General features: G+C 36.3%; 1 pseudogene; it reads left to right on the top strand.

Annotated features, from left to right (window-relative positions):
* Nucleotides 1-25,205: 25,205 nt before the first annotated feature.
* Nucleotides 25,206-26,677, top strand: LOC140531278 (nucleoporin p54-like; annotated as a pseudogene).
* The last annotated feature ends 45,412 nt before the right edge of the window (nucleotides 26,678-72,089 follow it).

Raw genomic sequence — 72,089 nt, 5'->3', positions numbered from 1 at the left:
GAATATTCATGTAACATACACGTATGCTATATGCAGTACTCCTGCCCACAGAAACAATATAAATAAATAAATGAAATTCTTACAGTTTCATATGCATTTGAAATTGCCAAGGGCTATATTTTTTGTGAAACATTTATTTTTATAGACACAGCATGTGTTCAAGAGGAGCTTGATAGGTCAGCTTAATCTCTTCTGTGTTTTTTAGGTATAAAAATTTAGGTATTTAGGTATAAAAATTAGTCTTTTAATGTTGAGTATCATTGCCCAATATAAGCTTTTTCTCCTTAATTAATACATTAAGAACAATGAATAAATTCATAGTTAGTTGATGTACATAGGCTATACTCAGAATTGGTCATTAAAAGGGAGAAAAGAGATAAGTAGAGGGCAGAACTAGATACAATGAGGAGGAGGAGGAGATAGAGGAGGAAAGAAGTCAGTAGATCACATGTATGGATACTCAGATTTCATTTTCTAGACAAGAAAATCCATTGTAAGATAGAAGAAACCTTTTGACATCAGCAGAGTGGTGATTAGTTCCTGGACCATGTAATGCAAGCTTATGGCACATGGGACATAGCAGAGATATATTGACAAAGGACTTGTTAGACAAATCCTCCTGGAAATGGCAGGAGAGTTCCTCTACCAAATTGAGTACTGAGGTCAGGAACAGTAAAGGAGCCACAATACAAGGGAGAAAACCAAAAATGTCAGGGTGAGTGAAGGTTTTGTTATTGCCTCTAGCTCTTAGGGAATGAAATAATCATCCACATCAAAAATTGTACTAACTGCTCTCTTTTTAATAAGATAGAGTTTTAGGAGATATACACATATTTGAATTTTACCATGACTTCATGCTGGTTTTGTGATGCTTTTATACATTTATCATCTCTTTCTATTTTCTGAGTAGCTGATTATTAGTATATTTTTATCACATTTTTCCTTCATTGAGGGCATTAGTGTAGGGGAAAGGAACATTTAGCAGGGCAATGTATCTGAATTAATTTTTAAAAGCTAAATTACGTAATCTACACCCTCCTATCTATCCAGAAATTTTATACATTGTTCCCCTCTAAACACTTTTTTTGTATCTGCCACGCTGCCCTACCAGCTTTGCCTCATTTGTGATACTGTATGTCCCATGCCATTTATTTGCACTGCCTCTATACCATGGCATGTTCTTTTCCCTCACTTTTATCTCTTAGAATCATAGGCTTCCCTAAATATTCAACTAAGATGACACCTTCTACAAGAAATACTTCCAGACTTCCTCCAAATTTGATTCACCAAACTATTTTTTACTTATGTGACATATATTCTGTAAATACTTGCATATATAGATCGACAAAATCATGCATTTAGACATGGAAGGACTCTTTAAGGTCATCAACTTTCATTTTATAATTCAAGAAACTGGAAGAAATAAAAGTTAAATGAGTTGTTTAAAGCCATACAGGTAGTTACTGATAGAGTCAGGATTTGAAGAAAAAGCATCTTAGTTCATATTCAGCCTTCTTTCTACTGCATCACATTATAGCTCTGCAAATACTTCAGTACACTATTTCTCCAGGTTAAATATCTCCATTGCTTAAATCCTAATATAGAATGCTGATTCTAATTAGTCTTAGATCCTAATATAGAATGTTCTTCAGTTTCACTCCATTGTTATTGCCTTCCTCTGGAGATTCCCCATTATGTCATTATTTTTCCTAAAATATGGCATAAGAATATAACCTTATATTACAAATACTGGGTTTGTTCAATTATTATCTAAGAAATAAATTATTTGCATTATTAGATTATGATGTCTGTAAGATAAAGAACTATAAAAGAACTATGTAAATATTGTCCTTGTATCATACAAGGTTTAGCTCAAGACAGGACTATATATGGAAAAGTGATTATTAATAAATTGGAATATCTGCATGTTGCTCATGAACAAATTAAGAGTATTTTTCAACTTACAACCTACTTTGTATAGACATACCTTTAGAAAATCTTTCCCATTGCCAACTTAGGTTGTTCTGGCAGATTCAGTCAGCATTCATCCAATTTTATCTTTTGGTTAATAAATTCATAGAAGGAGACAATGATTTGTTTCAATGTTCTTTATATGAATTGAGCATCCGTCAGTCATATTTTTCAAGCATTAGGTCTTGGGGAGAGTTAACAAGGATGACCCATGTCCTGTTTTCAAAATGTTCACACTTTAATTGGGGATAAACACATTTTTAAAAAAATGATCATTCATAAATTCATGAGCAAATAGCATAAAATTTATGCCACAACCAAATGCAATAGTGAAAAGATAAATTAAAGTAGAAATGAAACATAAATGGTAGCAGGAGTAATCTCTAGAAAATTTAAAACTGAATTAAGAGTTGGGAACTGGGTTCTAATCATTACATTGGCAATGACTAGCTGTAAATCACTGGGAAAATCAATTCATCTTCTTGGGTCTCATTTTCCTAAAAGACAAAAAAGAAAGAGAACTACACAGGTCTCATATTCTATTGCTCTATAATTCTAGATGCAAATGACTGAAAATAGATGTATAGTTATCTAAAGGTACTACAGAAAACATAAGACCTCCACAGAAATGTAATTATGGGGAAGGATAAGAGTTAGTAAAGGGAATTACTCAGTTAATTTATCTTTTGTAGAAGTTGAAGTCTTATAACAGACTCCTGTTTTGGTGACCATTGAATTCCTTGTGAAGCTGTGCCTTCATGAGACAATTAGAGTTGGGCAGAAATACAAATGAAAGGTCTGTGAAGAGAGGGGAGGCTTCCCTTCTGATCTACTGTATCAGATAGATAAGAAGGACACATCAATCCCACTGGACATTGACATAACAACAACTAAACCTTGTTGTTTGAACTTTGTTTATTCCCAATAAGACAGAAATGTGAAATCAGAACTACTTCTCATGGCTGGGCTTTTGTGTCTATTTATGCCTTGGAATGGTAATATATAGTCTCTTTTCCTACACAAGGAAATTCTTGAAGTTATTTTGAAGAAAATTTTCAAGAATTATGGACATTTTTATTTCTACATATTTGTGCAGTGACAGACATGAGGAGGTAGAGTTGAGAGTTTTTAATAAATATTCCTGATTAAAATGATGGCCTGAAATGTCCTAGTCATTTACAACTTGTTAATGACCCACTGAGCCCCAGCCTGAAGCAATGTTTCACTTTCACTCTGTCAGGCTGTCATTAACATAGGAACTGTAAATGACCAGCAGGAAGTAAATTGCTGTTAGTTTAAAAGGAAAATGTGTTAACTTCATTTGACTATGAAAATAACTTGTGGCACTAAGCCACAGAGTAGGACGGAGTCGTTTTGGGAACCTGATGTAGTAAGCATTAGGGATACAACATTCTGTGTTTTTTTTTTCATTCATTTTGAGCTTGAAATATCAAAATTATGTCAGATTCAATAGCAGAGTAAAGGGAATTGATTCTAACTTCAAAGGACTTGGGTTAAAATTTAACCTCTGACATTACTTATATTGCACTGGCAACATATTTAGGTTAGCTGTAAAACAAAGGAGTGGGACACTATAGAATTGTAGATCAAATACTGAAATGTTTCATAGAGGCTACTTAATCCATCCATTCATCTCCAATTAAAGATGATGAAAAGGACGACAAGGGAGGTTGTCATTTGTTCAAGTTCAGGAAAGTACTGAGTCTTGGAGGTAGAATTTGAACTCAAGTCCTCTGAATTCAAATTTAGTGACCTTTCCCCTGCATGACTAGTTCAGAGCTCTGGTTGTAGAGAACCTTGAGGGGTTTGAAAGGGTGCCTTATCAAGAGTTCCCCTCCTCCAACAGAGAATGATGGCTAACTTGAGAAGTTAAGTGATATATTGTTCTTAGGTGCATGTTCTTGAATTCAGGTGTTGAAGTTCCAGCAATCAGGCTGCTATACAAGATAACATTCTGATAAAGAGGCCTTGAGGCCTCCCTTTCTACTTATCATGATCTATTCTGTTTTCATGCCTCAGTCCCTATGCTTATGTCTAGAATAAACTCAGCTTGTTCAGACTGCTGTGTTCCGCCTGTCTTTTCATCCTCGCTCTGTGAGCCTGGTAACCTCCCCAGACCTGCCCAACTGCACTGGCCGATACATCTGGTGAAAACTGAATTCTAAGAACTTGTGATTTTAGGGTTTAGAAAAAAAGCTAAAGTTCTTATGTTTGGGGTAGAAGCCAGATCTGGGGTGGTGTTTAGATGTGGAGTGGGAACAGGGACTAGCCTGAGTTCTCCCCCAAACCCCTCCAAATGTTTCTGAATAATGACTCTAAACAAATTCCAGAGAGGCAGAACCCACGAAAACGCAGAGTAAAATGATTTTCCAATGCAAAATAATTTAGAATGTCAGCAATAAAATGTCTGTTACACCGAGTGAGAGAGTAGCTCAGTCCAGCTCAGTCTGATGCAGAACGCACCAGCTCAGACCTGGCCCCAGATCATCTAGGCCTCAAGACAACTGAATCACTGGCCAAAAGTGGTGGTTTTCAGACCTTTCAGTCCATAGAAGCCAAAGATCTGCAGGAAAGGTCTGTTACATCTGGGTGGGAGTGGAGCACAGTCCAGCACAGGCTACACCAGCATTGCCTTGACCTCAACAAACCAGGAACAGCCTTAGGAGGAGGTGCAGTAGCTACTTCTGGAAGTGTCAGTCCACAAATGGTAAAATGGTTCAAAAACTGGTTAGAAGGATATTAAAGGTGTGCGTTTGCTAGCACTGAGGCAGAACTCTGTTCCTTTGCCCATACATGGATCCAGGTCAAAGTTCTGGGTGGCACCATGTAAAAGTTTGTAGCTGCAGAGGAATGGGAACCTTCTTCACAGTTCCAGGGCAGAAAAGAGTGCTTGTAGTCACTCATGGACAAGAGCACAGGCCAGGATAGTTGTAAATACCTCTCCTTAGATCATACCACCTTGGAAAAACTGAAAACTTATACGTCCCTAGAAGTATCTCTGAAAACAGCCACACAAAACCCTAAAAATTGAGACAATGCAGCCTCCACCCTGGAAGTAGAGTTCTACTTTAACAAAGAATCAAATCAAGTAATAGGCTGGGAAAACAAGTAAACAATAGAAAAAATCTGACTATAGAAAGTTACTATGGTGACAAGAAAGATCAAAACATACACCCAGAAGAAAATAACAAAGTCAATGCTCCTAAATCAAAAGCCTCCAAGAAAAATATAAATTGGCCCCATGTCATGGGAGAATTAAAAAATGATTTTGAAAATGAAGTAAGAGAGGTAAAGGAAAAGTTGCAAAGAGAAATGAGAATGATGCAAGAAAATAGTGAAAAATGAGTCAATTGCTTTGTAAAGTAGACAAAAATTACTGAGGAAAATAACACCTTAAAAAGCAGGATGACCAAATAGAAAAAAAGATACAAAAACTCAGTAAAGAAAATAATTCCTTCAAAATTAGAATTGAGCAAATGAAAGCTATTGACTTTATAAGAAATAAACAATAAAACAAAATGAAATGAATGAAAAAATAGAAGATAATGTGAAATATCTCATTGGAAAAACCATTTACCTGGCAAATAGATCCAGGAGAGGTAATTTAAAAATTGTTGGACTACCTGAAAGTCATGATCACTTTTGAAGAGTGACAGGGTGAAAGAAGAGCATAGAATAAATGGAAGGGTAATAGGATAGAGGGAAGTACAGTTAGCAGTAGCAACTGTGGGGAAAAAAAAAAACTGAAGACAGTTTCTCTAATAAAGAGCATAGACATCATCTTTCAAGAAATATTAAGGAAAACTTATAATATTGATATTGCAATCCAAAATTGAAAGAATCCACCAATCACCTCCTAAAAGACAACCAAAAATGAAAACTTCCAGAGATAACATCAAAATTCCAGAGCTCCTAGGTCAAGCAGAAAATATTACAAGTGGCCTGAAAAAAAATTCAAGAATTATGGATCCACAGTCAGACAAACACAAGATTTAGCAGTCCCTATGTTAAAGGATCAGAGAATTTGGAATATGATATTCTGGAGGACAAAGGACCTAGGATTACAACCAAGAATCACCCACCTGGCAAAACTGGGCATAATCCTTCAGGGGGAAAAATGGATATTCATTGACATAAAGAACTTTGATGCATTCTTCATGAATAAGTTAGAGCTGAATAGAAAATTTTGCTTTCAAATATGGCTCAATAGAAGCATATAAAGGTAAACAGGAAAGGGAAATCATAATTAATAAGGTTAAACTATTTATACTCTCACATTCTTGAAACTCATAAGAACTTTCTCATTATTAGGGCAGCTAGAAAGTGCATATATAGACAGAGGGTACAGGTGTGTGCTGATAATCAAGGGATGGTATTTAAAAATAAAGTGGTGACAAAGGAATATAATGAGAGAAAATGAGAGAGCTAGAAGAGGGTAGATTATTTCACATAAAAGTGCCAAGAAAAACTTTTACGTTGGAGGGGGAAAGAAAGGTAAGATGAGGGGGAATGAATGAACCTTACTCTCATCAGTTTTGGCTTAAAGAAGGAATAACATATACACTCAATTGGGCATAAAAATCTAGCGTAACCTACTGAAAAGTAGGGGATGCAAGAAGGGAGGGCAACTGGGAGGAGGCAGAGGTCAGAAGCAAAACCCTTTTTTTTAATTTTTAGAAATAATTTTTATTTTTTTCTATACTTGAGAAACAAAAAATGACATGAATATTCCATTTGCAAAAAAGAACGTTGTATAGAAACAAAATTCTATTACAAGCAGTTCTTTTTTTATAAAGCATATAATAAATTCAATACATTCATTTTAAAGCTGTCCTGCTTGTCTATATCTCCCTCAGAGCTTCCTTCTGTTTTATTCTATATATTTGTTATTTTTTATCTATTTATTTATTTTTAGTTTTCAAAGTTCATTTCCACAAAATTTTGAGTTCCAAATTTTCTCCCCATCTCTCCCCTCCCCCTATCCCACAAGGACTTGCATTATGATTGCCCTTTGTCTCAATATGCCCTCTCTTTTATCTCACCCCTTCCTTCCCTTATCCCCATCTTCTGTCTTTTTTTTGTAGGGCAAGATAGATTTCTGTACCCCATTACCTGTATTTCTTATTTTCCTGCTGTATGCAAAAAGCAATTCTCAACATTTCTTCCTAATACATTGAATTCCAACTTCTCTCCCATCCTCCCTCCCCACCCATCCTCAATGAGAAGGCAAGCAATTCAATATAGGTTATATATGTGCTGTTTGGCAGAAGACTTTTAGAGTAGTCATTTTCTATAAGACTAACTATATTTCCCACCATCTTGTCCTGCCCTCCCCATTTATCCTATTCTCTCTTTTGACCTTATCCCTCTCCAAAAGTATTTACTTCTAATTATTCCCTTCTCCCATTTGCCCTCCCTTCTATAATCCCCCTCACTCCACTTGTCCCCTTCTCCTCTACATTCCTGTGATACATTTTCATACCAAATTGAGTGAGCATGTTATTCCCTCCTTAAGCCAAATGTGAAGAGAGTAAGCTTCAGTTTTCCCCTCTCATCTCCTCCCTTTTCCCCTCCACTGAAAAACATTTTCTTGCCTCATTTATGAGTTATAATTTGCCTCATTCCATTTCTCCCTTTCTCCTCCAAATATATTCCTCTCTCACCTCTTAATTTTACTTTATTTTGTTAGGTATCATCACTTCTTATTCAACTCAACTTGTGCTCTCTGTCTACATATATGTGTGTATATACATATACATATATATGCATATATATATATGTATATGTAATGTGTGTGTGTTTGTGTGTGTATAATCCCTCCAACTCCCCAAATCTTGAGAAAAATCTCAAGACATACAAATATTATCTTTCCATGTAGGAATGTAAAAAGGTCAGCTTCAGAAAGTCCTTTTGATTTCTCTTTCCTGTTTACCTTTTCATGCTTCTCTTGATTCTTGTGTTTGAAAGCCAAATTTTCTATTCAGTTCTGGACTTTTTATCAAGAATGTTTGAAAGATCCATATATAATTGAATGATCATTTTTTTCCCTGAAATATGGTACTCAGTTTTGCTGGGTAGGTGATTCTTGGTTTTAATCCTAGTTCCTTTGACTTCTTGAATATCGTATTCCAAGATCTTTGATCCCTTAATGTAGAAGCCACCAGATACTGTGTTATCCTGATTGTATTTCTACAATATTCAATTTGTTTCTTTCTCACTGCTTGCAATATTTTCTCCCTGACCTGGGAACTCTGGAACTAGGCTATAATATTTCTAGTTTTCAGATATCTTTTAGGAGATGATCAGTGGATTCTTCCAATGTTTATTTTGCCTCCTGGTTGTAGAATATCAGGGTAGTTTTCCTTGATAATTTCATGAAAAGATCATGTCTAGGATCTTTTCTTGATCATGGCTTTCAGATAGTCCCATAATTTTTAAATTGTCTCTCCTAGTTTTACCTTCCAGGTCAGTTGTTTTTTCAATGAGATATTTCACATTATCTTCTATTTTTTTCACTCTTTTGATTTTGTTTTGTGATCTCTGGGTTTCTCATGAAGTCATTAGCTTCCATCTGTTACATTCTAATTTTTAAATAACTATTTTATTAAGTGAGCTTTTGAACCTCACTTTCCATTTGGCTAATTCTGCTTTTTAAAACATTCTTCTCCTCATTATTTTTTGGACCTTTTTGGTCAATTGAGCTGGCTATTTTAAAAGGTGTTATTTTCTTTAGCATTTTTTTTACATCTCATTTAGCAAGCTGTTGACTCTCTTACTTGATTTTCAAAATCTTTTTTGATCTCTTCTGTGGCCTGAGACCAGTGCATACTTGTTTTGGAGGTATTAGATGCAGATACCTTGAATTCCTCTGATATTATGCTTTGCTCTTCATCATCTGAAAGAATGGAAGAAAGTATCTGTTCACTAAGAAGGTAACCTTCTATAGTCTTATTTCTTCTCTCTTTTTTGGGCACTTTTCCAGTTAGTTACTTGACTTTTGAGTCCTTTGTCAAGAGGAGGATTTTCTCTGAGGATCTGTATGTTCTCAGTTCCTCCAAGGTGGCACAATCAAGGGAGAGGAGTTTACTTCTCTCCTTGTCTGCACACTGATCTGGGAAGAACCAAAAACTTTTCTGCTCAGAATCTGCAATTAAGATTCCCTCACTACAACTACCTCTAGCTCCACCATACCAGAGCTTCTCCTCACCCCAGGGCCGAGTTCAGGACTGAGATTCAGATCAGTGACTCAAGTCTCCCAGGGGTTTTAGGGGAAGTCTTCAAAAATGGAAGTAGCTGCTACAGTGCCTGTTGCAGCAAGTCCAGATGGTGCTCCACTTTCCTGAGTTAAGAAGCCCTCTCACTGACTATTTGCCGCATTTGTGGGTTGAACCATCTGGGAATTGCTGCTGCCTGTTGCTCCCCGAAGCCTGTTCCAGGTCCTGTCCCTGCCGGTCTGTGCTCTGCACTGGTCTGCACTCTGCATGTTGGTCTGCACTCCACAGGCTCAGAAGCAAAATACTTTTGAAGAGGGACAGGGTGAAAGAAGAGAGAGTAGAATAAATGGGAGACAGTAACAGGACAGAGGGAAATACAGTTAGCAATAGTAACTGTGGGAAAATAATTGAAACAAGTTTCTTTGATAAAAGCCTCATCTCTCAAATATATAGAGAACTGTGTGAATATTATAAAAATAGGAGGCATTCCCTGATTTATAAATGATTAAATGATGTGAAGTTTTCAGATGAATTAATCAAGGTATCTATATCCATATGAAAAAGTGTTCTAACTCACTACTGATTGGAGAAACGCTAATTAAAACAATTCTGAGGTACCTCTTTGTACCTACTCAATGGACTAATAGGAAAGAAAAGAAAAAAAATGACTAATAGTGAGGCATGTAGGAAAATGAGACATTAATGCATTGTTGGTGGAATTGTGAACTGATTCAACCATTCAAAATTATGCCCCAAGGGCTATAAAACCATACATACACTTTGACCTAGCAATACCACTACTAGGTCTGTATCCCCAAAAAGACAAAAACAAACAAAAAGGAAAAGGATCTATATGTATAAAAATATCTCTAGCAACTGTTTTCTGGTGGCAAAGACTTGGAAATTGAGAGGATGCCCATCAATTGGGTCATTACTGAACAAACTGTGGCATGTGATTGTGATAGAAAAGTATTGTGTTATAAAAAGTGATGAACAGGATGCTCTCAGGAAAACTTGGAAAGACTTACATGAGCTGATGCAAAGTGAAATGTACTGTGTACAAATAACAGCAATATTGTAAGATGATCAGCTGTGAATGACTTAGCAATTCTTAGTAATATAATGATCCATGACAACTCTGTAAGACTTGTGATGAAAAATGCCATTCATCCCCAGAGAAAGAACTGATTTCTGAATGCATACTGAAGCAAAATTTTTAATTTTATTTTTCTTGAGGTAGTTTTTCCTGACCTATGTATTCTTTCACAACATGGCTATTATGAAAATGTTTTTCATGACTACATATGTATAACCTCTATGGAATTGCTTGCCAGCTCATTGCAGGTGGGTGGGGGTGCAAAGGGATGAAGGGAGAGAATTTGGATCTTAAAGTCTTAAAAACAAATGTTAAAAATTGTTTTTAGACATAACTGAGGAAAAATAAAATGCTAAATAAAAAGAAAAAATTTTATTTTCTTGTTGAAAGCATACAATATAGAGAGAGATGTACATAAATATGTATATACATTTATGCCTATATGTATAAATGTTTGTTGCAAATATGAATGTTATAAACATTAATAAATATTAATATTTGAGGAAAATTAACTTTAATGCAGTCTTTTGACTATTAGTATTAATTTGTAGTATTCTTTTTGTTTAAAACTCCCATTTTTTAGTTTTGCTCACAAAGCAAAGCAAAACAAAACAAACCAAGAACACTTCCAAGAACTGACTGAGGAATGTGATCACATTCGAACCCATCCCAAAGCCTGGTCTGTGCCACTCTGTTTATCCTATAAATAGAAGCTTGGCTAAACTCCTTTACCACCCCAAAGGTCACTCTTGCTCCTGGCTTTTCTAATTAAAAGTCTGGGGCGACCTAGCTCACAGAGGAGAATCTCAACTAGGTAGATCTGGAATGGAATGTTTTTCTTTGCTCAGATTGCTAGAGGCAGCGTGAATCTAATGACTAGGACCCATTTTCAATTTTTACTCCTTCCAACAGCAGTAATTGAGAACTCTTAGCCTCACTTCTTCATTAGCTACCCACCTTTTACTTGTCAGGGGAGGTCACAATAATATTATGCTAAGAAAACATACTGAGATTTAAGGTGACCTTAAACCCTCCCTTTGCCTCTTTTTTCATGAATACAGAGAGAGGAAGAGAGAAAAACAGACACAGAGAGAGAAACAGAATCAGAGAGACAGACAGAGATAGAAAGAGACAGAGAGACACAGAATAAGAGAGACACAAAGACACACAGAGAGAAAGACATACACAGAGACAGAGAGGCAAGGATCACATAAGTTTCAGTTTATTGATTTTTTGATGGCCTAAGAAATATATTGATTTTTTTCATACCCAAACTTTGAATCTCTGAATTTTTTATGGCACATACTTGTCTTTATAAAAATAGGTTCATTTTTAAATTACTTTTGATAAGTAATTAAAAATTCTAGCAAGTCATGTTGTTTTCAAACTTAGTTGGTATCTTCTCCAGCAAAATATTGACATTCAAAACTTTACTCCCTTCAAACTTTCACATTAAAATTTCATGCTTTATAAATTGATGCAAACAGGATGTGCCAATATTTCAGATTCATTTACTTACTGCCCTTACTTACCTTTTTCAGACCTTTATTAAAATCTGTTTACTTCCTTTGCCATTCTTAGAGGCTATGAATGGATAAGTAAATAAGCAATTTATAGGTGGAGGCATGCAAGTGAATTAGAGACTTAAGTGTTTTGGAAGTTTGGAAAATTTTGGGAGATAAATTGATAAGGTGGAGTCCAAAGTCACAGAGTCTTTTCAGGTTGAAAAAAAATCAATCAAGACACATTCCATAAGTACATACTATGTTTCAGACAGTATACTAAGGGATATGACAAAAGGCAAAAACCAGTGTCCCTTCCCTCAAGGAGCCTTAGGGGCAGCTAGATAGTACAGTGAGTGAGTAGAGTTTTGCCTTTAGAATTAGGAAGACTTGAGTTCCAATCTGTCCTCAAACACTGCTAACTGTGTGACTCTGAGCAAGCTGCTTAACTGTCTGCTTCAGTTTCCTTATCTATAAAATAAGGATAATAACAACACCTAACACCAAGAGTTGTGAGGATAAAATGAGATAACATTTGTAAAGTGCTTTGCAAAGCTAGCAATGCAATATAAAAGCACTAATAATTGTTATTATCAAACTCTTATGTTCTAACAAGAATGGAATAAGCCTTTTTAAAAACTTACCATGTGCTGAGTCCTGTGCTTAATGTTTTTCCCATCCCTTTCAGGCAAAGGAATTCAAATGGTCACAGTTATGACAACTTCAGTCCCTCTATGCTTGTTAATATGACTTGATGTGATATATCAGATGTTCTTTGTACTCAAAGATTTGGAAAGTATACTTGACTTAGGTACACGTGATTCCTCCTCTGTGCCTAAAGACCAGATTACATGGAATAACTCTATATGGATATATTGAACCCGTCAATAATTATCTGTCATTTATGTAATAGTCATTCATTTAGCAATCTCTTTATCTTCAATGTTGTAGTCATTGATTGATTCATTCACCTATTTATTTATTAGTTCACTCCTATGAAACTTGGCTTCCACAAATTATGAATTTAAAAAAGACTGATTTTTTTTAAATATGAGGGTTTTAAATTTCTTTAGTATTTGAAGTTTGTCTTTGGACAGTTAAGAATTAAATCCTAAGATACAGCCATAAACATACATAATTATACTTTTTTCCCCTTTAGTGTGCCAAATTTGCATTTTTGGGGCCTTGAATCCCCTTAAAATAAATGAGCAACATCTTTCTATATAGTCTATGGGAAGGTTTCATAGGCCAAATACATGAAAAGAGTCCCAATAAATTTGCAAAGTTATCTATTGGGTAAGTCAGACTACTTTTCTCTACCTTTTCTCCTTTAATCAATTAAAGTTTGGAGAACACCAAACAATAGTTTCAGGAGTGGAGGTCACAGATAACAGCTTCCCACTGAGAAGAGGTGGAAATACACAAGATAGCTCGTGTTTCACGCCTCAGTCCCCAGCTGTTCCCTGGGGGGCCTCGTGAGAACTCTGAGGTTTAGAGGTCCTCACTTTTACCTGCCTGAGACTGTCCATGTGAAAACTGAGCTTACATCACTTACCTTCAGATTCACAAATATTATCTCATTTTATCCTCAGAACAACACATAGAGGTAGGCATTGTGACTATACACGTTTGGCAGACGAAGAAATTGAGGCAAGTGAAGGTTAAGTGACTTGCCTAAGATCCCATACTTATATTCATAAAGCTAGTATCATAAACAGGACTTGATCCTAGTCTTTCCTGAGACTGAGCCCAGATCTCTATCCATTAAAAAAAAGTAGCCTTCCTCTAATGTAATTCCTATTATTTTTGGAACTTGCTAATATAATGATGACAATCAAGAAATTTTGATGGATAATGGACTATATTATATGAATTGTCTCAAAGTGTAACAGAAAGTACCCATCTGTATAGACTCAAAGATCACATGAAATGATGGAAGGACTTTTTTTAGTTTTATTTTTGAAATGGAACATTTAAATTCCTAGTTAAGTAGTAGCTTTTGACTTATTATTTGACTAGTTCTTGGTAAAGCCCCATGAAAGAAGTATAGAGTCAGTGCCAATTGTAGAGCTCAAGGGGATAATCAGGAGTTAGTGTTTGGAAAGAGTTTTAAAGGGCCACTAGATGAAGTCATAATGCTACTGGTACTATAATGATGTCCAAGGACAATGGATTTAGTTGGTGTGTGTGTGTGTGTGTGTGTGTGTGTGTGTTTATCTATATATAGACATAGATAGATATTTATCTATCTATGTCTATATATACACAAATGTATATCAAAAATGCTTGTTGAATTCATTTAATCAGGATGAAGATGAAAGGAATACCTTTAAAACACTAATTAGACAAAACAGTTGACATTTACTCCATTATTTCAAATGTTTCACTGAGTCTGTATTCCTTAGACATTTTAACATGGAGTTTGTGACCTTGAAAGTAATACTGCCGCAAGAGTTATTTATATTCCAGTTCTGATGGCATTTATTGAAGCATGAGTACAAGTATGTTGATAAGCAGCCTTACTTTGGTAGCTTAACTTCCTAGCTGCTTTTAAATAAAGTGGTCATATTTGTGAACATCAGACAAGGCAGGGGACAAAGAGGAGGGAAGGAAGCAAAATCACCAAGGAATAAAACAAGAATGATATTTTGCAAGAATATTTGTATGGAGAACACTTCAAATCTTCAAATATATGTATTTTTTAATTTATTTCTTTAACTTTTGACATCTGTTTTCACAAAATTTTGAGTTCCAAATTTTCTCCCCATTTGGTGCCTACCCCCACCCCAAAACACTGAGCACTCTAATTGCCCCTATCACCAATCTGCCCTCTCTTCAATCATCCCTCCCTTCCCTTGTCCCCATCTTCTTTTTTGTCCTGTAGGGCCAGATAACTTACTATACCCCATTACCTGTATTTCTTATTTCCTAGTAGGAAGAACAGTACTTGACAGTTGTTCCTAATACTTTGAGTTCCCACTTCTTTACCTCCCTCCATCCCCACCCCTTCCCTTTGGAGGGTAAGCAATTCAATGTAGGCCATATCTGTGTAGTTTTGCAAATGACTTCCATAACAGTCATGTTGTGTAAGACTAACTATATTTTGGGGCGGAGCCAAGATGGCGGAGTAGAAAGATGCACATACACATAGCTCCAAACCCACAACCCACAGAACGGCTAGAGGGGATCAACTCACGGTGAATTCTGCACCCAGAGGCCACGGAATATTGGAGCAAGGGAGATTTCTGTTCCAGAGAGACCTGCAAACCTCTCGCAGGGGGTCCTTCGCGCTGTGGACTGGGCGCCGGGACTGGGAGCTGAGTGCAGCCCTACAGCAGCCCCGACACCGTGAGGAAAAGATCCGAGCGGGCTACGGGGACGAGATCCCCAGTGGCCACTCGAGTCTCTCCACCCACAGAGGGACCTGCAAACCTCTCGCAAAAGGTCCGTCGCGCTGCAGACGCGGAGCCCAGCCCAGACCTGCGGCGGCCGCGACTCCGAGAGGTACAGATCCGAGCAGGCTTCAGAGACGGGATCTCCAGCGGCGGCACAAGCCCCTCCACCCACAGGTGACCGGGGTCGGTGAGAGAGTCTCTTTGGCGGGTCGAGAGGGGAGTGGGGTGCCCCCATAGCTTGGGCCTCCCCGGAAGATAGAAGCTGAGAGACGGCTGCAGACAGGGGCTCCCCAAGCAGGCAGGAGCCTGGATCCATGGTGGAAGGTCTGTGCATAAACCCCCTGAGGGAACTGGGCCTGAGAGGTGGCCCTGCCCCTACCTGACCACCTGAACTTAATTCGCACACTGAATAGCAGCCCTGCCCCCGCCAAAAGCCCTAAGGCAGGAAGCAGCATTTGAATCTCAGTTCCCAAACGCTGGCTGGGAGGACCAGGAGGCGAGGTGGGTGTGAGGAGAATATTCAGAGGTCAAGCCACTGGCTGGGGAGAATGCCCAGAAAAGGGAAAAGAAATAAAACTATTGAAGGGTACTTTCTCGGAGAAAAGACACTTCCTCCCTTCCTTTCTGATGAGGAAGAACAATGCTTACCATCAGGCAAAGACACAGAAATCAAGGATTCTGTGTCCCAGCCCAGCCAATGGGCTCAGGCCATGGAAGAGCTCAAAAAGAATTTTGAAAATCAAGTTAGAGAGGTGGAGGAAAAACTGGGAAGAGAAATGAGAGGGATGAAAGAGAAGCATGAAAAGCAGATCAGCTTCCTGCTAAAGGAGAACCAAAAAAATGTTGAAGAAATTAACACCTTGAAAACTAGCCTAACTCAATTGGCAAAAGAGGTTCAAAAGGCCAATGAGGAGAAGAATGCTTTCAAAAAAAGAATTAGCCAAATGGAAAAGGAGATTCAAAAGCTCACTGAAGAAAATAGATCTTTCAAAACTGGAATGGCACAGATGGACGCTAAGGACTTTATGAGAAAGACAGATATCACAGAACATAGCAAGAAGATTGGAAAAATGGAAGATAATGTGAAATATCTTACTGGAAAAACAACTGACCTGGAAAATAGATTCAGGAGAGACAATGTAAAAATTCTGGGACTACCTAAAAACCATGATCAAAAGAAGAGCCTAGACATCATGTTCCATGAAATTATCAAGGAAAACTGCCCTGAGATTCTAGAACCAGAGGGCAAAATAAATATTCAAGGAATCCGCAGAACACCGCATGAAAGAGATCCAAAAAGAGAAACTCTTAGGAACATTGTGGCCAAATTTCAGAATTCTCAGGTGAAAGAGAAAATATTGCAAGCAGCTAGAAAGAAACAATTGAAGTATTGTGGAAATACAATCAGGATAACACAAGATCTAGCACCCTCTACATTAAGGGATCGAAGGGAATGGAATAGGATATTCCAGAAGTCAAAGGAACTAGGACTAAAACCAAGAATCACCTACCCAGCAAAACTGAGTATAATACTTCAGGAGAAAAAATGGTCTTTCAATGAAATGGAGGATTTTCAGGTTTTCTTGATGAAAAGACCAGAGCTGAAAAGAAAATTTGACTTTCCAACACAAGAATGAAGAGAAGCATGAAAAGGTGAACAGCAAAGAGAAGTCATAAGGGACTTACTAAAGTTGAACTGTTTACATTCCTACATGGAAAGACAATATTTGTAACTCTTGAAACATTTCAGTATCTGGGTACTGGGTGGGAGTACACACACACACACATGCACACACGCACACATACATAGAGACAGAGTGCACAGAGTGAATTGAAGAGGATGGGATCATATCTTAAAAAAAAAGAAAATGAAATCAAGCAGTGAGAGAGAAATATATTGGGAGGAGAAAGGGAGAAGTTGAATGGGGCAAATTATCTCTCATAAAAGAGGCAAGCAAAGACTTATTAGTGGAGGGATAAAGAGGGGAGGCGAGAGAAAATCATGAGGTCTACTCTCATCACATTCCACTAAATGAAAGAACAAAATGCACGCTCATTTTGATAGGAAAATCTATCTCACAATACAGGAGAGTGGGGTACAAGGGCACAAGCAGGGTAGGGGGGGAGGATAGAGGGGAGGGTAGGGGAGGAGAATGCAATCCGAGGTCGACACTCATGGGGAGGGAAAGGATCATAAGAGAATAGAAGTAATGGGGGACAGGATAGGATGGAGGGAAATATAGTTAGTCCTATACAACACAACTAGTATGGAAATCATTTGCAAAACTACACAGATTTGGCCTATATTGAATTGCTTGTCCTCCAAAGGGAATGGGTGGAGAGGGAGGGAGCTAAAGAAGTTGAAACTCAAAGTGTTAGGATCAACTGTAATGTTCTTACCACTAGGAAATAAGAAATACAGGTTAAGGGGTAAAGAAAGCTATCTGGCCCTACAGGACAAAAGAGAAGACGGAGACAAGGGCAGAGAGGGAGGATAGAAGAGAGAGCAGATTGGTCACAGGGGCAATTAGAATGCTTGGGTTTGGGGGGGGGAGGGGATAAAAGGGGAGAAAATTTGTAACCCAAAACTTTGTGAAAATAATGTTAAAAGTTAAATAAAAAAAAAAAAAAGACTAACTGTATTTCCCTCCATCCTATCCTGCCCCTCATTGCTTCTATTCTCTCTTTGGATCCTGTCCCTCCCCAAGAGTGTTGACTTCAAATCGCTCCCTCCTCTCATTGCTCTCCCTTCCATCATCCCCCCACCCTGCTTATCCCCTTCTCCCCCACTTTCCTGTATTGTAAGATAGGTTTTCATACCAAAATGAGTGTGCATTTTATTCCTTCCTTTAGTCAAATGTGATGAGAGAAACTTCATGTTTTTCTCTCACTTCTCCTCTTTTTCCCTCCATTACAAGGTCTTTTGCTTGCCTCTTTTATGAGAGAAAATTTGCCCCATTCCATTTCTCCCTTTCTCCTCCCAATATATTTCTCTCTCACCGCTTAATTTCATTTTTTAAAGATATGGTCCCATCCTATTCAATTCACTTTGTGTTCTGTGTGTGTGTGTGTGTGTGTGTGTGTGTAATCCCACCAACTACCCAGATACTGAAAAGTTTCAAGAGTTATGAATATTGTCTTTCCATATAGGAATGTAAACAGTTCAACTTTAGTAAGTCCCTTATGACTTCTCTTTACTGTTTATCTTTTCATGCTTCTCTTCATTCTTATGTTTGAAAGTCAGATTTTCTTTTCAGCTCTGGTCTTTTCATCAAGAATGCTTGAAAGTCCTCTGTTTCATTGAAAGACAATCTTTTCCCTTGCAGTATTATACTCAGTTTTGATGGGTAGGTGATTCTTGGTTTTAGTCCTAGTTCCTTTGACTTCCGGAATATCCTGTTCCACACCCTTCAATCCCTTAATGTAGAAGCTGCTAGATCTTGTGTTATCCTCATTTTATTTCCACAATACTTGAATTGTTTCTTTCTAACTGCTTGCAATATTTTCTGCTTGACCAGGGAACTCTGGAATTTGGCCACAACATTCCTAGGTGTTTCTCTTTTTGCATCTCTTTCAGGCAGTTATCTGTGGATTCCCTGAATACTTATTTTGCCCCTTGGTTCTAGAATATCAGGGTAGTTTTCCATGATAATTTCATGAAAGATGATGTCTAGGCTCTTTTTTTGATCATGGCTTTCAGGTAGTCCCATAATTTTTAAATTGTCTCTCCTGAATCTATTTTCCAGATCAGTTGTTTTTCCAATGAGATGTTTCACATTATCTTCCATTTTTTCACTCTTTTGGTTTTGTTTTGTGATTTCTTGGTTTCTCATAAAGTCATTAGACTCCATCTGTTCCATTCTAATTTTTAAAGAACTATTTTCTTCAGTGAACTTTTGAACCTCCTTTTCCATTTGGTTAATTCTGCTTTTTAAAGCATTCTTGTCCTCATTGGCTTTTTGAACCTCTTTTGCCAGTTGAGTTAGCCTATTTTTCAAGGTGTTAATTCCTTCAGTATTTTTTTATTGGGGTCTCCTTTAGCAAGGTGTTGACCTGCTTTTCATGCTTTTCTTGCATCTCTCTCATTTCTCTTCCCAGTTTTTCCTCCACCTCTCTAACTACATTTTCAAAATCCTTTTTGAGCTCTTCCATGGCCTGAGACCATTGAATATTTATTTTGGATTTTGGGAATACAGAATCCTTCACTTCTATGTCTTTCCCTGATGGTAAGCATTATTCTTCCTCATCTGAAAGGATGGGAGATGATATCTGTTCACAGAAATAGTAACCTTCTATGGTCTTATTTTTTTCCCTTTTCTGGGCATTTTCCCAGGCAGTTACTTGACTTCTGAGTTTCCTCTCCACACCCACCTTGTCTCCAAATCCACCCAGTTAGTGCTTAGAGTCTGAGATTCAAATGCTGCTTCCAAGCCTCAGGGCTTTCTGCAGGGGCGGGGCTGCTATTCAGTGTGAGATTAAGTTCATGTACTCAGGTGGGGGCAGGGCCACCACAAGGGGCTCAATTCCCTCACGGGGTTTATGGAGAGAACTTCAACAGTGGATCTCACCTCCTGCTTGCTTTGGGAGCCCTTGTCTGCTGCATCCTCTGCTGCTGCCTCCCGAGGGGGCCTGGATTATGGAGACATCTCCGTCGCTCTTGGCAAGCTGAAAAGACCCTCTCACTGACCTTTGGCGCCTGTAGGTGGAGGGACCTGAGCTGCAGCTGGAGATTCTGTCCATGAGGCCTGCTAGGACCTGCTCCTCTCAGTGCCAGGAGGCCAAGGCAGGGCTGGGCTCTGCTCTGGGTCCAGTGCACGACGTACCTTTTGTGTCAATTTTTCAGGTCTCTCTGGAACAGAAATCTCCTCCACTCTGTTGTTCTGTGGCTTTTGGTGCTCCAGAATTTTTTGGGAGTTCTTCTTTACAGGTATTTTATAGGCTGTGGGTTAGGAGCTAGCATATGTATATCTTTCTACTCTGCCATCTTGGTTCCTCCCCCCAGCTTCAAATATATTGCTTAAGATGTTAACTGCTGGTGTAAAGAGTATGATGGAATATAGTTTCCCAGGATAAAGGGTCTGAGAAAATTTTATGGCAGAATAGAAGAAATCAAAACTATAATCTTATTGAAAAAATTTTCATTTCCTATAAAAAGTACTTGGGGTAGATAGAAATTCTTAGTTGTTTTGCATAGGAAAAACATAACTTGTATCAATTTCTTTTACTGAGGAATTCTATTCCCATTTTGAAAATTGTCAGGAGTGTATGTAACATAGTCAGTGAAATAGTGTAATTTTACTTTCATACCCTCCAGATGAAATCAAGGGGTTTTATAATTGAGGATGTGCATCAGAGAATCACAGCATTACTATGGACAGATTAGATTTGTAATTAAAGGAACTGTGTTCAAATCCTTTTCCTACTACATGTTATTTGGATAATTTGTAAAAGTTATTCAGCCTCTTGAAGGTTCAGTAACTGTTCTTTAAAATTGAGTATATAGGACAAAATAATATCCACACTAGCTGTAAGTAAATCCATGATCCTCAAAAACTGGGTTGTAAAGCAGACTACAGCCTATGCAGCTAGAGCTAATGTGGTTTTGCTCCCTTAATTAAGGAAAGTTGAACCTGTTGACAAAGTATCAGTGTAGAGCACCAAGAATTTCTTTGTAAACTGCCATTTTACCAGATTATTGTAAACAACAACAAGACCCTTGTTGAAAAGATCAAAAGTTGAAGGTTATTCTATGTATTCCTCCCCTGGTACATGCTATATCCACTTAGGCAGTGAGAACATGTGAGTAGACAAACTGAGTTTTTTGTTCAAATGACCCTTCACTTCTTTAGGCAAACCAACATTGAACATCTCTGGATCCAAGTTATTTCTCCTTTTCTTTTTCTTTAAGTCTTCTATATTGGAGACATGGCTTATCAATAAGACCAGCTATAGAGTCCCAGAATTCTGCTAACACTATCCTACCGATACCCTGAACAGACTAGAGTTAGTGCCAATCAATGCTGATGTGCCATAAATGTCACTGGATTGTGGACCTATGACATCCTTAGGGGATTTCATGTCACACCGATGTAGTCTAATCATGAACAATCTTTCTAATTTAGACCATAGAAGACAAGACTACGTCATAGGGATATCTTTTTGCATATATCTCTCACACAATGACAGAAATACAGATGTCACTTGAGATCCACTGCCCAGGACAGCAAAACTATCCACATATTCAGCCTTCTAAGTTATTTCTAAATGAGGTTCTCTGAGTACAAGTAGAAAGGGCATGGTCACTGGTGGGGTCCAATTTAACTTCTTAAAAAATCATTCATTCAGTTTCTCAGAACTTTTCTTTGTCCTAGACAAGATCTCTAAACCCTCCAACATGTACTTTCTTAAGTTATCATCTTTCCTTCAACTTCAATTCCCACAATTTCCAATTGTAGCCTTCTAATTAGAAAATACAGGTCAACTTTGTACTGCCAAATATTTTGTTCTCCTGTTCTACTGCCACCCACTTTTTGCCAAAACTCAGCTCAGGATTTTCTCCCTCTCTAATCTTCCCTATCTATTTTCTTTTTTATAGTCATATTAACAGCTGCTGAAAAGAATTGGAGGCAATTATAACTACCATAACTGGTTCCATTGTAAATTAATGTTATCTAACATTGAGTTGTTCAATGCAGAAAGGCAACTTTTTTATTTTTTCCTAATTGATTCCCTATCTCATTCTCTATAAAAGCTATTCAAAACTTTTTATACTGTCCTCAAAACTCTCTCTTTATGTCCTCTCATATGTCAGTTGAGGAACTTATCTCTCTACTTACTTAAAGAAATCTAGGTCATCTGATGAATTGCCTCTTCTCTAAACACTTTAACATATTTCCTCAGTATGTATTTCTTTTCCCTTGTTTTGATAATGGCATTGTCCTTATTTTTATCAGTCAATGTCTCTATTTATTCCCTTAATCTAATTCACTACCACATTGCCCAACAGAATGCAACCTCTTACTCTACTTTTCAGACGTTCCCTTTCTACAAATTCCTTGTCCTATTTTTTTTTTCCAATAGACCCTATCATCCCATCAAACTTGGTATCATCCTATGCTTCTCTTTCCTTTCTTAGTCAAACCCTTAGGAAAAATAAAAACCTATCTTGACTCACTGTCTTCACTTCCCATCCCTTTCGTTCATCCCCCAGCTCTTCTTTATTTTGTAGTGTGTGTGTGTGTGTGTGTATTTTTAAATAGTATTGAATTTTTCCCAGTTAAATGACAAGAAATTTTTAGCATTTATTTTTATAAGATTTTGAGTTCCAAATTCTACTCCCTTCCCTCTCCTTTTCTGTAAAGGGTAGACACTTTGATATAACTCATATACATGCTATCATGTAAAAATATTTACATAGTAGTAACAGTTGTGAAAGAAGAAACAAATCAAAAGGAAAAAACATGAGAGAGAATAAAATAATTGAAAATAAGTAATTTGTTCTTCATTCAGATCCACCAGCTCTCTATCTGGATATAGATAGCGTTTTCATTTCTGAGTACTTTGTACTTGTTTTGGATCATTGTGTTGTGAACAAAAGCTGACATAACTGATCAACACGCAGTGCTGCTGATACTGTGTGCAATATTTCCCTGTTTCTGCTCATTTCATTTTGCATCAGTTTGTACAAGTCTTTTCAGGTTTTTCTGAAATATGCCTGTTCATCATTTCTAGTAACATCATTTCTTATACGGCTAACTTTGGCCAAACAATTAGCACCAAGAAAACATAGGTGCTTCATCAGCTACCACCACACCATCCATACGTGGAACCATCAGTTATAACAAATGGAGAAGTTTTGAATGCTGGGAATAAGTTCATTTACCTTGGTAGTGTACTTTCCAGGGATGTACACATTGACAATGAGGTTGATATATGCATTGCCAGAGCTAGCTCAGTATTTGGGAGTCTCCAAAGAAAGGTTTGGGAGAGAAGAGGTATTAGACTGACTATCAAACTGAATGTCTACAGAGCCATTGTGTTGACTCAGTATTGTATGCCTGTGAAATATGGACAGTCTCCCCATGTCATGCTAGGAAACTCAACTGCTTCTATTTGAACTGGTTTTGGAAGAATCTGAGGATCACCTGGCAGGATAAGTTACCAGACACTGAAGTCCTTGCTCAAGCTGAACAGCAAAGCATTCAAACTGTGCTTCAGAGAGTACAACTCCTATGGGCTGACCACATTTTTCCAATGCAAAATGTACACTTGCCAAAAAGAATACAGCGAATTTGCGTGGGGCAGGCAATCACCTGGTGGTCAGGAGAAGCCATATGAGACACTCTCGATATCTCAAGAACTTTGGATTTGACTGCGAAACACGGGAGGCACTGGCACAGGACTGCTCAGCATGGTGTGCCCACATCAGAAAGGGTGCTGTGCTCTATGAGCGAAGCAGAATTGAGACAGAACAAAGTAAACATAGGATGCACAAATTTGAAGTACACACCCCAAATATTCACATGGACTATTTGTTTCCAACCTGTGGTAGAGCGTGCCGTGCTCATATTGGTCTGATCAGCCAAAATTGGACACACTGAAATTTCATTTTATCATGGTGATGTTATTTTGGTCCTCTTCAAGAATGAAGGGCAACAACCAGAAACAGAACCATAGCACATTAACATTCCATTATATTCATATGACACAGCTTATTAAGCCATTCCCTACTTGATGGGCATCCCCTCAATTTCCAATATTTTGCCATCAAAAACAAAGGGCTACTGTAATTTTCACACAAGTAGACCCTTTTCCCTTTTTTATAATATCTTTGGGATACAGACCTATTAGTGGTACTGATGGATCAAAGATTATGCACAGTTTCATTGTTTTTTCAGAATAATTCCAAATTATTTTCCAGAAAGGTTGAATTAGTTCTCAACTCCACCAATAATGCATTAGTGTCCCAATTATCCCATATAATCTCCAATATTTATCATTTTCCTTTTTTGTCACATTAGCCAATCTCATAGAGATAAGGTGCTACCTTTGAGTTGTTTTAATTAGCATTTCTCTAATCATATACTTATAGACAGCAATGATTTGTTCATTTGAAAACTGACTATTCATATCCTTTTGATGATTTATCTTATTCTTCCTCCTCTTTGTATTTTCTCTCTTTCCACCTTTTCCCTTCTGACCAGTGTTTTGCTTCTGTTCACCACCAACCCACATCTGCTCTCCATTCTGAAAAGGTCTGATACTAAGTTTGGGTCCTAGTGGTAATGTCTGGTATTTGGTTAGAAGAGTTACTTAGTGCTAAGTTTGGGTCATAGTGGCTGTCTGGCATTTACTAAGACCCATTGGGTGTTTCTTTGTTTCCTTGGGGCTGCACTGAAGCATCTGGAGGCCTTGCCACTGAAGGATACCTGGTAGCCCTGAGCCATGCTGGAAGTTGTGGTGGTTCTTGGAGCTACAGTCTGCTGCTTCTCCTTGCTATGCTTAGGCACATGGTGGATCTTGGTGTTTGCCTATTCCACCACTCTGAGACTCAGGATCCCCTACTGGTTTGCTGAAGTGAGACTTACCACTGACCCACTTGGATGCCTCCTATACTGAAATGCATTTCCCTCCCAACTGAGTGAAATGGACTCCTCCCACTGATCTTCCAAGTCTCCTGGACTAAAAGATCATTTCACCCCATCTTTTTGCTGCTTCTGCCATCCCGGGACTTCTCCTGGGACACTCTTTAATGGGTGCTTGGAGATCAACATGGGAGAATTACAGCAATTTACTGTTTACTCTATCATCTTGGCACCTAGAAGTTAACAATCTTCCAGTTCTTTTGAATCTGGTTTCATGTCTCATCACTCAGTCAAAACTTTCTCACCCCACTGCCACCTGCTGCTCCCAGGAAAGCTCTTTCCTTGGGTTCCTGCTGTTTGTGCAGACCCATCCACCAGTCACATCAAGTGTCCCATGAGAACCTCTGTGGCCCAGTAACATCATGGCCTTTAACTTTGGGGCTCCTGTGGGCAGCATGGCCATGGCTGACAGCCCTGCTGGTAGGTTTGGAGGGTTTGGGATGACCACTACCACAACAGGTTCTTCATTCAGCTTTTCTGCTCCCACTAACATAGGCACAAGTGGACTCTGGTATTTGGCACTACTTCGAGAAAAGGTTTTAGATTGGTTCTACTGTTTTTTTTTTTTTAACAACTGCAGGAACCACTTCTGGTTTGTGAACTGGACTAGAATTTGGGATATTCAATACCCAGTAGAATCAAAATACTTTAAGTTGTCTCTTCAGTCAGCCCATCCAAGCCCCTGTCCAGTCTAACCAACTGATCAATACAGAAAGTGCTCTTTCTGCCCCAACACTACTGAGAGATGAGAGAGATACTATTTTGGCAAAATAGAATCTGCTCAAGGCTTTCTGGGGGACTGGCAAAGGGTACTTCAACAATAACATTCCACCTGTGGAGTTCATCCACAAAAATCCTTTCTGTAGATTTAAGGCAGTGGGTTATAGTTGCATACCCAACAATAATGATAAAGATGACCTGGTGGTTTTAATTTTCAATAGGAAAGAAGCAGATATCAAAGGTCAGCAACAACAACTAATAGAATCATTCCATAAAATTTTGGGAGGAAAGCAGACCCTTGCTGTGAATGTAGAAGAGGTGAAAACATTGCTAAATGATCAGTAAGCAGTTGTCATATATATATTGTGGAATGTTCTCCAAATGGCACATTAGGATGGCTTCCAGCTACAACACTATATGCCCATTTTGAATAAGCAAATATGAACACTTCCTTATAGCAGCTTGAAGTTACTCTTTCTATGACCAGAACAGTGCTCTCTCCCACACAGATCAAGCAGTTTTTGCAGAATCCTCCTGCTGGTGTTGATCCAATTATCTGGAAAGAGGCTGAAGAGGATAACTCTGATTCTGAAAAGCTAATCCCTGTGCCAAAGGTGAGTTTCAAAGAACTTCTTCAAAGACTGATGGTCCAGGACCAGATGATGAAGTAATATCAGGTCACATTAGATATTATATCTGAAGATATCAGTGAGTAACAGAAGAACCAGACCACCACTCTGTCTAAAATAGCCAAGAGGAAATTCATAGAGCTTTCCCATAGGACCTTCCAGGTCCCGACTAAGCAAGAAATTCAGAGGAAGAGTGGTATTGCCATCCAGACTGATGAAGAGAGCTACATGTAGAGCTTGAGAAAATTCAGTGTGAAATTAATGCACCTACATAATTCAAGGGTCAAGTGAATGAGTTGATGTCCCAGATCAGGATGCAGAATCACTTTGGAGCCGTGAAATCTGAAGAACGGTATTATGTAGATAAAAATCTTCTACAGGAAATCCACTTGATTACCATCATCAAACATGACCTGGAGGACATAAAATTGATTCAACACAGATTAGAGGAGAACATCCACATTAGAGGAGGTGTACTCAGCTAACAGTGCACAGCCCTCTGTTACTGGGTTGGTGGGGCATATTTGTGTCTCTGTTGCTGCTTCAGGTCTCCCCTATGACTGAAAATGACTATAAAAAGCCCTGCCTTCCCTTGGTTTCTGAGAAAGTTATTGAGAAATTATTGTTTATAAATTTTGAAATAGCATAGGTATCTCACAGCTTTTCAAACTTGACCTTTGAAAGATTTGTTCCTAGAAAAAAAAAAACTATTTACTTTAAAATGAAGAAAGGTTTCTAATTACCAATAAGGTATGTACTATTGCACATTTTTACAATAGCATTGTTGAAAAACCGTGTTTAAAGATTATTCTCCATTGAATCTTTACTATGCTTTTCCACAGTCAGTAAAAGTATGAAAACAAGTGAATTTTGCAATACAAAATAAATAACTGAAGGATAACCAGGCTGTTGCAAATTTGTATATTGTAGAGTAAATGTAGATCCGTTTTTCTTTCTGTTTATGCCATCCTTGGGAAGAGTGAAGAAAAATTCACAGAAGTCCTTAATGATGGATGTTTTCTTTTGGAGACTGCAAGGGTATGAAAGCTATTATTTTATGGATTTTCTTAGCTTCCAAATGAACCCAAGGCCTTAGGAAATAACAAGAAGTACTTGTATATTTGACAACATTGTCCCTTTTTTCCTTTTTATTTTCATAAAAGATGGAAACTGCTTATAAATAAAGTCTTGCTTTGTGATAACCAAAAAAAAAAAAAAATCTTCTTTCTCCAGAGTTACCAATATTCTCTTATTTGCCAGATCAAATGGTATTACTCACTTCTAAACTTTCTTGGCATATCTGCTGTATTGGGCCCTACTGACCACCCTCTACTACTAGACATTATTTCCCCTTTGGGATTTTGTGACATCACTTTTTCCTAGTTCTCTTAATAGTTTCTTCATTTCAGATGCTTCTGTTTGTTCATCATCGGTATTATGTCCCCTGGCTTCAGCTATTGCCCAAGTCTCTATTCTAACTCTGATACCCTTCACTTTGTACACACACTACAACTTGGTGACTTCATGGGCTGTCATAAGTTTAATTATATTCTCAAGGTTGGTGACTTTCCATTTCTCCTCAGAGCTTCAATCCCACATCACCAGTTGCCCACTGCGTAGTTTGAACTTGATGTCCTGGAGACTTCTGAACCTCAATTTATCCAAAATAGAACTAATCTTACCAAATCCCAACATACTCATCTTGTAAATTTCTCTACTTGTATTGAAAGCAATAACATTCTTCTAGTTTACTTACTTAGTAACCTTGACATTATCGTTGAATTCTGACTCCCTCTTATGACACATATCTTATCAGTTGCTAAATCTTACCATTTCTTTACCCACAACACCTGTCACTACTTATATCTTCTCACTATTCATATAGTTGAGATCTTAGTTCAGACCCTCAATGCTATTTTTTAGATTACCAAAATAGCTTTCTAATTGACCTATACATGTCATGTTTTTAAGTTTTTTCCCATTTCAGTTTATTTTCCATGTTAATACAAATTTGATTTTTCATAAGAGAAGATATGACTATGGCACCCCTATACCCAACAAAAATAAGTGATTTTTATATTCAAAGGTCAGCTCCTCTGTTTAGCTTTTAAGCCCTTCATGGCTTTGCCCCAAGCTTGACCAATCACTGAATGATATTCTTTCTTCCATGCTTTGGGAACAGGACAGGACTGTCTTGTCTGTCTTTACATATGATACTCCATCCCTGCCTATGCCTTTGCATTATTTGTCCTTAAATCTTAGAGTACACTCTCTCATCGATACACTTATCTCATCTCATCAGCTTCTATTCATAGCATCCCACTCTCCCTTCATGATACAACTCAAGCATCACATTCTTCATGAAGATTTCCTGATGACACTTCTCCTTTGTTCATATCATTTTGAAAGAACTGAACATTTACAGATGCCTAGAAATAGATCTGAGAACAACTACACAAAACCCTTGAAGCTTGGGACAGTACACATTCCACATTGGAAGCAGAGTCTTATCTTAATAAAGAGTTAAAAAGTTCTATAATTGACTGGGACAATGAGCAAACAGCAGAAGAGAAGTCAGACTACAACATCCTATTTTTGTGACAAAGAAGATCAAAACACACAACCTGAAGACAACAAAGTCAAAGTTCCTTCATCCAATGCCACCAAGAAAAATATGAATTGGTTGCAGGCCATGGAAGAGCTCAAAAAGGATTTTGAAAATAAAGTAAAAGAGGTAGAGGAACAATTGGGAAGGGAAATAATAGTAATAGAAAATCATGAAAAAGTAGTCAACAACTGCCTAAAGGAGATCACCAGAATACCAAAGAAAATAACAACTTACAAATAGACTAACCCAAATGGCAAAAGATGTACAAAAAGTCAGTGAGAAAAAGAATGTCTTAAAAAGCAGAATTAATGAAATGGAAAAGGAGGTCCAAAAGTTCACTGAGGAAAATAATTCCTTCAAAATTAGAATGGAGCAAATGGAAGTTAATGACTCTATGAGAAATCAAGAAATTATAAAACAAAACCAAAAGAATAAAAAAACAGAAAATGTGAAATATATCATTGCAAAATAGATTCAGGAGAGATAATTTAAAAATTCCTGGACTCCCTGAAAGCCATAATCAAGAAAAGAGCCTAGACATCATCTTTCAAGAAATTATTAAGGAAAACTGCCCTGATATTCTAGAACCAGAGGGTAAAATAGAAATGGAACTAATTCACCAATCACCTCCTGAAAAAGATCTCAAAAGGAAAATTCTTAGGAATATTATAACCAAATTCCAGAGTTCCAAGACCAAGGAGAAAAAAATATTATAAGTCCTCAGAAAGAAACAATTAAAATGTCTTGAAATCACAGTCAGGGTAACACAAGTATTAGCAGTTTTTACATTAAAGGGTTGAAGAGCTTAGAATATGACATTTCAGAAGGCAAAGGAGTTAGAATTACAAGCAAGAATCAATTATCCAGTAAAACTGAGTATAATCCTTCCAGGCAAAAAAATTGGCATTCAATGAAATAGGGGACTTTCAAGCATTTTTGATGAAAAGACCAGAACTGAATAGAAAATTTGCCTTTCAAATACATGGGTTAAAAGAAGCCTGAAAGGGTAAATAGGAAAGAGAAATCGTAAGGGACTGACTAAAGTTAAACTATTTAAATTCCTACATGGAAAAATGATATTTTTAATTCATGATACCTTTGTTTCTATGGACAGAGGGCACAGGGTGAGTTGAATATGAAGGGATATTATCTAAAAAGTAAATTAAGAGGAGAGAAAGAAATATAGTGGGAGAAGGAGAAAGGGAGAGGTAGAGTGAGGTAAATTATCTCACATAAAAGAGGCAAGAAAAAGCTTTTACAGTGGAGGGATAGAGGGAATAGTGAGAGGGAATTAGTGAACCTTACTCTGATTGGATTTGGCTGAAAGAGGGAATAACATACTCACTCAATTGTGTATAGAAATCTATCATACCCTCCAGGAAAGTAGGGGGTAAGGGGATGAGAGGAGGGTGATGGAAGGGCTGGCAGATTGAGAGAGGGAGCAATCAGAAGCAACCACTTTTGCGGAAGGACAGGGTCAAAGAAGAGAATAGAGTAAACAGGGGGCAGAATATGATGGAGAGAAATATAGTTAGTTTTTGACAACATGGGTATTATGCAAGTGTTTTGCATGACAATACATGCATAACCTATATCAAAGTGTTTGCCTTCTCAATGAGGGGGGATAGGGAGGAAGGGGAAGAATTTGGAACACAAAGTTTTAAAAATAAATATTAAAAATCATTTTTACATGCAAGTGGGAAATAAGAAATACAGGCAATGGGGTATAGAAATGTATCTTGCCCGATAGGGAAATACAAAGGCAGGGGAGAAGAGAGGGATGGTGTGATAGAAGGGAAGGCAGATTGGGGGACATGGTAATTAGAATGCATGGCATCTTGGGGTGGGGAGAAGGGAGAGTTGGGGAGAAAATTTGGAGCTCAAAATCTTGTGAAAGTTAATGTTGAAAACCAAAAATTAATTAATTAATAATTTTAAAAAAGAAATAGCACATGAACCCAAAAATATATTCTCTCTGTTTTGTTTGTTACTTTTAGTTTTATATTCAGGGAGGGAAATACTAAATTTGAGAGGCTGAACTATGAACACTTTGGAGAACAAGATATTGTGTCAGATGTTGTAGTAGCCTGGCAGAGAACCACAAAAAACTAGATGCCAGGACCAATTACCAAGGGAGTGTTTTGGACTTTGAACTTGATGGGACTAATGCTCTTTAGGATCCGAGCTAAAATAGAAACCTAATCTGCTCCACTTCCACAGAAAGCAAGGGGGTATTATTTTATATTTGATCTTGCTATACTTTTGCAATTAACATCCTTTTGTAAAAGATAGTCTGACTGTTAAATGGCAAAATGGAATTAGAAAGCTCATACCCTGAAAATTGGAAGAACAGAATCAGTGGGGAATTACACCAATGGCAGAGCACTAATTCCCTATGTCTACTAGAGAACACAGGGAGAAGGGTGAAATATCATAGACTTGGTCTTGAGGTAGTTGAGATCAGTACTATAATGGTAATAATTTACAAGAGCATTAGAAAGGAATAAAACAAATTGCTATATGAAATTTTAAGGAGATCCTCAAGTAACTGGCCATTTCAGATGAAAGTATGACAACAAGAGATTTTTATTAGGCATCTCTTACATACAAAGCACCATACTACTTTCTGGGGATATTGAAAGTTTATAAAAGACACACAATCCCTAAATTCAGCAGCTGAAAACCAAGCAGACATAAAAAAACATAAGAGATACAAATTTAAGTCTACAGGCAATCAAGAAAGGCATCCTGGAAATGACAATAAAAATGATTAGCTCTTAAAATAGGCAGGGTTCATCAGGTCAAGAAGAATCAGAAAAGTACCCCACAAACAGGGAATATGAATTGTAAGAATAAATGAATGCTGAGAGGAACAAAGCATAATGCATAAAATGTATAATGCTTTATTGGCTAGTAATAAGAGGTAAAGCTGGAGAAGTAAGATGGTGACAGATACTAGAGTTCTTTATTGCTAGGCAAAAAAATATATACATTTGACAATGCCAATATAGGCAATTTTTATAATACAAATCATATGGTTATTTGGAAGCAGATAGTGTGGAATCAAATATATGCAAGAGATTAAAGTAGTTTGTTAGTTTTTTTTTTAATCTCTTGTCATTGTCTATAGTCATTGCCCTAGCTGAAAAGGAAATAATAATAATAATAAATAAAAAAAAGGATTACATTCTTTTAAAGTTACATTTTTTCATGCACCAATCATAGAACTTGTTTGAAAAAAATGGTTTCTTAAAAGAAAAAAATGGTAGAGGTTAAATATCAAATGGAGATATTGAGTTCTTTAGTTTTCTCCATTTCAAAATTTAGGCCTAACTTTTCATTGAATCAAAACATTTCTCTACTGTGTTGAGTATTCCAGTGAGGAGAACAATTAGACATAGTTAGGACAAAGCAAATGAACAAATGATTCCTCCACCTGAAAGAGGTCAATTATTAATATTTTTTTTTGCTCTGATTTTGTGTTTGCTTAATGAAAAGACAGCAAACTGGAATATTGCCCAATAATCAGTAAAGGCACTAATTTGTATTTAATTCTAAATGTTCTGAATCAGCAGCACTTAAAAATTTCTTCATTTGTAAAATACAATTAGAGCAAATGATGCAGAACATTTAAACAATAAGACTAGATACTAATAGAACACGAACTAGAATATGAGCTGAGCCTGACTGAAGCAATTGACTAAGCCCCATAGACAAATAAAGCCATATTAGAAAATGCCATGAAATAAAACCCAAACAAAATCATTGTAATTTCCAAGGCCCACTTAGACTTTAAAATTCTAACATGTACCATCTCATAATATTTAGACTTGTATAGAATGTACCATATCCTTAACCAATTGACAGCAAATTGATCTTAACATAACAAGGATATAACAGATGGTCAGTAGTCCTGGAACAAATGATTATTTGTACCATTTTGGTACCAGTTTTACTGATCAGTGATGTCATTTTTCATAAAAAAATTATTTAGAGTCTTGGAAAAAATTTCTAATTCTGGATCAATAAAAGAGAATGTTCCAATAGATGTTTCATTTCCTATGGTGCTTATCTAAGCTATGAATGGTTGGGGGAGCATAACAGGATGTGGAACAATGCAGACATAGTATCATATAGGATATTAATCTTCTCTGCTAATATTACAAAATAAAAATTTATGTTGCTTCATATCATAAAAGAGATTATCTCTACATGCTTGAGAGGAGAGCAGTCATGTAATGATGACATTCATAGTTTTTGATCTGACTGATCCAGCTAGCTCTTCTCCACAATAGTCTCACTGGCAAATAAACAAAAACACCAATCATTCCATTTTTTTCTAAATAAAAAGGATCTAGAATTAACTCTCATTATGACTAAAAGATGCTCTTTTTCTATCTAATAGATAGATATAGCAAAAATTTTTATTTAGCTTCTATCCTAGCAAGGTGAAATAAGTTCTATTATAAAGTCATATGTATATAATACATCTGTATTTTTAGGCTTGGTCAGTCTGAATATTTAAAAAAAATCTTTGTTTTGCTTTTTCATAAAATTTTTGTTAAATTTTGTTTTGGGAAAATAGATATTATCACATTGAGCACTCAAATAACACTACCTCTCAGATACATACACACACACACACACACACTTACACATATATCATTCACTTAAAACCTTTTAACAGAAGAACCTAAAACAATGATTGCCACTTATAATAAGTATTACTTTCCATTGCTACAACCTATTGATTGATAATAGAATGGATGGGTGCTTACATTTTAAGCTCAGTATCAATATTGCTTATTCCTTTTGAGTTCAGTTTTGCTACCCTTTGGCATTAACATTATTTAAATTTCTGCTATTATCATACAGCGGTTTTTTTTTTGTTGCCTTTTCTTTATGCTGAATATATACATAAAACCACACATATGTCATGCTGTGTTTCTCTGAAATCTTCATATTTGAGTATTATATTCAGTATTATAGCTTTTACAGTCGTTTCCAAATAATTATCTTTGCACAACTAGCACTTCATACAGGTTTTGTTGCTTAGGAGATGCTACAAAAATTTGTTTGTTGACTGATAGGACATATTCATTTTCTGTTATTACAAATGATGCTCTCATAGATATTGTTATACATCTGACTATTTTATAACTAATCTTATTGATATAAAAACTCACCAGTGAAATTTCTGGGCTGAAGTGTTATGAACAATTAGGAAGTCCTCACACATAGTTATAAATGATATTCTAGAATGGTAAGGTGAATAACCAGCTCAATCAGCATAGCATACCTGGGGATCTACAGCCCTTAGTAAATGAGATGTTCCCAAATGTGCTAATCGGATATGTATGATGCAATAGCTCTTTGTTTAAAAATCATGCTCCTGATTGTTGGTGATTTTGAATATTTTTTTTTTCTGATAACAGTTGAGAATATCCTTGGCTTCTTTTAAAAAATGCATTATTTATTTTTAATATATTTTCTTCTTAAATTTTGTTTCAAAATTCCTTCCATGCTTTCCAAACCCTTTCCCACCCACAGAGAAGGTAAACAATATGGTATCAATTATACATGTGAAGTCATGTAAAACATATTTCCCTATTAGTCATATTTCAAAAATGGCAAGAAAAATAGAGTAAAAAAAATTATTCAATTTTCACTCAGAGTTAATCAGTTCTGTCTCTACAGGTAGATAGTGTTTTTTCCCTCTTGAGCCTTGGATCACTGCATTGATCAAAGCAGCCAACTTTTTCAGTTATCATCATTACAAAATTGCTGTTATTATATACAATGACCCCTTGGTTCTTTGGCAATCATTTTGCATCAATTCATATAAGTCTTGCTATGTTTTTCTGAAACTACACCCTTTTCTATTTCTTATAACATAATAGCGTTCTGTCACTATCATATGCCAGAACTTGTGCAGACATTCTCACTTGATGAACATCCCCTCAATTTCCAACACTTTGCCTCTATAAAAAGACATGCATAAATATTTTTGTATATAGAGTTCTTTTTCCTTTTGCTTTGATCTTTTGAGATGCAAACCTAGTAGTGAGTGTTATTGCCACATGGACCAGTTCACTAGTTCATAAAAGGTCATTAGTGTACTTATTTTCCCCTCATCCAGCATTTCTCATTTCTTAAAGTGCAAGTTATTATTTCAGATTTATTTTTATGTTCCTTTTTGCAATCAATAATGATCTGAAGTATTTATTTATAAGGCAACAGATATTTTTATTTTATATTTAAACTTCCTGATGTTCTTTGACTATTTAACAATTGGGAATGAATCTTAATTTTCTAAATTTGACTCAGTTGTATGGTCAGTATATATTTCTAAAATGACTTCTTTATCAGAGACACTTGCTGATATCAGTACATTGTCTATGATGCCTTTCAGCAAAATATAGTTTTACTAATTATCTTCTTTTAATTAAATGTATTTTTGCTTTTTCTTTTGCGTTATATCACAAGGTGTGTTACCCCTGTCTTTTTAGTTCAGGTAAAGGATATTAGATTCTGCTCCAGTGCTTTATTATGAATCTATTTGTATTTGTCTGTTTGTGTCTTATAAAGAACATACTGTTATATTCTGGTTTCTAATACATTCTGCTATACATTTCCATTTTATGGGTTAGTTTATCTCATTCACCTTCACAGTTATGATTACTAACTTTGCATTTCTTTCCAGGAACTGCTAGACTTTAATAGAGTGCTAGGCCTAGAGTTAAGAAGAACTGAATTCACATCTGGCTTCCAACACTTTGTGACCCTGGGCAAGTCACTTAACCCTATTTGCTCAGATTTCTTATCTGTAAAATGAACTGGAGAAGAAAGTGGCAAATCAGTCCAGTATCTTTCATAAGAAGGCCTCAAATGGGGTCACAAAGAGTTAGAAGTGACTAAAATGATTGGACAACAATTTTCCTCTACACTGTTTTCTTCTGTTTCTTCTCTCTCTGTCTCTGTCTCTTTGTCGCTCTCTGTTTCTGTCTCTCTCTGTCTCTCTCTGTCTCTCTGTCTCTGTCCCTCTGTCTTTCTCTCTCTCTACCTAAATCCTCCTCAGAAGTCAATTTTGTTTCTAACTACTGACTCCCTTTATGTGACTTATTAAAAAAAAAGTCACATTACCCTTTTTTCTTATCTTCTTCCCCTCCTATTTCTTTATTGCTAATACACACATATATATGTATATATGCATATACATATATATTCACAAATTTATTTATATATTGATATACTTACACAACTGAGTGTATAAATATCCTTTGCTCTTTGAACCAATTTTGGTGAGAGGAAGTTCAGGTGTTGCCTGCTACCTATACATTTTCCCCTTCGCTGTAAAAATTCCTCCTCATGTGCTTCTTTTATGTGAAAAAATATTTTCTCAATTCTAACCCTCCTTCCCCCTTTTCATTCATTCTTTCTTTCTTTTTGGAGATGATTCCAACATAATTGATTCATACCAAGCCTTCTATGTAAACTCTTTTTATAAAGAAAGGCAACAATGAGAAAACATTTTAAAATGTGTGGAATGCAGTTAAAGCAGTACTTAGGGGGAAATTTATATCTCCAAATTCATACATCAATGAGACAAAGAGTAGATCAATAAATTGGGTATGCAACTAAGAAAAGAAAGAAAAATTAAAAATCCCAAATTAAAGACCAAAATAGAAATCTTGAAAAATCAAAGGAATGATTAAGAAAAATAAAAGGAAAAAGATATCTTTGAATCAGTAAAATAAAGAGCTGATTTTAATAGATAAACCAGTGGTTAATTTTACTGAAAAAAAAAGAAAACCAAATTACAAAGAAAACCAAAACCAAATCAAAAATAAAAAGGGTGAATGCACTACAAATGAAGTTAAAGTTAAAGCAATTATCAGAAGATATTTTCCCCAAGCGTATGCCAGTAAAACTGATCTAAGTTAATTGGCTTATTTAGTACCATACCAATCAAACTACCAAAGAATTATTCTATGGAGCTAAACATAATAACAAATTTCATCTGGAAGAACAAAAGTTCAAGAATATCAAGGGAATCAATGAAAAAAATGTGAAGATAGGCAGGCGAGCAGTTCTAGATTTTCAACCATATTACAAAACAGTGATCATCAATAATTTGGTGAATCAGTGTTATAAATAAGGTACACAGTAAATGAAAGAAAATAGGTGCACTTATGATCTACTGATGAGCTAGTGAACTGATCCAATCATTCTGGAGGACAATTTGAAATGAGATCCAAAGGGTTATAAATCTGTGCATACTCTTTGATACTGCAATATTGCTATTAGGTCTATATCCTCAAAGGATCACAGAAAAAGGAAAAGGATCCATTTGTTTCAAAATATTTATAATAGCTCTTTTGATAGTGGCAAAGAATTGTAAATTGAGGAGATTTCCACAAATTGAAAAATGACTGAATAAGTTGTGGTATATAATTTTGATGGAATACTATTAGAATATAAGAGAAGATAAGCAGGTTAGTTTTAAAAGACTTATATGAACTCATGCAAAGTTAAATAAGGGAGAACCAGGAAAACATTGTACACAGTAACGTGAATATTATAAGAATGATCAACTGTGAAACACTTTGGTATTCTGATCCAGCTAGTGATACAAGGCAATTACAAAGGATCCTTGATAAAAACATTATCTATCTTCAGAGAGAGAACTGATGACTTCTGAACCCAGATCGGAGAATATTTTATATTTAAATTCAATTTTAAAATTTTGCTTTTGTTTTATTTTGCAATATGACTAATTTGCAAATATGCTTTGCATGGCTTCACCTCTATAAGCCATATCAAGCTCTTATCTTCTCAAGAACATGGATGTTGCAGGAGGATGGGTGAGTATTTGGATTCCAAAAGTTTAAAGCATGACTGTTAAGAAATTACATGAGATTTGGAAATATTTAGTGAAATAAATAAAAATAATTAAGAAAAAAATCAAAGGATATGAAGATGCATTTCTTAGCTTCAGAAATCCAAGCTATCTACAGTCATTTGAAATTGCTAATAATTAGAAAAGTGCAAACAATTAAAGCAACTATGTGGTTTGACATTACATCCATCATGTGGGCAAAGTTAGCAAAAAAATAGTAAATGTTAAAGGAACTCTGGAAAAATTAGTATATTAATCCATTGTTGGTGAAGTTATGAAGTAGTCCAGCCGTTCTTGAAAAAAAAAATCTGAGACTCTGCCCTATAAGTTAATAAACTGAGAAATAATCCTTATCCCAGAAATTTCATTACTAGTCATATCGCAAAGACATCAAAGAAAGTGGAATAGGACCCATTTGAACAAAATATTTAAATCAATTCTTTTTAGAGCCTAACAATTAGCAATTAAGAAATTACCCACCAGTTAAACAATGGATAAATAAATTATGGTATATGAACAAGAGGGAATGCTATAGAGATGTAAAAAATAAAGAAAAGAACCATGAGAGCAATTTACAATATGGTGTCAATATCCCAAAAAATGAATAGCTTTGGAATACATAAAAACTCTGACAGGGTGATCGGTCATGTTTTCAGTAGATCCTTGAGGAAGAACACTACATGTCTTCTTACAGAGAGCTGCTGGACTACTGTATAGAATGAGACATGCATTTTGCACGTGCCCATTATGGATATTTGTTTTGCTTAACAGTGTTTATTTTTACAAGGATTATTTATTTCTTTTTAAAAATTTTCTGGTTTGGGGATTGGGGTGGTAGGAAGGACAAAAGATTATGCTTGATAAAGCAGAAAATAAAATTTTATTTAAAAAGAGTCTAAATAGGGATTAACCTTAATGCCTGAGGTTTATTTATTTACTTAAAATCATTGGAAAGGCACTGGATCATAATAGGAAGAGTGCCCTAGAGTACAGAAGAACTGTGTTCAAGTTCCTTTTCTCTGATATGTCCTGGTCATCTGATTTTGGACAATTTCTTTACTCTTCAATGGTCCTTGATAAGTGTTTAAGACTGTTACCTACCATTAGATCTGCATTAACGAAGAAAATATCCATACTCTGATTTCTCCACACTAATTAAGTTAAGGTTCCACACCAAAAATAATTGATGATCTCATCTAACACATCAATTTCAAGAATTAGGTCTAGTTAAACATTTAGTAAAATAGAACGTATTAGCTCATATATCAAACATTTTGCCACCACCAAATGACATATGGCACAGAAATAGTATCACTCATTACAAGGAGCTCATTTTTGTCTCTTTATCCAGTACTAATACATTTTCTAATAGCATAAAATAACATGTAATTTCAAAGTTATGCTAATTCTTTAGACACATATCCATTTTCCAGACTTGAGATATTATTTTTAAAAGGCAATGAATATTGAATGAGAAAAGAATAAAAAATGAATTTTAAGTATAAAATGAATTATTGAAAGCAAACGTAACAAAGAATGACAAGATAAGTTAAAGTTCTACCTGTCTACCTGTAGATGAGTTTTCTATGGAACAGCCTGAAGGCAGAGTGCTGAACTCAATGTCCTTTCTCTACTTATATCTTTATGATTGTTCACTGAAGGATATTGCTCATCCAAAATTAAGAAAAGGAAATATTTGACAATTTTCCCTCATGGTTTCACAGAGACACAATCTTTGTATAAAAGACTTCTCCATTAAAGGACATTGAAATAAACAAAATTTTATTGGGAAGGGGTAAATAAAAGAAAATATATATAATTTTTATCATACTGTTTCTTTTTTATTTTTATTTTATTTGTTTGCAGTGTTCTACAATGATGTCCATGTACTTTAGATTTTTCTGCTTCCTTCCCCCCACCTCCCCACTCCCTCCCTGAAATGGCATACAGTTTTATATAGGTTATACACATATATTCCTATTAAATACATTTTCACCTTACTCATGTTGCATAGAAGAATTTAAAAGAATGGGAGAAATCATAAAACAAAATAAAACTTAATACAAAAGAAAATGATCTGCTTCATTCTGTGATCAAATTCCATAGTTCTTTCCCTGGATGTGGAAGGCATTTTGCCTTAAGAGACCATTGGGAATTATTTAAGCCCTTGCATTGCAATGAAGTACTAAGTCTACCAGTAAAATTCCTCACATGCTCTGGTTGTTGCTGTGTACAAAGTTCCCCTGGTTCTTCTCCTTTCACCCAGAATCAGTGTATATAAATCTTTCCACGTCTCTCTGAAGTCTTCCTGTTCATCACTTATACCAAAATAGTATTCCATTGCATTAATATACTACAATTTATTTAGCCATTCCCCAATTGATGGGCATCCCCTTGATTTCCAGTTTTTGGCCACAACAAAGAGACCTGCTATAAATATTTTTGTACAAGTGGGGCCCTTTCTCATTTTTATGATCTCTTAGGGATACGATCCAAGAAGGGCTTTTGCAGGGTCAAGGGTATACACATTTTTGTAGCCCTTTGGGCCTAAATTCAAATTATTCTCCAGAATGGTTGGATCAACTCTCAGCTCCACCAACAAAGAATGTGTTCCAACTCTCCCATATCTTCTCTAACATTTATCAACTTCCTGTTTTGTCATGATAGCCAATCTGATAGATGTGATGTGGTATCTCAAATTTGTTTTGATTTGCATCTCTCTAATCAATAGTGATTTAGAGCATTTTTTCATGTGACTATAGATAGCTTTAATTTCTTCCTCTGAGAACTGCTTGTTCATATCCTTTGACCATGTATCAATTGGGGAATGACTTGTATTCTTGTACATTTGACTGAGTTCACTATATGTTTTAGAAATGAGACATTTATCACAGACACCATTTGCAAATATTCTTTCCCAGTTTTCTGCTTCCCTCCTAATCTTGGTTGCTTTGAGTTTGATTGTGAAAAAACTTTTCAATTTAATGTAACCAAAATTATCCATTTTGCACTTCATAATGCTTTCTATTTCTTGTTTAGTTAAAAATTCTTTGCTTCTCCATAAATCTGATAAATAAACTATTCCTTGCTCCACTAATTTGTTTATAGTATCAATCTTTATACCTAGATCACGTGCCCATTTGGACTTTATTCTTGTGTACAGTGTCAGGCATTGATCTATGCCTACTTTCTGGCACACTATTATCCAGTTTTTCTAGCTATTTTTTTGGAATAGTGACTTGTTATCCTGGAAGCTGGGGTCCTTGGGTTTATCAAACAGTAGATTGTTATGTTCATGGACTACTGTGTCTTGAGTACCTAACCTATTTCAATGGCCTACCATCTGTTTAGGTATCAAGTGGTTTTGATAATTGCTCCTTTGTAATACAATTTGTGACCTGGTGGAATTAGGCCACCTTCCCTAGCATTTCTTTTCGTTAGTTCCCTTGATATTCCGGACGTTTTGTTCTTCCAGATGAAACTTGATATTATTTTTTCTAGCTCTAAAAAATAATCATCTGATAGTTTGATTGGTATGGCACTGAATAAGCAAATTAATTCAGGAAGCATTGTCATTTTTATTATTTTGGCTTGGCCCACCCATGAGCAACAGTTTTTCAATCTTACTTTATTTGTGTAAAAAGTGTTTTGTAATTGTGTTCATATAGTCCCTGGATTTGTTTTGGCAGGTAGAACCCCCAAATATTTTTATTACCCTAGCTTTAAATGGAATTTCTCTTTCTATCTCTTGCTGTTGGACTCTGTTAGTAATACATGGAAAAGTAGAAGATTCATGTGGGTTATTTTGTAACCTGCAAACTTGCCATAGTTGATTACTAGGGATTCTCTAAGTATATCATCATATCGTCTGCAAAGAGTTATAACTTAATTTCTTCTTTGCCTATTCTAATTCCTTCAATTTCTTTTTCTTTTCTTATTGCTACAGCTAACATTTGTAGTACCATATTAAATAATAGTGATGATAATGGAAATCTCTGCTTCATCCCTCCTTTTATTGGAAGCTTGCCAAAGGTTTTAGGTAGATACTACTTATTACTTTATGGAAAGTTCCATTTATTCTTATGTTCTCCAGTGTTTTCAATAGGAATGGGTGTTGTATTTTGTAAAAAGCTTTTTCTGCAGCTATTTAGATAATCATGTGGTTTCTGTTAGTCTTGCTGTTGATATGCTCAATAATGCTAATAGTTTTCCTAATATTGAACTAGCCCTGCATTCCTGGTATGAATTTCATCTGATAATAATGCATTATTCTTACTATAAGCTGCTGTATTCATTTTGCTAAAATCTTATTTAAAATTCTTGCATCTATATTCATTAGAGAAATTGGTCTGTAATTTTCTTTCTATGTATTGACTCTGCCTGGTTTAGGTAGCAAAACATATTTGTATCATAAAAAGAAATTGGGAGGATTCCTTCTTCTCCAATTTTCCCAAATAGTCTATATATTTTTGGAATTAACTGTTCTTTAAATGTTTGATAGAATTCACTTGTAAATCCATCTGGAGCTGGAGATCTTTTCCTAGGGAATTCACTGATGGCTTCTTCAATTTATTTTTCTGAGATGGGGTTATTTAAGTGTTCAATGTCCTTTTCTGTTAGTTTGGGCAATTTATATATTTTTAAAGCTAATAATCCATGTAATTTAGATTATTTAATTTATGGGCATAAAGTTGGGCAAAGTAATTTCCAAATACTCCTTTAATTTCCTCCTAATCAGTGGTGAGTTCACCCCTTTCATTTTTGATATGGGTAATTTTGTTTTCTTCTTTCTTTTTTCAAATGAAATTGACCAAAGGTTTATCAATTTTATTGCTTTTTTCATAAAACCAACTCTTAGTTTTGTTTAGTAGTTCAAGATGTTTCTTAATTTCAATTTTATTAATCTCTCCATTGGTTTTCAGTATTTCTAATTTGTTATTTACTTAAGGATTTTCAATTTGTTCTTCTTCTAGCTTTTACAGATGCATGGTGAAGTCATTGTTCTCCTCTTTCTCTATTTTGTTCATGTAGACATTCAAAGATATAAAGCTTCCTCCAAGAACTGCTTTTGCATGTCCCATAAGATTTGGAAGGTTGTCTCATTATTGTCATTCTCTTGAGTGAAGTTGTTGATTGTTTCTATGATGTGTTGTTTATCCCACATATTCTTTATGATTAGATTCCTTAGTTTCCAATTAATTTTGGTCTATCTTTCCATGGTCTTATATTACATATAATTTTTATTGCATTATGATCTGAGAATGATTTATTGACTACCTCTGCCATTCTGCACTGAATTGTGAGGTTTTTATGCCCTAGTGCATTGTCAATTTTTGTATATGTGCCATAAACTGCTGAGAAAAATGTATATTCCTTTCTATCCCCATTCAATTTTCTCCAGAGATCTATGATATCTATCTTATCCACAGTTTTATTCACCTTCTTAACTTCTTTCTTGTTTTTTTTGAAGTTAGATTTATCATGTTCAGAGAGGGAGAAGGTTGAGGTCCCCCACTAGTATAGTTTTGCTGTCTATTTATTCCTGTAACCAGCTTAACTTCTCCTCTAAGAATCTAAATACTATACTACTCGAGGCATATATGTTTAGTAATGATATTGCTTCATCATCTATGGTGTCTTTTCTCATGATATAGTTTCCTTCCTTATCTCTTTTGATTAGATCTATTTCTGCTTTTGCTTTGTCTGAGATTAGGATTGTTACCCCTACTTTTCTGCATCAGATGAAGCACAATATATTCTGCTCCAACCTTTTACCTTTACCCTGTTTGTATCTCCCCATTTCAAATGTGTTTCTTGTAAAGAACATATTGTTGGATTATGTTTTTTAATCCATTCTGATATCCATCTCCATTTTATAGGAGAGTTTATCCTATTCATATTTACACTTATGATTATGATCTGTATCTTTCCCTCTGTCCTTTTTTGCCACTATTTGTTCTTTTAGTTCTCCCTTCTCCCTTCCCCTCCACAATAAAGTTTTCATTTTTTGACCAGCACTTCTCGCAGTCTTTCTTTCCTTCTTTCAGCCCCACTCCATTTTGCTCTGCTTTACCCTTACTGCTTCTTTCCTCCCTTTAAGCCTCCCTTTCCCTTTCTTATCCCCTTCCCCTCTTATTGCCTATAGAGTTAGTTAGATTTATATACATAATTAACTTTGTTATTCCCTCCTTGGACGAAGTCAGATGAAAATACCTCTCAAACAATGCTCATCTCCCTCCCCTCTTTCCCTCTGCTGTAATATAATTTTGTGCCTCTTCCTATGATGTGATTTATCATTTTCTGCCTCCTCCTTTCACATCTCCTGTTGCAATTCTTTCACACCCTTAAATCACCTTTTTTCATCACATCATTTACTTTATACCTTCTCCCTCTATCTGTGTATATACCTTTTATATTTCATAATAAATATACAATTCTCAAGATCACCAAGTATCATCTTCCCTTATAGGGATGAAAACAGTTTGCCCATATTGAGTTATATATTGTTTTTTTGTTTGTTTTCTTTCCCCTTGTTCATCTTTTTATTCCTCTCTTAAGACCTGAATTTGACGATCAAATTTTCTATTGAGTTCTGGCCTTTTTATCAGAAAGGTCTGGAAATCCCTTATTTCATTGAATGTCCAACTTCTTTTTTTTATTAATTTTTTTATTTTTTTTAATGTTTAACAATCACTGCCATACAATTGCTATTTTATCCCTCCCCACCCACCCCCCACTACCTCCCTCCCTCCCCACGACTGCATACAATTCTGTATAGATTCTACATATACTTTCCTATTGAGTATATTTTCACTATCGTCATGCTATGTAGTCAGACTAGGATAAATGAAAGAATCCGTATAACAAATCAGAACATGATACACAAACAGATACACATACACAAACATGATCTGCTACATTATGTGAGTGACTTCCATATTTCTCTCTCTGAGTGTGGAAGGCTTTTTGCCTTGAGGTCCACCATTGGGATTTTTTTTTTTTTTCAGAAGTTCTTGTGTTATTACAAAAATCTAAGTCTACCAGAAAAAACTCTCACACACTGTGGTTGTTGCTGTGCATAAAGTTCTCCTGGTTCTGCTCCTTTCACTCAGCATCAGGTCATATAAGTCCTTCCAGGCCTCTCTGAAGTCTTCTTGTTCATCATTTCTTATGGCACAATAGTACTCCATTACATTCATATACCATAATTTATTCAGCCATTCCCCAATTGATGGACATCCCCTTGACTTCCAGTTTTTGGCAACTACATAGAGTGCTGCTATAAATATTTTTGTACATGTGGGACCCTTTCCCATTTTTATGATCTCTTGGGGATATAGTCCTAGTAGCGATATTGCTGGGTCAAAGGGTATGCACATTTTTGTAGCCCTTTGGGCATAGTTCCAAATTGCTCTCCAGAATGGTTGGATGCGCTCACAGCTCCACCAACAATGAATTAGTGTTCCAACTCTCCCACATCCTCTCCAGCATTTATCATTTTCTTGTTCTGTCATGTTTGCCAATCTTATAGGTGTGATGTGGTACCTCAGAGTTGTTTTGATTTGCATCTCTCTAACCAATAGTGATTTAGAGCATTTTTTCATATGATTATAGATAGCTTTAATTTCTTCCTCTGAAAATTGCCTGTTCATATCCTTTGACCATTTATCAATTGGGGAATGACTTGTATGATTATACATTTGGGTCAGTTCTCTATATATTCTAGAAATGAGGTCTTTATCCCCGAGCTTAGCTGTAAAAATTTTTTCCCAATTTACTACATCCCTCCGGATTTTGGTTGCATTGGGTTTGGTTGTGCAAAAACTTCTCAGTTTAATGTACTCAAAGTTATCCATTTTGCATTTCATAATGCATTCTATCTCTTCTTTAGTAAAGAATTCTTCCCTTCTCCATAGATCTGATAAATACACTATTCCTTGCTTCTCCAGTTTATTCATGGTATCAGTCTTTATACCTAAATCATGTACCCATTTGGACTTTATTCTTGTGTACGGTGTCAGGTATGGGTCTATGCCTAATTTCCGCCACACTGTTATCCAGTTTTCCCAGCAATTTTTGTCAAACAATGAGTTCTTATCCCAGAAGCTGGGGTCCTTGGGTTTATCAAACAGAAGGTTGCTATATTCCTTGCCTACTGCATCTTGAGTGCCAAGTCTATTCCACTTGTCTACCTCTCTGTTTCTTAACCAATACCAAGTGGTTTTGATAATTGCTGCTTTATAGTACAGTTTAAGGTCTGGTAGCGCTAGGCCACCTTCCCAAGCATTTCTTTTCATTAGTCCCTTTGATATTCTGGACCTTTTGTTTTTCCAAATGAATTTTGATATTATTTTATCCAGCTCTAGAAAGTAATTGTCTGATAGTTTAATTGGTATGGCACTAAATAAGTATATTAATTTGGGTAGAATTGTCATTTTTATTATATTAGCACGGCCTACCCATGAGCAACTAATGTTTTTCCACTTACTTAAATCTGACTTTATTTGTGCAAAAAGTGTCTTGTAATTGTGTTCATATAGTCCCTGGGTTTGTTTTGGCAGGTAGACTCCTAAGTATTTTATACTGTCTACCCTAACTTTAAATGGGATTTCTCTTTCTATCTCTTGCTGTTGAACTTTGTTGCTAATATATAGGAATGCAGAGGATTTGTGTGGGTTTATTTTGTACCCTGCAACTTTGCCAAAGTTGTTTATTAATTCAAGTAATTTTTTACTTGAACCTCTGGGATTCTCTAGGTAAATCATCATATCATCTGCAAAGAGTGATAACTTAGTTTCTTCTTTGGCTATTCTAATTCCTTGAATATCTTTATCTTGTCTAATTGCTACAGCTAACATTTCTAGTACCATATTGAATAATAGTGGTGATAATGGACAACCTTGTTTCACCCCTGATCTTATTGGGAATGCATCTAGCTTATCCCCATTGCATATAATGCTTGCTGAAGGTTTTAGATAGATACTGCTTATTATTTTATGGAAAGTTCCCTTTATTCCTACGTTCTCCAATGTTTTTAGTAGGAATGGATGTTGTATTTTGTCAAAAGCTTTTTCTGCATCTATTGAGATAATCATGTGGTTTTTGTTAGCTTTGTTGTTGATGTGGTCGATAATGCTAATAGTTTTCCTAATATTGAACCAGCCCTGTAGTCCTGGTATGAATCCTACCTGATCATAATGTATTAATCTCATGATAAGATGCTGTATTCGTTTTGCTAAAATCTTATTTAAAATTTTTGCATCTATATTCATTAGGGAAATTGGTCTATAATTTTCTTTCTCTGTTTTGTCTCTTCCTGGTTTGGGTATCAAAACCATATTTGTATCATAGAAAGAATTTGGAAGGACTCCTTCTTCCCCAATTTTCAAGAATAGTGTATGTAGTATTGGAATTAACTGTTCTTTAAATGTTTGATAGAATTCACTTGTGAATCCATCTGGCCCTGGAGATTTTTTCCTAGGGAGTTCATTGATGGCTTGTTCAATTTCTTTTTCTGAGATGGGGTTGTTTAAGTATTCAACTTCCTCTTCTGTTAATCTGGGCAATTTGTATTTTTTAAAATATTCATCCATCTCGTTTAGATTATCGAATTTGTGGGCATAAAGTTGGGCAAAGTAGTTTCTAATTATTGTTTTAATTTCCTCCTCATTGGAGGTGAGTTCACCCCTTTCATTTTTAATGTTAGTAATTTGGTTTTCTTCTTTCTTTTTTTTGATCAGATTAACCAAAGGTTTATCAATTTTATTAGTTTTTTCATAAAACCAACTATTGGTTTTATTTATTAATTCAATAGTTTTCTTTATTTCAATTTTATTAATCTCTCCTTTGGTTTTCAGTATTTCTAATTTGGTATTTACTTGGGGATTTTCAATTTGTTCTTTTTCTAGCTTTTTCAACTGCAAGCCTAAGTCATTGATCTCCTCTTTCTCTATTTTATTTATGTAAGCATTCAGAGATATAAAACTTCCCCTAATAACTGCTTTTGCAGTATCCCATAAGTTTTGGTACGTTGTCTCACTATTGTCATTCTCTTGAATGAAGTTGTTGATTGTTTCTATGATTTCTTCTTTAACCCAATCCTTCTTTAGAATTAGATTATTTAGTTTCCAATTGATTTTTGGTTTCTCTTTCCATGGCCTTTTATTACATGTAATTTTTAATGCATTATGATCTGAAAAGGATGCATTGATTATCTCTACCTTTCTGCACTGGATTGTGAGATTTTTATGTCCTAGTACATGGTCAATTTTTGTAAATGTTCCATGTACCGCTGAGAAAAAGGTATATTCCTTTCTATTCCCATTTAATTTTCTCCAAAGATCTATCATATCTACCTTATCCAGAGTTTTATTTACCTCCTTAACCTCTTTCTTGTTTATTTTAAGGTTGGATTTATCTAGTTCAGAGAGGGGGAGGTTGAGGTCCCCCACTAGTATAGTTTTGCTATCAATTTCTTCCTTCAACTCCCCCAACCTCTCCTCTAAGAATCTGGATGCTATACCACTTGGAGCATACATGTTTAGTAATGATATTGCTTCATTGTCTATGGTGCCTTTTAGTAGGATATAGTTTCCATCCTTATCCCTTTTGATTAGATCTATTTCTGCTTTTGCTTTGTCTGAGATTAGGATTGCTACTCCTGCCTTTCTTACATGAGCTGAAGCACAATATATTCTGCTCCATCCTTTGACCTTTATCCTATGTGTATCCCCCCGTTTCAAATGTGTTTCTTGTAAGCAGCATATTGTTGGATTATGGCTTTTAATCCATTCTGCTATCCGTCTCCGTTTTATGGGAGAGTTCATCCCATTCACATTCACAGTTATGATTACAATCTGTGTATTTCCCTCCACCCTCTTTCCCACCATTTGTGCTTTTAACTCTCCCGTCTCCCTTCCCCTCCTCAATAGTATTCACTTTTCTCCCCCTCCTCCTGCAGCCTTCCCCTCCTTCTTTTAGCCCCCCTCCCTTTTACTCCCCTTTACTCTTATTGCTTCTTTCCTCCCTTTTAGCCACCCTCCCCTTTCTTCCCCCTTCCCCTCCTACTACCTATAGAGCTAGTTAGGATTATCTGCTTAAGGTTATTGTTCCCTCCTTTGAACAAATCAGATGAGAGTACCTCTCAAACAATGCTCATCTCCCTCCCCTCCTTCCCTCTACTATGGTTTTGTACTTCTTCCTGTGATATAATTTGCCATTTTCTGCTTCCCCCTTTCCACACCTCCTATTACATTCCCTTCTCATACTTAAATCATATTTTTGCCATGACATCATTTACTTTATGCCCGTTCCCTCTACATATATCCCTTTTATCATAATAGCTGCACAGTTCTCCAGATTAACAGGTAGCATCTTCCCTTACAGGGAGGTAAACAGATTGCCCTAATTGAGTTGCAAGTTTTTGTTTTTGTTTTTTCCCCTCTGTTTACCTTTTTATGATTCTCTGGAGACCTGCATTTGAAGATCAAATTGTCTATTGAGTTCTGGTGTTTTGGTCAGGAAGCTCTGGAAATCCCTTATTTCGTTGAATGACTTTCTCCTTGCCTGAAATGTTATGCTGAACTTTGCTGGGTAGTTGATCCTCGGTTGGAGTCCCAACTCCTTTGCCTTACGGAATATTGGGTTCCAATTCTTTCGATCTTTTAATGTAGAAGCTGCAAGGTCCTGTGTGATCCTGACTGTGTGACCTTGATATTTAAATTGTTTCTTTCTGGCTGCTTGTAGTATTTTCTCCTTCACTTGATAGCTCTGGAATTTGGCAACTATATTTCTTGGGGTTTTGAGTTTGGGATCCCTTTCCGGTGGGGAACGGTGGATTCTTTCGATGACTATTTTGCCCTCTGAGTCTAGTACTTCTGGGCAGTTTTCCTTGATGATTTCCTGGAAGATATTGTCCAGACTCTTTTCTTCATCATGGGTTTCTGGCAGGCCAATAATTCTTAGATTTTCTCTCCTGGATCTATTTTCCAGGTCAGTTGTTTTTCCAATTAAATATTTTAGATTTTCTTCCATCTTTTCATTCTTTAGATTTTGTTTGACTGACTCTTGTTGCCTCATTGAGTCATTAGTTTCTACTTGCCCAATTCTAATCTTGATCGTATTGTTTTCTTCAGTTAGCTTTCGCATCTCCTTTTCCATCTGGCCAATTTTTCCCTTTAAGGAGCTATTTTCTCCATTTAATTTTTGTACTTCTTTTTCCATTCGACCAATTTTCCCAGTTAGGTTTTGGGTTTCCTTTTCCATCTGATCAATTTTCCCTATTAGGTTTTGAGTTTCCTTTTCCGTTTGATTAACTCTTCCTTTTAGGGAATTATTCTCTCCAGTTAATTTTTGAACTTCCTTTTCCATTTCTTCAATTTTCTTTTTCAGATTGATGTTCTCATCAGTGAATTCTTTTTTTATGGTTTTAAAATCATTGGCCAGTTTTTCTTTTATATCCTTCTTCAGACGTTCCAGGTAATCTAGTTGTGCTTGCGAGAAATTCATATTCCCATCTGAGGTTTCAGATGGAAGTACAGTCTCAGCTCTGACCTCTTTGGTGTTTGTGTTTTGGTCCTTATCCCCATAGAAAGATTCTATGGTTTTTTCACTTTTCGTCTGCTTTTTCCGATTCATGATGTTGGCTGAGTGTTGTAGCTTTTGGTTCTTTCAGTCAGAAGATACAGATCTTTTAAGTTGAGTTGATGTTTGTCTAGGCTAAAAGCAGGCTTTTTTTTTTTTGTTGTTGTTGTTGTTTCCCAGATCAACCCTGGGTTTAGCTTGATAGGTGTGTGGGAGGTGTGGTCTGTTCTCAGGATATCTCCTCAGCTGGCCTGAGGCAAAGGCAAGGTCCAGGGGAATGGTGATCCCAGCTTCCCTATTGTCTTCCCTTTTCCCCTGGAGGGCTGGGGCACGCCTAGAGGCTAATGCGTGTTCCCGCCCCTCCTGGGGCTCGTCTCCCGGGCTGAGGCTTGCTTGGGTCTCAGTGCGAATTTTTCTCTGCCCTGGGTCGTCTGTCCCTCCAGATAGCCTCCACCACGGTAGGAAGAATCCCCCTTTGCCACCTCTCCAGCCTCTAGTGTTACGAGACCACTCGCCCCTTTCTGCTGCTCCCACTGATCCAGGATCAATCTGGGGAAGAATTTTATGGTTCCCTCACGGTCATCGGGGGGGAGGGGAGAGCACTTACTGATCACTCCGGCATCCCAGCTTCTGGATGTTCAAGTAGTGACCCACTGAAGTCCCGTCTTTAGGCTGAAGATTTCAAAGGCTGTTGCGCTGATATCGTTGGCTTGGCCTGGCTTATCTCCTGCTCCGCTGGTCTCGCCCGCCACTCTCGGGCCCCTCGGGTCGCCTCCGCCCTGCCGCGCCGACCGCGCTGCGCTGCGCTGTGCGCCGGGCTCTTACCCCCGCGGAACAGATCCCTCCCGTGGACCTTCCAGTCCAGCCTGGGCTCCGAATCTGTCAAAGTCCGTCTCCCACTGGATTCTACACCTCCAAAGTCTGGTCAGACTCTCCCCCCAGAAATATCCAAAGGAGTTTTTCCAGGAGCTTAGGTGAGTCGTTGCTTTCACTCCGCCATCTTGGCTCCGCCCCCGAATGTCCAACTTCTTGCTTGAAATGATATACTCAACTTGGCTGAGTAATTGATCCTTGGTTGTAGTCTCATCTACTTTGTCTTATGGAATATTATATTCCTATTCCTTTGATCTTCTAATGTAGATGCCACCAGGTTCTGTGTGACCCTGAATGTAGCTCCTTGACATTTACGTGATTTCTTTCTGGATCCCTGTAGTATTTTCTTCTTCACTTGATAGTTCTGAAATTTGGCAACCATATTCCATGGTGGTTTTAGTTTGGGATTAGTTTCAGGAGGTGAACAGTGGATTCTTTTGATGACTATTTTGCCCTCGGGTCTAGGACTTCTGAGCAGTTTTCCTTGATGATTTCTTGGAAGATATTGTCCAACCTCTTTTCTTCCATTATGGCTTTATAATAGGCCAATAATGCTTAGATTTCCTCTCTTGGATCTATTTTCCAGGTCAGTTGTTTTCCCAATTAGATATCTTACATTTTCTTGTATCTTTTCATTCTTTAGATTTTGTTTGACTAATTTTTGAGGTCTCATAGAATCATTAGCTTCTACTTGCCCAATTCTAATTTTTGTCAAATGGTTTTCTTCAGTGAACTTTTGCATCTCCTTTTCCATCTTTCAAATTATTCCTTTTAAGGAATTATTTTCTCCAGTTAGATTGTCTATTTCCTTTTCCTTTTGTCTAATTTTCCCCATTAGGTTTTGTGCTTCCTTTTCCATTTATCCAGTTTTCCTTTTTAAGGAGATGTTCTTTTCAGGAAATTCTTTTTTCATACTTTTAAAATCATTGGCCAGTTTTCTTCTATGTTTCTAAATTGGCTTTTAACATCCTTCTTCTTTAACATCCTTCACAACCTGAACTACTGGTTGTGCTTCCAACCAGTTCATAGTCCCTTCTGAAATTTTAGATGGGAATACAGTCTCAATGCTGACCTCTTTGGTATTTGTGTTTTGGTCCTTGTTCCCACAGAAAAATTCTATGGTCTTTTCTTTTCTGCTTTGCTTCTTACTCATGGTGATGATGCTTTGTATGTTGTGGCCTCTGATTCTTTCAGTTAGAAGATAAAGAACCTGAAGCTGAGTTGGCTGCTGTGAGAAAGCAGAGGCCAATTGAAGTCTTTTTGTGCTTCCCCAGATTGACCGTGGAGCTATCTTGTTAAGTGTAGAGGAGGTTGTGTAGGTGAGCATAGGAAAGCTCAGTGGTTGGTGATCCTGGCTGCCCTAATGTCTTCCCATTTCCTCTGGAGTGCTGAGGCACCCCTGGGGTCCTGGTGTTGATCGTTGAGAGGTTCCACCCCTCTATGTCTCTGGATCTCCTTCTGCTTTGCTGAAGTGGGGATGTCTGAGACAGCTCTGGTCCTCCATCTCAGCAAAGGGAATCCTCTTTAGCGATTGTCTTAGCCTAACATGCTACGAGACTGCTTGCCCCTTCTGCTGATCCCACTGATCAAGGATTTTACTGGGGAAATATTTTATAGTTCTTTCAAAGTCAATAAGGGGAGGGGGAGAGAGCATTTACTGATCACTCCACCATTTTGGCTTTTGGCAGTTCAAGTAGGTGACTTACCAACACTTAATCTACAGACTCATATTCTCAAGAGCAGCTGCTGCAGATTCCTGGGGCTCCACAGCTCTCACTCGTTTGGTTCCTCTAGACTCTTGTCCTGAGCTGTCATGCCCAAGATTCTGCCATGCTGCAACTGCTTCAAACTATCCTGGAGCTTTCCTACTCAGCCCTGCTATGGCAGGGATATGCTGTGCTGTGTGCTGTATGCTTCTCCACCTCCATGAAACAGATACTTCCCATCAACCTTCCAATCTGTCCTGGGATGTGAATTTACCACATTCTGGCACCTCCAAAATTTGGTCAGATTGGATTCTCTTTTTAGAAGTACCTGAAGGAGTTTGTCTAAGAGCTTAGGTGAGTAGTTGCTCTCACTTTGCTATCTTTGCTTTGCCCCATACTATTTCTAATGAACAATTCTTTGGCTTTATTTCCTGGACAAAGAAACCTAAATAAAATTTAACCCTGGAGAATTTTTAAAGGTAGAATTTCATGTGACTTTTTAATATTCTTTATTATGCTAAATTCTACAAGCATTTGTTAAGTGCTTACTGTATTCCAAGCATTATAGAAGTTTCTTGTAATACAAAGGGGAAAAAAAAAAAAACATAGCCCCTTATCTCAAATAGATCAAATTTTATTTGAGAGGAAACAACCTATACATAGCAAATGAAATGCAAAATTTATACAAAATAAAGTTTGTAGAAGGGTACTAATCAGGATATAGTTTCTATAAGAGATATTGTATGAGTTGAATTTTGAAAGATGCCAGGGATACTGTGTGGCAGAGAGGAAGAAGCAGTGAATTCGAGGCATAGGAGAAGTGGTGGCAGGGGAAGTCTGTTTAGAGGTATGGGGATAACATTTACAATGTCACAAATGAAGAAAACACAAAGGCAAATGTGGCTAGAATGCAGATGAGGTGAAGAGAAAAGTACAATCGGCCTGGAAAAGTAGACTGGAACCAGTTTAAGACAAATTTGATGGTATTGTTCTAATCCAGGCAAGAAAAAGTAAAAGTTCATACTATGGGTGGTGGCTATGTGAATTGTAAGAAATTGACAAATATTAGATGTACTGCAGAGATAACCAACAAAATTGGGAAGCTGATTGAATATGAGGGGAGAGAGAGTAAGAAAAACTGGAAATAACTCCATGGTTGCAAATAAGATTAACTGGTGCCCTCAAATGAAATAGGAAAAGCTAAGAAAAGAAGAGGTTTGAACCTGGGGGCTGGGTGAGGGTGAGTTCTGTCTTTAACATCTTGAGTTTGAGATTTCTATGTCTTATACATTTGGGAATGTCTGACTGGCAATAAGTGATATGGAACTGAAATTCTACAGAGAAAACTAGAGAAGGAAGTGTAAATCCAGGACTAAACTGTATAGTTATGTCAGCAGAGCTGCAGAGTTCTAGAACGAGGAGTGAGCATTGTCAGGATTCTCAGGATGGTGAAGTAGTGTCAAAATGCAGCAGAGAAGTGAAGAAGGTTAATGTTTGAGCAAAGCATATCAGATTTAGCAACGAACGCATAATGGTGTTATTGTCTAAGACAATCCCTACAATAACTATATCACTGCTAACTGTGGAATGAACAGCTTCAATTGAATGATGAGACTGGAAGTCATATTGTCAGGTGTCTTAGAAGTGAATCTAAGGTGAGAAAATGTTAGTTGATGGTGACAAATTTTTTCTCCATTAAGAATTTGGCAATGAAAGGAATGAGAGATATAGAATGGGATTTTGAAGTGATAATAGAATAAAAAAAATGTTTTCTTTTTTCCAAGATCAGCTACTCTGGGAGCATTTATAAGTTATAAGAAAGGAGCCAGTAGATAGGGATAGATGGGATATTTTAGGGAGTAATCATTTGGAAGAGAGAAAGGGAACTGATCAAGAAAACATGCAGTTGTTTAGATATTTGCAAATATATGGTCGATTCCATGACTGGAGTAAAGGGAAAGTGCAGAGTGATATTGGGATGATGGTTTGAAGGTTTTCTTGAAAAAAAGAGAGAGGTTATCACGAATGATATTAATAATTTTTTAGGGAACTATTTGGCAAAGTCCTCTCCTGAGGTGTTGTGGGTGGGGTATTGAATGAAAAAGTAAAGATTCCTTGAGGAGAGCAGAGAAGATTTGAAACAGATACTGAGGTGAATTGATAAAGAGTCAGTAAAAGAAGAGGGAAAAGATTAACGTGTCAATTAATGAAGGCCCAGTTGAGATTGCATCATATCAATTTGTTACTTACCATGCTTAAAGAGTGACACTACTTTTTCTCAATTCACTTAAAACTCATGTGGCACAAAAAGGAAATCCTTTCCATCCATATGCAGAAGGGAAACATTGGATTTAAAAACAAAACAACAACAAATATCCCCCACTAAATAAGTGGTAATACAATTACTTCTTTTATAGAATTTATTTACTTCTCTGCCTGTATCTTTTCTGACAAATTGACATTTCTGAAATATACTTAAATTTTTTCTGGCTCTTCCTAATTTCCATACAATATGGAGGCAGTGTGGTGTACTTTAGAGAAAGATTACCTGAACTCAAATACTCCCTTTTCTACTTAGGCTTATGACTTTGGTCACCTTATTTAAACTACCTGGGCTTCAGTCTTATTATTTATAAATTAGCAATGATACTAACAATATTAACAATAAATCATTTGAGAAAAGATTGTGCAACTTTAAAACCTTGAAAAAAGTATAAGCATAAGGAGGAAGATAAGCAGGGCAGTGCATAGAGCACTAAATCTAGATTCAAGAACACTTGGATTCAAATCCTGCTTCAGATATTTCCTAGATGTATGACCCTGGGAAAGTCATTTAACTGTTACACTCAATTTCCTTAGGTGTAAAATGGGGATAATAATAGCACACAATTCAAATAAGACAAAATGTGTGTGTGTGTGTGTGTGTGTGTGCGTAGTACCTTATAAACCTTAAAGTACTACATAAAGTCTAGATTCATCATCATAATCATCATCATCATCATCATCATCATCATCATCATCATCATCATCATTATCATTATTTGGAATCACAGAAGCAATAAAGGATAAAAGGTTGCCAACTCTCCCTTAGTATTATTATGTGCTTCCCTTGTGTTTGTCCAACTTAAAGACAATTTTTATTAATTGAAATTTTTTATGACCAGAGGTCTCCGGGAAAATCAAGAAATACATGAGCTTTTAAGAAGGATCAAAAAAATTTATTAGGAACTGTGGATTATGATGGCAATGATGTGCAGCCTTAGTTTGGACCAAAGGAGAGATGAAAGAAATTGATTTACCAGGAAAAAAGATCAGAATAAATATTGGGGTCCATTCTATGAGAGAAGATAAGTATAACAAAAGATCATCATAACTGACTGAGAAATTTTTGTACACTTCAATGTATGTGGTATGTCTTTTTTTAAGAGTAAAAGAAAAACAAAGTTTATTAGAGATTCGCCATAGTAAGTTGACTCTTAAGGAGCCTAACCATTTATAACACTTGTATTAACAAGTGGACCAGAAAGAATCTCAGCTAGACAGAGTCTAAGCTGTATTGAATCTGAGCTGTATGTCTTTCTTAAAATAAGAAAGCTGGAAATGTATTGATTAGCCTCCAAGATAATCTGCCATAATCTTGCCATTATCAAAATCTGCCATTTTTGCCTCAGTTCAGAATAATAGAGAGATAGAGAGAGAGACAAAGAGAGAGAGAGAGAATATCATTTCCTTTTCCTCCTTTCTTCACATGTCAGAGGAAGAATTACCTACAACAGGAATTGTCAGCTCCAAAAGATATCACTAACTAAAGTTTGGCAAAGAAATGAACAGCAGCTTTGGAGGCAGGGAGTAAGAATGGGGGATGAGATTTTAAACTCTGGAAAGCCAATGAAGCAACAATGGCAAGGGGAACTCTTGGCCTTTGCCAAGAAGCCTGTGAATCTTTGAGAAGCAGAACTGAGCAATAATAAGCTACAGATGTTTACCTGGAAGATAGTGTTATGAGAGGTGCTTGATCCATAATGCAACACCTCTCCTCCAAATGTGAGCTTTTGGAAACTATGTTCCAAAACCAATGTGAAAAGTCCATGGGGAGTAATATTGTTTAATGGGTTACAGAATGTGGTAAGAATGAATCTACTCTTCATTTGTCTCTGTTACTTATTTCTCTTTCTTGCCCTTGTGTTTTTGTGATCGTCCCAAAATAATCATGTTATTCATATATCCTCTGTCTATATAGAGTCCTTCTAATTGCCCTAATATTGCTAAAGTTCTTACAAGTTGCCTGTATCTTTTTTTCCTATATAGGTATGTAAAGAATTTAACCTTACTGAATCTCTTAAAATTTTTTTTTCTTGTTTATCTTTTTATGCTTTTCTTGAATATTGTATATGAAAGTGAATTTTCTAATCAGCTCTGTCTGTGGGTGGGTAGAAGGGGGACTTCCCAAACTTCTGGATGTTTTGCACTACAATTTTTAGAAATGATTTGAGGTTCTGAAAGTTTTTGGTGCTTCCAAAGTGGTGTGATTCAGGGAGAGGTGTGGTCACTGTTCTCCTGATCTGGGCTCAGGAAGGACCTTTGATCCTTTGGCTCATGGTCCCTGTTCCCTTGAGATCTGAAAATGTTCCACTTTTCCATAATTGTAATTTATGCTTCCCTCTATATGTCCCCTCATCATTTTATGGTTGAGGCATAATTCAGGTTATTGGAAAAGTATAAGTGACAAAGCAAACAGAATATGAAGATTAACCTGGAGGGGTAATTGGGGAGAGAATAGATGTTGTCTTTTAAATTCCCTCAGTCTTAATAGATATGTCAAACCAATATCTTCAGCTTGAGTATGATGTTTCACAATTGTAGAGGGCCACTACTGATAGAGTCTGGAATGTGAGGTACTGTCCAGGTTTTACTTGAGACCTTTACTAGTGTAAAGACTGACTTTCTCAGGATCGGTGCACTATCCTATTCCTGATAAGTAACGATGAGATCGTCCTGATCCTGAATGTATATCCCGAGGTTGTTACACAGAAAGAACTAAGATATGGAAGTAAAATATGTAAACTAAAAATGTTCTCATGGGAATAATCTTGCTTGCTTAAGAGAGTGTATAAATCTTGACACTCAGATCAATAAATCAGTCATGTACAGATGATACAAGTTCACCTAGCCCCTGCTGCTGGTATCTCTTTCTTTTCTATCAACCACCGCCCCACCAATCCACCAGTTGCTGGCAATTGGCACCCAAACAGGGACATGAAGTGAAGGTGGAGAGGAGCCCCAACCCATTGTGTGCACAGAATTTGGAAAGTCTGAGGAATTTTGGTGAATAACTAGGATTTCTGGGGGGATTAATTTTCTATCACAGTCTTTTCTTAGTTTTGGCTCTATGTGTCTGTGTGATTAATGCAGTCAACTCCACAGTAGCTGAACTGTGATCTCTTTCCCTCCCCCTCTTCCCTTCTCTCTGGTGGCTGCAGCATCAGGGAGGAGGATAGGAGACAGAAAGAGAGAAAGCAAATCTTTTATTATTTTTTATTATTTTTATTTTTATTATTTTTTATTTATATATTTATTATTTTTATTATTATTTATATGATTGCTAAAGGCAATTTCAGATCAGAAATAGAAAGAAATAACATATGTGGAGTTTTAAAAGGGGCTTTAATCAAAGACCACTAGGACAACAATATGGGTACAAAGTTTAAGGAATGCATAAAAATTATGACAGTTGTTGAAAGTTCTTCATAAAATTCTCTCTCTCTTTCTACTTTCTAACCCTGGGAAGGTTGTGAAGGTGGGGAGAAAGACAAGAAGAAATCAGGACAACTTTTCCCTTCATATCAGAGAGGCAGATGAACTAGCATTTTAATCATTTCTTGCTTCAGCTTAAATGGAAAAGTTTTTGTGTCATGAGAAACAGCCAAAAGTAGTTATTCTGGTCATATTTTAAGTGAAACATGTCACTCCTAATTGGATGTTTAAGACAGGTCAGAATTTGTTATATTATTTGGCACTAAGGCAAATTGGAAAAATGCCTAGATCTGAAAATGAAAAAAGAGACACCTCAGAGATAAAGCTTTGAAAAAGTTTTTAAGGAGTGGATAAAGAAGCGAAGTTTACTTGAGTAAAAGTTAGAACCATTAAGATCTTTTTACCCTGTAGTCCTGGCTCTGACCATCAAGCTAGGGCTGCAGTGGAAAATTATGGCAGCTAAAAACATTTTAGCAGATTCTGTTAACTCCTCTCATCCCAGATTAGATCAAGGGAAGAGAGTGCTAAATAACAGTAGGGAATTTATCCTAACTGAGAGTAGGGGATGGGTCAAGGCAATATGAGATCATGAGCCAACCTCTATATTTAGTAAATCCAGTCTTCTTTTAATAATTTTTATATGTGATGGTTTTTACATGTAATTAATGGCACCTAAAGCTCACTATTTGTGTCATTATTGTGCTTCTAAATTATATATATATATTTATTTTGCCCTCTGGTTCTAGAATCTCAGGGCAGTTTTCCTTGATAATTTCATGGAACATGATGTCTAGGCTCTTCTCTTGATCATGGTTTTCAGGTAGTCCCAGAATTTTTACATTGTCTCTCTTGATTCTATTTTCCAGGTCAGTTGTTTTTCCAATAAGATATTTCACATTATCTTCCATTTTTCATATCTTCACGCTATGTTCTGTGATATCTGTCTTTCTCATAAAGTCCTTAGCGTCCATCTGTGCCATTCCAGTTTTGAAAGATCTATTTTCTTCAGTGAGCTTTTGAATCTCCTTTTCCATTTGGCTAATTCTGTTTTTGAAAGCATTCTTCTCCTCATTGGCCTTTTGAACCTCTTTTGCCAATTGAGTTAGGCTAGTTTTCAAGGTGTTAATTTCTTCAACATTTTTTTGGTTCTCCTTTAGCAGGGAGCTGATCTGCTTTTCATGCTTCTCTTTCATCCCTCTCATTTCTCTTCCCAGTTTTTCCTCCACCTCTCTAACTTGATTTTCAAAATTCTTTTTGAGCTCTTCCATGGCCTGAGCCCATTGGGTGGGCTCGGACACAGAATCCTTGATTTCTGTGTCTTTGCCTGATGGTAAGCATTGTTCTTCCTCATCAGAAAGGAAGGGAGGAAGTGTCTTTTCTCCGAGAAAGTATCCTTCAACAGTTTTATTTCTTTTCCCTTTTCTTGGCATTCTCCCCAGCCAGTGGCTTGACCTCTGAATATACTCCTCACTCCCACCTCGCCTCTTGGTCCTCCCAGCCAGAGTTTGGGGACTGAGATTCAAATGCTGCTTCCCGCCTTAGGGCTTTTGGCGGGGGCAGGGCTGCTATTCAGTGTGCAAATTAAGTTCAGGTGGTCAGGTAGGGGCAGGGCCACCTCTCAGGCCCAGTTCCCTCAGGGGGTTTATGCACAGACCTTCCACAATGGATCCAGGCTCCCGCCCTCTTGGGGAGCCCCTGTCTGCAGCCGCCTCTCAGCTTCTATCTCCCAGGGGGGCCCGAGCCATGGGGGCACCCCACTCCCCTCTCGACCCGCCAAAGAGACTCTCTCACTGACCGTCCTCACCTGTGGGTGGAGGGGCTTGTGCCGCCACTGGAGATCCCGTCTCTAAAGCCTGCTCGGATCTGTACCACTCAGAGCTGCGGCCGCCGCAGGTCTGTGCTGGGCTCCACGTCTGCAGCGCGACAGACCTTTTGCGAGAGGTTTGCAGTTCCCTGTGTGGGTGGAGGGACCCGCGTGGCCGCAGGAGATCCCGTCCCCATAGCCCACTCAGATCTTTTCCTCACGGTGTCACAGCCACTGCAGTGCTGCACTCAGCTCCCAGTCCCGGTGCCCAGTCCACAGTGCGAAGGACCCCCCGCGAGAGATTTGCAGGTCCCTCCGGAACAGAAATCTCCCTCGCTCCAATATTCCATGGCCTCTGGGTGCAGAATTCGCCGTAAGTTACTCCCCTCTAGCCGTTCTGTGGGTTGTGGGTTCGGAGCTATGTGTATGTGTGTCTTTCTACTCCTCCATCTTGGCTCCACCCCCACTTCTAAATTATAGTAAAATTGTCTTGTATTGTAAAAATTGAGTGACCACTGTAATCTAGAAATGTTAGAGAAAACAATTTTCAATCTGAACTTTATTGGAACTAAAAGATGTTGGGAAAATTATGTAAAACCAGTTATGTTATTTTAAGTTTTATCAGTTCTGCTAACCTTGTCTTATAAGGTTTTGTAATTGTCATTTGGAAAATGAGGTATTTTCACTTTTGTGTGTTAAAGAAGTTACAGTTAAAACATTTGGTTATCATTTATAAAAGTAAATAATGAATATGACTTGCTGAGAAGTTGTAATAGATAGAAAAGATTTTTAACAATTTGCTTTTACATCAGGACAAGTTTTAAATTTGAGAAGGAAAAATGTTAAATGGAATCCGTTATGTATGTGAGTCCTGGCAAACCTTAATTGCTTATTGCAACTCTCTAAGAATAGAAATAACTGTATCTGGCTCTAAGCTGTAATTAGTGAAATTTTCTGTTTAAGGTAAAAGACATTTGGGACCATAACTACTTTTGTTTTGAGTTTGAATTTGGGTATAGTTGCTTGCATTAAATCAGTACCTGAGAGAAATGCCACAAATTTCTCAGAGGGAATGTGATCCTGCACTGTTAACAGGTGAAGTTTATATCTGGAAAGGAAACACCAAGGAGACAATTCTAGACTCAATCTAGGATAGGATCCTCCTGGTCAGTTTCCCCATTGTGTTCCTTAAAAAAGGAATGTTTCCCACCTGACTATTCCTGAGTCTGGCTATAAAATAGATACCACATGATTGGAGAATTTCACTGTTATCTGAATTCAAACAGTCAAGGATATTTTATCCTGTCATATCTGATATGCCACATGTCTGTACTTTTTCCTTCTATAGCAAACTTCTGTGATCAATAGCAAGTGACCAGCAAAACATGTGAGGCTTTTTGTGTAATCTTAATGGGAAATCCAATATTATTTTTATCTGAAAGTACAACATATGCAGAAATTTATGTAAACTACTTAAGACTCACCTTAAGATGTACCCATTGTTTAAAAGGATTTTAAAAGCAGTAGTGTTTTTCTGTAATCAGTCTCTTACTGTTACCAATGTGAGATTCCATTGCACCTTTTTCACGAAAGAATTTTGTGATATCTAGGAATTCTGTAATAATTAAGAATTTGGTTTGTTCTAATACTTTGGGAATTCATATTACTGAACGAAATTTTATACCAACTAAGTTTTAATGAATTTTAATTTTAAAAGGCTTATTTTTGCTTCACAGTGAAAAGAGAACTATCATTTTAAAAGATTTCAACTAATGTTTTTTATAAAAGTTTAGTGACTCTCTTAACATGAGAATAAATTTTCAAATGTTTTAAAAGAAAAAGAAATATTTTTAGAAGAAATGTTTTTCAAGGAAAAAGGAGGAGTAAAGCCTACAAAATTTTAATTTTCAAGATAATATATTGATTAATATGTAATGATTATTAATTAATCATTAATTAATATGTAATGATTAATATGTAAATTAATACGTAATGATTTATAAAGCAGTAAAGCTCTTGTTGTTTCAATATGAATTTGTAGCCATTCCATAGCTTAAAAAAAGTTATAATTAGTGTTTGAACTTATTAACAACCTAATTTCTAAAGTTTCTCTTTCAGAGGAAATATAATCAGAGAAGGATAAACAGGCCTGTGAAACAATGATGACTATCTATTCAGTTGTAAGGTTCAAGTTAGGAATCTCTTTTGATTAAGACAATACAGCTATGCTAGTGAAGAGTAATAGCTTTTGAGCTGTCTTGTCTATGGTAGAAATATAAAGGAGAGTGAAGCATTCTGAATAATGGGTTCAAGAGATTTTTGAAAGATAAACCAAGGTTTGATCAAAAATATGGAAACCAAATAAGATTGGGGACAAATGGGGATCATTCAAGCCCCTTCTATCTCCAGATAGTTGCTCTGGATACATTTGTACCAGTCTCAGATGGTTTAAGTATGTTGAGAAAGTGTGGGGAAGTATTTTCAGAAGACGAAAAATGATGTAACTTGATGTGATAATGGCTCAATCAATCAAATTTGCGGTGGCCCTACCTAAAGGATACCAATCCATTTTTAACCCTTTCTGGTCATTTTTTTTGGTCTTTATTTGTTTAATCTCTGTGCCAGATTTGTATCTTCTAGGTTTAAAACCCTTTACTTGCAAATGATAGCTCTGGCTGTATATTACTCACTGTCCAAGACCATGACTCATCACCCTCTGGACCTAGCATCACACTAGCTACAGACTGGACCTCTCCAATGTCGGGATCCTGTGAGGCAGGGACAACTCTATGTCCAATCTCAGCATGAAGCAGTTTCAGAAGCTGATACCTTCATCCCTTACCCCAAAAGATCTTGAGTCCTATCTGTTTAAAGGGGGGAATGATGGGGTGCCTGGGTGCATATACTTGGGCCCCAATTCCAATTCTAAAATCTCATTTCTCTTTAAAAACCTTGTCAAAGTACATCAATTTCTTTTCAAAATTGTCACAGACCTGCATGGACTAAAATTATTTGCAAAGAAGAAAGGGGAAAATGTAGAGGGCCAGTACTGATGGAGTTCAGAATGTGAGGTACTGTCCACGTTTTACTTATGACTTGTACTAATGTAAAGACTGACGTTCTCAGGATTGGTGCACCATCTTACGCCTGATAGAGATGAGATCGTCTTGACCCTGAATGTGTACCCCGAGGTTGGTATGCAGAAGGAACTAAGATATGGAAGTAAAAGACATAAACTAAAAGTGTTTTTATGGGAATAACCTTGTTTACTTAAAAGAGAATATAAATCTTGACCCTCAGATCAATAAAGCAGTCATGTACAGGTGGTACAAGCTTGCCTAGCCCTTACTTCTCTTATCTCTTTTTTTCCATCAACCGCCACACCTCCAGTTCACCAGTTGCCAGCACACAATGATTATTAGGCCAATGGTTCTCCTCCCTCTTTCCCTTCTCTATTGAAGTTCAGTGGTATGTGTTGTTGTTGTTCATTTTTCTGTTACAGTAGTAAGTAAGATTCTTTTTGGTTAAACTCATTTATTCTTGGTAAGGGTTGTGGATTATGACATCAGGGATGCTGTTGCTCAATTATTGAGGAGGTCTCTACCACCCACTTTCATTATCTCTATCCTAGATGTCAGTCAGTCAACAAGCTTTTATGAAATTAAGCCCTTATTCTGTGCCAGGTACTCTTCTAGAGCTTGGAATACAAATATAAGCAAAAAAGAATACAATTCTTGACCTCAAGGAACTTACATTCAAATGGAGGAAGGCAGTATATAAAGAGAAATCAAAAGGGTTGAATATATAAAGGTTCCTGCAAAATGATGGAGAACTTTGATTGCATGAGCTATGAAAAGATGACTAGCCCTTGTGTATGTCTCTTTAGCAACTTTCTGTTATGACTTCATTTTGCCTTTCAACTCTTAAAACTGATAGAGTCCCAAATCTTTTCTTATGGTAGAGAAGGAAATGCTTGTCCCAGGAATGTTGATTTCCATGAAGTATAAATCCCAAGTAACCAGTCAATTCTCAGACCCATATTGCATTTCAAGCAGGTTACAGGTGACCAGTTATCAGAGACCAACTGTAAATCGTAACAAACCATAGTAAAAGAAAAAAAAACAGTGAAAATTCTACTCAAAATATATGTTTTGCCTCATGTTGCTTGGTATATAACCCATTTAGTGCTTCCTTCCTTTATTAAAATGCTTGTTTTGGGAAATTGTATTTGAATGCAAATTTCTCAAAGCATTTCAGCAAAACTCATAAAAAGAGCACTGAGCCCAATTTCAGGATATCTCAGTTCTATTCCAAGCTATGCCAATAACAACATGTATGACTTGTTCAAATTGATTTGCCTCACTGAATCTTACATCATTTTTTCTAGTAACAGAGGACTGGACTAAAGTTCTTTCCATCTCTTGACATTCTATGAAATTTAGTTACAAGGTCAATTAATATAAATTTCTTCATATGAGGTATAACCATTTCCATGATTTATTATTTCTTTGCGGTGAAATATTATCATTATTTAAGAAAAAATCCAGAATATTTTAAATCCATAAACAAATCAATTATTGTTCTGCAAGTCAAAACCTTGAGGGAGAACTTTGATTACTCTACTGCTCCTATATACTTTCTACTCCTTTCTGAAGTTCCAATGCTCTGTATCTTTTACTGTCTTTGTGGAAAAGTTTCACTTAATTACTTCTAATCATGAAATATTTCTTTCCAAAACCTAAGAAACACTAGCCAGTAGACATAAATACTTCTTCCTCATGTTCTTCACTTTCTTTGTTATAAACAACTTCATAAACATACAATTTTGTTTATTCTAGTCAAATGATAAAAAGAGATATGTTACTGAATCTAAATAATTCCTGAGAGTTTCCATATATCTCCCTGGGTTATCAAATTCTGCCAGCATGAGGGAAAGAATGGACCAGAAAATTGTTTTTGTAGTTTTTGTTTATTTTCTTATTTTATGTATACTATAGAAATCAGTGCATGGGAGAAATGCGATGTGTTGAATACTCTCTATATCCTTAAACATTTACTCTCCCTTTCCTTCTTATTTTCCCCTCTCTTTCTTGTTACTCAGTCTTGCTGGAAATCTCAGAAAAAGGATTAGGCACTATCTTTTGACCTTGACAAACAGCAAATCTTGGCAGATTGGACTCAATAAATCATGTGGATTTCTCCTTGAAAAGTAAGTTGTATATTTATTCAACAAATGGCATTAACCCATTCACCGATTTCTTTTTTTTTTTTTATTTTTTATTTTTTTTTATTTTTAACTTTTTTATTTTTTTAATGTTTAACAATCACTGCCATACAATTGCGATTTTATCCCTCCCCACCCACCCCCCACTACCTCCCTCCCTCCCCACGACTGCATACAATTCTGTATAGATTCTACATATACTTTCCTATTGAGTATATTTTCACTATAGTCATGCTATGTAGTCAGACTAAGATAAATGAAAGAATCCGTATAACAAATCAGAACATGATACACAAACAGATACACATACACAAACATGATCTGCTACATTATGTGAGTGACTTCCATATTTCTCTCTCTGAGTGTGGAAGGCATTTTGCCTTGAGGTCCACCATTGGGATTTTTTTTTTTTTTCAGAAGTTCTTGTGTTATTACAAAAATCTAAGTCTACCAGAAAAAACTCTTACACACTGTGGTTGTTGCTGTGCATAAAGTTCTCCTGGTTCTGCTCCTTTCACTCAGCATCAGGTCATATAAGTCCTTCCAGGCCTCTCTGAAGTCTTCTTGTTCATCATTTCTTTTTTTTTTTTTTTTTTTTTTATTTTCAGTGTTTTGTTTTTTTTTTATTAATTTTTTTATTTTTTTAATGTTTAACAATCACTGCCATACAATTGCGATTTTATCCCTCCCCACCCACCCCCCACTACCTCCCTCCCTCCCCACGACTGCATACAATTCTGTATAGATTCTACATATACTTTCCTATTGAGTATATTTTCACTATAGTCATGCTGTGTAGTCAGACTAAGATAAATGAAAGAATCCGTATAACAAATCAGAACATGATACACAAACAGATACACATACACAAACATGATCTGCTACATTATGTGAGTGACTTCCATATTTCTCTCTCTGAGTGTGGAAGGCATTTTGCCTTGAGGTCCACCATTGGGATTTTTTTTTTTTTTTCAGAAGTTCTTGTGTTATTACAAAAATCTAAGTCTACCAGAAAAAACTCTCACACACTGTGGTTGTTGCTGTGCATAAAGTTCTCCTGGTTCTGCTCCTTTCACTCAGCATCAGGTCATATAAGTCCTTCCAGGCCTCTCTGAAGTCTTCTTGTTCATCATTTCTTATGGCACAATAGTACTCCATTACATTCATATACCATAATTTATTCAGCCATTCCCCAATTGATGGACATCCCCTTGACTTCCAGTTTTTGGCAACTACATAGAGTGCTGCTATAAATATTTTTGTACATGTGGGACCCTTTCCCATTTTTATGATCTCTTGGGGATATAGTCCTAGTAGCGATATTGCTGGGTCAAAGGGTATGCACATTTTTGTAGCCCTTTGGGCATAGTTCCAAATTGCTCTCCAGAATGGTTGGATGCGCTCACAGCTCCACCAACAATGAATTAGTGTTCCAACTCTCCCACATCCTCTCCAGCATTTATCATTTTCTTGTTCTGTCATATTTGCCAATCTTTTAGGTGTGATGTGGTACCTCAGAGTTGTTTTGATTTGCATCTCTCTAACCAATAGTGATTTAGAGCATTTTTTCATATGATTATAGATAGCTTTAATTTCTTCCTCTGAAAATTGCCTGTTCATATCCTTTGACCATTTATCAATTGGGGAATGACTTGTATGATTATACATTTGGGTCAGTTCTCTATATATTCTAGAAATGAGGCCTTTATCCCCGAGCTTAGCTGTAAAAATTTTTTCCCAATTTACTACATCCCTCCGGATTTTGGTTGCATTGGGTTTGGTTGTGCAAAAACTTCTCAGTTTAATGTATTCAAAGTTATCCATTTTGCATTTCATAATGCATTCTATCTCTCCTTTAGTAAAGAATTCTTCCCTTCTCCATAGATCTGATAAATACACTATTCCTTGCTTCTCCAGTTTATTCATGGTATCAATCTTTATACCTAAATCATGTACCCATTTGGACTTTATTCTTGTGTACGGTGTCAGGTATGGGTCTATGCCTAATTTCCGCCACACTGTTATCCAGTTTTCCCAGCAATTTTTGTCAAACAATGAGTTCTTATCCCAGAAGCTGGGGTTCTTGGGTTTATCAAACAGAAGGTTGCTATATTCCTTGCCTACTGCTTCTTGAGTGCCAAGTCTATTCCACTTGTCTACCTCTCTGTTTCTTAGCCAATACCAAGTGGTTTTGATAATTGCTGCTTTATAGTACAGTTTAAGGTCTGATAGCGCTAGGCCACCTTCCCAAGCATTTCTTTTCATTAGTCCCTTTGATATTCTGGACCTTTTGTTTTTCCAAATGAATTTTGATATTATTTTATCCAGCTCTAGAAAGTAATTGTCTGATAGTTTAATTGGTATGGCACTAAATAAGTATATTAATTTGGGTAGTATTGTCATTTTTATTATATTAGCACGGCCTACCCATGAGCAACTAATGTTTTTCCACTTACTTAAATCTGACTTTATTTGTGCAAAAAGTGTCTTGTAATTGTGTTCATATAGTCCCTGGGTTTGTTTTGGCAGGTAGACTCCTAAGTATTTTATACTGTCTACCCTAACTTTAAATGGGATTTCTCTTTCTATCTCTTGCTGTTGAACTTTGTTGCTAATATATAGGAATGCAGAGGATTTGTGTGGGTTTATTTTGTACCCTGCAACTTTGCCAAAGTTGTTTATTAATTCAAGTAATTTTTTACTTGAATCTCTGGGATTCTCTAGGTAAATCATCATATCATCTGCAAAGAGTGATAACTTAGTTTCTTCTTTGGCTATTCTAATTCCTTGAATATCTTTATCTTGTCTAATTGCTACAGCTAACATTTCTAGTACCATATTGAATAATAGTCCATTCACCGATTTCTTTAGGTAAATTTTATCTTAAAAACAAAAATGTAAGGCATGGGAATATTTTTAGAGTAAAATTTTAAATATGTTCTCAGAGAAAATATGTTTATAGTAAATTAGATGGGTATATATTTTAGTTTTTAAAATTATTGTTGTGTTGAAAAATCTTTGTGCTCCAAGAGATGTAAAGGTAAAAATAGGAGGAAATATAGTAGGAAGGATGTGGGTAATGACAATCCTTCTATATTGTACCTTTCCTTAATTATATATGCCATAATGTGTACACTTTTAGGAAAGCTACTGATACATAGTTATGAGAAGGATAAGGAAAAGCAGAATGTTATTAATGAGAATCAATTATAAGCACTTAAGATGTTTAGTTTGAAAAAAGATTTGAAGTGGAATATAATGTAGTCTTTGGGTATTTAAAGAGCTACAGTGGAAAGTCAGACTTGTTCTGTTAGTCCACTTAAGACAGAACTAGATACAGTGAGTGAAAGTTACAGAGGCACATTTTGGATTTAACAAAAACAGAAACCTTCATAAAAATTATTTCCAAGTAGAATGGAGTACCTCAGGAAGTACTAAGTTCACGACGATTGGGGAACTTTAAATATACTGGATTACAGTCTTTTGGATATGTCAATAAGGGTATTCCTATTCTTGATCAGAGGGAGCCAGATAACTTTTGAGGTACCTATGACTTTAAGCTTCACAATTCTAAGTATGCCTAATTTTCCTTCTATCTCATTTTATTGAAGATTCTAAGTACTTTTCCCACTCACTTCAACTAATTGCACATCACTGATTCTACAAACCAATTTTAACGTTTTGCATGGATTTACTAATGGATAAACAATTGTTTTGTAAGCATTATTTTACCTTTCAAATACATATGCAAATGATCACAGTAAAATTAACTTAGGTAAATACCATTTACCAAAGGAATTTTCAGTAGAGTTTAATCTGTTTCTTCTTCGTTTATGAAATTCTAAGTTTTGGGGAATAATCTATACCATTGAACCTCAAATTAGCTGAATTTTAAGCTTTTATGTAACCCCATTCTCACTCAATGTCTATAAGGTAACAGCCAAGAATTTGAGGAAAGGAATAAAATAAAACATAAATATATCCTTCACTTTTCTCCCCTTCTCCTTTATTGGAGTAGACTTGTATTATCCCTGTGGATGTCTATGCAGGTGTGAGATTTTGTTTGTTTTGCCTCAGAATGAGAAGGTATCAATCTATGTGGTTGGAAGTAGCCTGGACCTTATTTCCCTATTGTGACTAAGACACTTTCCATTTGCAAAATATACTTATAGGATGCCTCAGAGACAGTGGTTAAACTAGAGATTATATAATGAAACATAAAGAACCAAGCATGATTGATGATTGTTCAGTATTTTCCTATATATTTAAAAAAAATAAAATGAATGATTAGACATTGTTCAATTACTGCACATACAAAATAAGAATGTGAAAGAATCTTAGAGTTAATTAACTTTACTGTCCCCATCTCCACTTCATTTTTTACAGATGAGTACGTTCAGGTCCCAAGTGGTGAAATGGCTTGCCCCATCACACAGGTAAGTAAGTGGCATAGCTTGTATTTGGATTCAGGTTCTTAGATTCCAAATCCAGTAGTCTTTCTTTGTTGTTTAATGGAACATCATTAATTTAGCACCAGGCAGTTCTGAGAAAGGCTTTTATAGAGTTAGTTCTTCAATATTAGATTTGAAACTATATTTCAATTAGATTCATTCTTCTTCAGCCAGTTACACACTGGCAACTGAAGTTTTCTTTTCATCTGGGTGCAGGTGGCTAGGTGGTGAAGTGCATTGCATGCTGAGTCTGAAGTTCAAAAGTCCTGAATTTAAATCCAACTTCATATGCTTAATAGTTATGTGACTTAAGTGTAAATCATTTAATATCTTTTTTTTTCATTTATCTCAACTTGTAAAATGTAAATAATAATAGCACCTACCTTTCAGGGTTGTTATGAGGATCAAATGAATTAATAACCGATGGTGCCTGTCATGTATAAATGCAACATAAATTCTAGCTATTCCTATTGTCCATTAGTAAAGATCACTGAGAGAGAAATTCAAATTAAGAAAAAACAGTTCAAGAGGCATCACGTTACTGGACAAAAAACCAATTTCAGGGGCAAATAAAAAATACAAGGCCTTTCTACCTCTTACAATACTGTCTAAGGAATGCTGTAACCTCTTGGTTTCCCCAGGCAGTTCTCTGAGACAATATACAAGTTATCAACAAGGTTAGAATCCCATGATTAGAGATATTTTTCTCAACAGGCTTCCTTATATCAATCAAGTCTTGCCTAGTTAAAAGAAATCACATTTGCAACAAAAATATATATGAAGCTGACTTTGAGAAATATAGATATCCAGGTATCTAGGGAATTACTAAAAAATAGCTTTAAGAAAACAGAAGGGTACAGTTCAAGAGAAAGGTAGATTTGATAATTCCTATGCCTTTGGCAAGATTTTTCCCTTCTTAAAGGGAATACAAACACACAGACATACATATATAAATATGTTTTACACCTATTTTTTATTCATATATGTATATATGCATGCACACACTATATATATATATATATATATATATATAGCTTTTATCTTTAGGTAGCTAAAAGATAGAATTCTTCTGTCTAAAAACAAGAATAGCTCAATTCCTCAGACTGTTTAAGAATTCCCCCATAATTCTTTGGTCTTCTTCATTACCATATGTGTCAGGATTATTTTCAATTTTCATAGTTTTGTACAAGCCCAGAAAAATTATTGTTAAAACCGCAGAGGTATTGATGATGTGTTTATTATAAACTAAGGACTTTTATGTAATTAATGATAAGGGTTGGGTCTGTGATTTCATTGCCATAGGGCACTGCTAGGTGAGGAAAGTCTGGCTACCAGTTCAGATGAGCACCTTCTCTCTAACTTAGACTCTTAGAGAGTTTCCTAGATCATTAAAAGGCCAATTAACTTATCCAAGATCCCAAGTGGAAATTGGGGACTTGAAAACATATTTTCTTCTCTGTTTTCTCATTTTATAAGGAGATTGAAATAGATAATCTTAAAGGTCCCTTCCAGCTTTAAATCTTATATTCCACCCACATTGGAAGTGTGTGATAGTGTTCGAATAGGTATGGGGGTGGAAGGCATCAGTCTAAGATAGATAGAAAAAGCAGATTCGGTGTAGTAGAGAAATTATTTAGCCTTGAGAGTTGTGAGACACTCCAGCCTATACTAGAATCAGTGCTCAAATGGCACTTTTTTTTTTCTGGAATCAACAAACATTTGTCTCAAAGGTTTCCAGCTGAATTTTAACATCACCATTATTTTGAACTGCCCAACTCAAGTATGTAAGATACTTCCCCACCTATGCACATATGCACCATTCTATCTCAGTTTCACTAATATTTTCATCATATTTCTCAAAGTAAATTCATTTAGTTTCTCATTTGATTTCTGAATTTTTTATTTCATTTTTGTTCATAGTCATTTTTTATTGTAATTCATCTATGTCTGGATGAGGTAGTTCCTGAAATCCTTCTAGTTTTCTTGTTGTGCAACT

This window comes from Notamacropus eugenii, chromosome 3 (assembly GCF_028372415.1).
Source record: "Notamacropus eugenii isolate mMacEug1 chromosome 3, mMacEug1.pri_v2, whole genome shotgun sequence".
In the NCBI taxonomy this organism is placed as follows: domain Eukaryota; kingdom Metazoa; phylum Chordata; class Mammalia; order Diprotodontia; family Macropodidae; genus Notamacropus; species Notamacropus eugenii.
Note: the sequence above shows the minus strand (reverse complement) of the source record. Positions and strands in the feature narration are given on the sequence as shown.